Source organism: Metopolophium dirhodum, chromosome 3 (genome assembly GCF_019925205.1).
Source record: "Metopolophium dirhodum isolate CAU chromosome 3, ASM1992520v1, whole genome shotgun sequence".
Classification (NCBI taxonomy): domain Eukaryota; kingdom Metazoa; phylum Arthropoda; class Insecta; order Hemiptera; family Aphididae; genus Metopolophium; species Metopolophium dirhodum.
The window spans coordinates 17826186-17889692 of NC_083562.1; the positions used below are offsets into that span (position 1 = coordinate 17826186).

The window sequence follows — 63507 nt, forward strand, 5'->3', positions numbered from 1 at the left end:
ATATAACCATATAGGTAATGAATAACATCGATGAATTGTATACGAAAAACGATTCTGACCGGAGACGGTGAGCCTAGGATATTTTATATTATATTTAAATTGTCATCACTTCATCAGTAATGCCTTTTACTATTAGGATTATGGTAGTTAATTGATTTAATTTTTCCCAAAAACATTACAATTATTATATTGTTAATATTTAATTATTTTAATAGTTGATAATATATTTTATATAATTCATTATTGTTATTAACTCTTGAGCCAATACCACCTTGCTCTAGAATAGTGTGAATAGGTTCATGGTATAAATAGGCAATAGCAATAAACGAAAATCAATTTAGGTTAAAATTGGTTTTTAATAACTTTTTTTCGTTTATAATTCTTTTTGAATCCCCAAAGTAACTAGATCTAATTTTCTACAAAAAATCATCCTCAAACCCAAGCACTTTTACTTAACTGCTCCAGTGAGTGATGACATAAAAAAAAAATCACATATTGTAAAATCAATAGGTACATTCATCGCTCCACTCAGAATTTAAAATGTAATTGTAATAATGAAATATTTGAAAACTAAATATTGACGGTCTAAAATAATGTTTGATTAATATTAAAATAATTTATCTTAAACTAACCTTAATTTTTAATATACCTAATATGATTTTATAGTTTCTAATTGATTTCGATTTCTACGTAGGTACCAATAGTGATTCTTCGTCCAATATATCTTATATCTTACATTTTATACTCCAAGGTTCATGCATAAAGAGGCCATAGTACACGGTGAAATGGTTTTGAAGACGTGCATTCGTAATTCAAGCAAATCGTAAAATAAAATGATTTCCAGTTGATAAATAAACTACCTATACCTGCCAGAAAAGTTGTAAGGAATACTTCTCAAATATATTTTTTTTCAAAGTATTTAAAGTACTATCGAATATTATTTAATAGTAAATAATAAATTAAATAATATATTGAAGTAATGCTTTTTATGTGTATTTGAATTACTTTTCAAAAAACAAAAAAGTGGATAACCGCTCAGTTATGGTATGATTACAGTAGGTACCTAGGCACTATAAGTACCGGTTAAATAGAGAACAAATGAAATGGAAGAAATCGTTTAGAAATTAAAAAGGTGGATAAGTGGATGTCGCTCTGCTGTACAGTAGGTTACAAGCGGGTCACTGTAATGGATGGTGTTAAATTTGAATTCAATGATATAATATCATTGTATAAGAAAAACGATTCTGAGCGAAAACAGTCAGTCAGCCTATGATTTTACCAAGTATATTTGATGATATTATTGTGAATAAAGTAATTTATATATAACCTATTTACTCGGAGCCTTGTTTTAAATTTTCAATCTTTAGCCATAAAAGTTAAACATTTTATACATTTTTAACCACAAAATAATTAATAAATTCTAAATTTGATAAATGTTGTCAAAATTTGAACTTTAAATTCTTATAAAAAAAAATTGTGCCTATGTATTTTTAATATTTTTCAACTGCTATTAGAACGATATATCAGGAGCCTTATATTAAATTTTCACGCTTTTTTACCCAACAAATAAAAATTTATTGATATTTATAGAAAAAAAAACTAAAAAAATTGAAAACTGACAATGTCCGTAAACAGCTCAAAAAGAGTCAAAATATTTTCAACATTTTATGGTGTATAGAAAATGCTAATATAAACATTCAGTGAAATTTTCAAGGATCTACAGACATTCGTTTTTGAATTACAATAAAATAAGGAAATCGGTACATGAGAAATCGAGTGAATATCTAATGTTGTAAAAATATGAATTTAAAACGCTCATAAAAATTTAATTTGACTTTCTTGTAGAAATTTTTTTTTTGATAAAGTTAGACAAACTTATGAGTAATCTTGTATTAGATTTTAAAATCTTAGATTTAAAAAGAAAAATTTTTATGAATTCTCAACTCAAAATAATTTGCTATTTTTCGTGATTTTTCCGTATTTTGTCAAAATTTGAACTTTAAACGTGTATAAAAAAAAACTGTGACTAAGGATTTTTAATTTTTTTCATCTGCCTTTGAAACAATAACCTAGGAGCCTTCTATTAAATTTTCAAGCTTTTTTACCCAACAAATAAAATTTTATTGATATTTATAGAAAAAAAATTTAAAAAAACTGAAAACTGACAATGTCCGTAAACAGTTCAAAAAAAGTCAAATTATTTTCAAAATTGTATTGTGTATAGAAAATGCAAATATAAACAACCAGTGAAAATTTCATGCATCTACGGTCATTTGTTTTAGAGTTACACCAATAACCAAAATCGATTTTGTTAAAAATCGATTTTGCGTAAAAATTCCCGTTTTTCCTTAATTTTTCTTTTGTTTTTCACATCGCTTTTGAAAACTACTGGGAAATTAAAATTTTGACCTCCCCAATGCACCAACGATATTCACTTTCCCATCGAACAAGATACTGAAGTCGAAAATCGAAGCATTATTTCGACTACTTATCGTGTACACAGACACAAAAATAAAAAAATAAAAAAAAAAATAAAAAAAAAAACACACATCATTGTAAAATCAATACATTCATCGTTTCACTCAGAATCTAAAAAAAAATCAATAAAAATATCAGTAAGACAATTTAAAATGTAATATCAAAATAATTGAACTTTTAAATTATTGTTATTTTAGCTCTACAATTGTCAATTATGAATAAATACCATTAAATATTATATTCAATTTGATGAGAGAATATTATAATAATATAGTCAACTTAACCTATCACTCATTAGTACATCATCGGCTCCTCAAAATAGGAAAAACAAATAGTGTTCAACTATTTCAACTGAGCACCGGACGACGAGTTACACAACATTGTAATAATTGTATTAAGTTACATATTATTATTATGTATGCATTTACAGTAATTTTGAACTACATATTGCTATACTGGACGGAACTTTAGATTATTTTAATGTAATATACTTTAATATGGTTTTTTAATTAAGAACTAAGAAATAAAATAAAATTAACTAACCGAAAATAAAAATAAAATATTTGATAAAAACTAGTCTTCAATATCAATAATAATTAATAAGTATGTATTTAAAATTAAATTAAATTATTTGATAGTAAACGTATTTAAAAAAGTATTTGATAGTACATTAGTACCAATTAAATATTTAAATACTTTTATTCAAATACATATTCTAACACTGCCTATGTTCAAATATACGTATATATGCCGTAGAATATGTTTAACACGGAATCGTAGAAACTGATAATATTTTATTTTGATGAAATTGTTATAAAACAAAATATTTAAGATTTTTTTTAATTATAGTCAAATATATACTGAAATAGATACCTACGCAAAATAGATACATTTCCAAGCTTTCCGACTAAGTCCGAGATACATAACATTATTACATTACATATACCTAGCGTTATAAAATATGCTTCAAAGATTGTCAAGCAGCATTTTATTACACGTTTCTACGGGGAAAGGAATTTATAAGTGTGGCATAAAATCAAAAAAAAGGTTTTGTTTATAGGATTTATAGGGTTTTTGTAACATCATTATAAATTGTTATTGTATTAAATTTTAAAAAAAATGTTGAACATGAATTACTCTTACTCATACTATCTAGTTTGGTATTTTTATGTTTTTATAGGTTATGAAATTATAGATTACAGCATACATTTAATTTGGAGTGCTACAAACTTTAAAAAAATTAATGCCACACAATTTTTCTAATAATAACTATAATATTTATATTACTTTTGTTATTTTTACATATTATGTAACTACATAGGTACACACGCGCATGCAAACATAAAAATAAAATATGTATTTATATAAACTGTTCTAAAAACTATAATAATTTATGTATATAGCAATATAAAAATTAGAAAATAGCTCAAAAGTATGATTAGGCCTATACCGAGTAGGTATATTAATTTATTCAGGAACAGACGTATCAAGTTACTACATTTTTATAATGCACAACAATATGGTCAGTATAATAATATAATATTATATTATTATGGTTATCGAATAGGGTTTTTGAAGGCTTCATGTACAACGATTGTGTTACTTGAATATTTTGTATCACGAAAATGTTCAGTATGGTGTAGATAGTTCACAATAGAGGTAGGCAACATATTTTTCTTTTCGAAATTGTGGTTTGAAAGCCAATTAAAAACGAACCATTTTAAAATGATTGCGGACTCTAGTGGTTTGACGGTGCCTTTTGCAATTTTGTGTATTGTTGATTTGTTTGGTATATTTCCTATAGTAGTGTTACCAGGACCTATAATAAAATGTGGTAAGTATAATATGTAACATATAATTATTATTTTTTATTTTATACGAATGGGTAATGAGTAATAATCAGAGGCACACAGGATGGTTAGGAATACCATTGGCTATTGGTGTGTTTGCCATTCAAGTGTACACTGCCATTTTGTTGGGGAAATGTTGGATCATAGCTGAAGAAATTGATCCAAGTATTGTAAAAAAAAACCGGTGGGTAATGATATCATAATGGCATAAAATAGTACTTATCGAATAATCGTTTTTCATTTAAAGTACTAAAATGTTATAACTTACTGTATTTTAGGTATCCATATGCTGCTTTAGCTGAGCTTATTTTCGGTAATAAAGTAAAACGCATTGTCACAGTTATGTTGGACGTCGCCGTATTTGGTGCGTGCATTCCGAACCTCCTAATTGGTAAGACTTGTGACGTTTATTTTTACCGATTATATCCTGTAATCAGTAAACATGTTTTCAAACCAAAGCTTCTTACAATCTTCACATTCTTGGAATTAAACTCTCGAGTGAAAGATTTGACGTATCACCGTGCATTTGGTTGATTGTTATTGGAATAGTATTGTGTCCACCTCTCTGGCTTGGGAGTCCAAAAGACATGAAGTACGTAAAATGTAATATTCATTCTGAACAATTTTGTTTTTGACTGATCAATTAATGGACTAATGCCGGGTTTCACAAAACATTTAATGAATCAATAGCTCAGCTAATATGGTCCCTTAAACAAGATTTAGTGGCCCACGATTGGTACATTCAATTTAATAAATTGTTTATGCAACCCAGCATTAATGTTTTATTAATTAAGTAGTTATTAATAAATTATGTTAATTTATTTTATATAAGTATATAACATAGAATTAATTATTTATAATCTGAAATTTAAATAATCACAAATCACAATATTCTATTAGTACATAAACAAATAAGAATACATTTTTTGTGATTGTTTGTGTTTACTGACCTCCAAAGACCAACAATAAAACTTATCAGTTAACTTATCAGATAGGTATATGAAAATAATTTAACATACATTTACATACATGCATACCATATATATATATATTTATACATACATATAAACATACAATAATATACACACATAGGTACATATTACATACATAAATCTATATAATTTATGACGATCGTAGAAAACATCCAAAACGTATAGAAGACAATAAGCCACAGGCTGTGAGTTTAACATGTCTGGTCTAAATATTGTTTGGTATTAGGTATATATATTTTATTTATAAAATTATTTTTGTTTAAAATCTATCTATATTAAATAATAATATAGGTAGGTATATTAAGTCAATTTTATTAGAGTAAATAATAACAAGAGGTTTACAGGTTAGATAATTTTGATATGGAAATATTTAAATGGTGATATATAATTTTGAATGGAATCATTTGGAGAAAATAAAGTTTAGTTGCTTGATCAGTGTGGGTCATTATGTTGAGATCATTATGGAGAGTTCGATTTTTAACATAATATTATCATGGAGCAATGTTCTGAGAATATTGACTGGGAAAATTGTATAATTTTTATATTTGAGTTTTTGGATGATCCCTAAAATTGGATTCCATAAGAAGCTAAAAGAAGGATGAGTAGTTTGTTGTTTTGTTTATTAATACCAACTTATTTTTTTTTTAGTGATAATTTGGATTTTAATAGGAACGCAATAGATGAATTCGATGATATATTTATAATTTTAATCCAACATTGTTAAATTGTATATTTGATTTTTGACTAATATTTAGTATGTTTACCAAAAGTAGTAGTAAACGTTAGTAAGTTGATTATTAGTAGTTGTAGTATTTATACACCGTATAGTCGTATAGATGTTAGTTGTTGTTAAGTACATTTTATATATATTTATAGGTGATGCATGATGTATAATATATATAGAGCATACATAATATAGCGTGCTTGTAAAAATTAATTTATACTTTTTACTAAGGTTTTACAAAACTGTATAGTAAAAATTAGAATAATTGAGTTTAATCTTTAATGTTTAACTCAGATTTTTAGAAAAACTGTGAACTTGTTATTAAATTATTGTACAGTAAATATTAGTTTTGTTTCATTACTTAATATTGTATTATTTTTTATTTTATTCATACTTGTGGGTAATTGTGAGTAACTGCTGACTGGTTGGTATATTTAAAAACTGTTAGCTTATTTTTGTTTTTTATATAAATTGTGTTTAGATTTAGATCTTTATTATTCGTCTTACATTAGCTATAATACATAAAGCACTGACTTGATTGATACTTCTTGATGATATATTGGTATATATTATTTATTTATGTTAGGTACAAGATTCCTGTGTTGAACCAGTATGGTTCTTAATACCTACTGTGCCGCTTATATTATAATGTTTTTTTAAGACATACTGCATTTTTCTAACGATTTTGAACGATGATAGATAATTACGATCTTAGATCAATATAATTAGTTTTTGAGAGGATTTTTGTAAATAATAAGAATATTTACCTATATTACATATTGAACTATAGGTAGTCTATAAATGTAAAATGTATATTAAAATTTATTTATAATATTATATAATATATATATATATTACATACCCATTAAAATATTATATGCTTTATAATTTCTAGTTTTATACATAATGCGCATACGCTTACAAGTTACAATGTTTTAAACGGATTTATATTGAAAACAAAAACTTAATAGTATGAACTAATTATGTGACACATTATACACAATAAATACATTATAATAATATTGTAGCGTGTACACCTATATACTATATAATAATAATATTATGTATTTTCATAATGATTGTAAATTTTTATTTAGATGGATCGCATCAAGCTCTGTATTTTTTGTGGGCTCAGTGAGTGTTTTAACATGGATAGCAATGTATGATACACAACGTGAAATTTATGCACCAATTCCTGAACCTTCGTGGAATAGTGTCGCTCTGGCTTACGGATTATTAGCATTTCAGGTTTGGGTTTTATTCAATTATTCTATGCTATAGTCTAAATTAATAAAGGCATATAGATGCACCTATAATATAATAATATATTGATAGTACTGAACATGTAATTCGCTCATATTGTAGTTTGACGTACATCCTCTCGTCCTCACCGTACAGATGGATATGGTTGACAAACGAAAATTGCCTGTGGCGATCATTTGTGCATTTTTAAGTAAGGTGTTAGGTGTAATCAACAATTGAGATTAACTAAACATTTTCTAAAACTGTAAAATAATAATTTATATTTATGTATTTTAGTAACGTGTAGCTTATTTTTAATTACTACTGTCATCGGATATGTTCGATTTGGATCGCTCTTGAGCTCTAATCTACTAGACCAATTGTCTAATAGTTATATATTGGACGTCAATATAACTTTAGTTACAATTCAAATATGTTTATCGACTGCAGTCAGCACCACGGCACTGTTTCAGCACATCGAACATTTTCTTAAAATACCTAAAGGTATACTAGACCTAAATTCACCTGGACCGTATAACATTTCTTAACACTGTGCATTAAAAATTGTTATGTTTAAGAATTCAATCGAAGAAGGTGTGTATTAAGATCATGTATAGTGATGTTGGCGGTTACAATAGGAGAGGCTGTACCAAGATTTGACCTATTGATGGGCTTAGTCGGTGCACTGTTGACTGGTCCGTTGATGTTTCTTTTGCCGCCATTGTTTTACATTAAAATACGATCGCTTCGTCGACTAAAAATAAAAAAGTCCGAAGGGGTGTGCTATCGCACGTTTCCAAATGCGAAACTGACTCCGATAGTTGGTTTGAAGCGTTTAGTACTGTTGATGTTTATAATATTGGCTGGAACGTTGGCAACCATCTTGTCGACGGTATCCGGGATTCGAGACACAATTATATATGCTAAGTTCACGCCTTCGTGCATAATGCAATTATTTGAATGACATAATTTTATAATATCATGTTTGTTTTCCGAATTTGTTAATCAGAGTAAATACTGAAAAACGGTATGTGACTGTGACTGTTGAATAAAAATATTTAGTAACGGCCACTTATTACTTTATTTACACAACATAAACTTTATCTACAAAAATATATTAAATAAGGCATGTTCTACTAGTTTAAGAGATTTGAATATATTTCTTGGTTAATGGGGTACTTAAACACACACTCACACACTCACACATTGCTCGGTTTATATTCCGATGAGAAATGAAAATATGTTGCCGGAACAAATAACAATGTGTATGTATGCCGTTCGCCATTGTCAACTTAATAATTTTTAATTTGATTTAATATGCTCATAAAGTTATGAATGTGCACGTTCAAAATAAGGTAGGTATACCTATAGATACATTTGTATATTTTGTTATGGGAAAATGTAAACATTGGTTTTAACGAGGTGATGAATATGAGTCAAGGGCAACAATAATACTGTCGTTCCCAGAGCGTTGGCCTCTATTCACATGCTATTAGATATTAGCATAACAGATGCGTGGTCGCATGCATACAATAGCCCACTTTTAATCGATTCATTGTTGTCCGATTTTACGATTTCGCGAACGTTACAGGGGTTCCTTTTTTACGTATCGCGCGTAGGACTATATCCGACAAAAAAAAAATAAATATATATATATATATAGGTACCTACAGATAACAGGTATTGTATAAAAGGTACTGTGATTGATTGAAATGACAATTTTTTTATAAATTGTATGTAATAAATAGGTATAGGTACTATATTTATTTTAAACGTTGATACAATATATGTGTTCGTTTATTAAATTGTAATATTTAATTATGCATCGTGATAGTCACACATATAGAAAATTTAAATCAAATTGAGAGATTTTAAGAAGATACAAACCAATCACATACAATTTACATATTGTTAAGATCTGAAACGGCGCCTTGCAGACATAACTGACCTTAAACTTGAATGACCAACTTATTCGGCCTCCGTGAACGCGCGCATGTGCCCCACCAAAGACCGGTTCGACATTCCATCTCACTGTATCTCCGAACAGAAGAGACAGTGACTTATCTGTACTAGTAGCTCCCTATCGTCTCGTATGTTATAGTTAGGTCGCATTTAAATTGGTATTGTTTTATTGTTTGTATTATGACAGTTACGTGTTTTTAACACGGAAATGACTACCACGCCAATACCATTTTAAGATGCATAACGTTTGGATATTGTGGTTGTTTGCGGCAGCGGTAAGTAGATAATACATCTGCAGTATTAGTATTAAATTAGTGTTAAATTAGTATTTTAAGTATTTAAGTAAACGCTATAGGGCTAAAGTACAGCTTGACAATTTTAATTTTTTATAAAATGTATTGTTAATAACAAATATACTAAAATGTATACCTATTTATAATAGATAAGATAGTTATCTGTTAATAAGCTATAGTCACTATTTCATACTAAACCAGGTAAAACAATAATTATAACATGTAGGTATTTAAATACTAAATACAAATATTTTATTCTGTATATTAACATTAAGATACTCAACGGTGTGTCGTGTCAGATAAATCATGTAATTTAAAATAAATATGAGCAATATGAATTATTTACTAATATAATTAGATATACAACAATAGGTATAAAGTATAATATATTAATATTTGTATAGAATCAATAGGTAGGTATCTAATTCTCCGGAAATGTTAAAAAATGTGTCTGAGTATAAAATTTACCCAGGTAGGCTAATATTATTATAAACTATATTATGTTGTCATAATAATTTAATCCTTAAAGCTTAAATTGTATATTATGAATCATAAAGATTACGAGTGACAAACCTAATGAAAAAAAGTTTAAGGAATAAAATTATTTTTACTAAAAATATGTTAAAATGTAGAATAGTCTTGTTTATAGAATAAATCATTGATGTACGCATGGAAAATTTTTAATTTTAAACTGATTAAACAAGATTAATATTTTTTTTATTCACAAATGTATTTTATTTTTCGGTCTATTGGTCATGCATCCTGTGAAAGTGATCTACTGTACATTTTTTCCGATAGTCTCAGCCTCAGATATACACAATAGATGAATAAAAGGAAAATATTGACTGTTTTAAAAGATAGAGAAAACTATTGATGGCATTCAGTTGAGACATGACACATGTTCCAACATCTGACTTTACTAGTTTTCATATTTTATTGAAAATATTAACAGTCATAATAACAAACATTATGCGATAACGTTGATATGCTATTCAAATAAAATTCTGTCAAATAATAAATTAAAATTCATAATTATTCAAAATATTTCCGTTTTGACATTATTCGGCTATATAAGTGGCCTATTATATAGTCTATAAGAACTTTTAGAAAGAACTATATACCAGCCATCAGGTGTTTTAATTTTTAATTTGTGTTTTCAGATTCAGATTCAGTTAATAATTATTAATTATATTTTATAAGTTTACTCATATGTATGTTTATTTTAAATACTATACAAATTAAAATTCTGTGCACATAAATAATATCGAGATTGGTACAAATTAATTAAAACCGAAACAATGATAAAATATAAAACATTAAGGATAAAAAAAAAATGCTATATAACAATAATTGTTTACCTTGTACATCCTGCGGTAGAAAACATAAATTAACAGCTATATCTGGGAAGCTGAGTTTTCTCGAAATAAATGCATAAATTATACAGGGTCACATCAAAAAAGTTAACCCAAATAATGAAATAAGCCTAAACCTTATGCCTGTCATTTATATGGTTTTTTTTAATGTATCAAATAATGTAAGTGCGTACTAAAAAAAAAACGTTGACCCTTTTAAAAATTATAATAATGTTTAATTTAAAAAAGTTATACATTTATGGATATAAAATATACGTATTCAGAATAGTTTACTTAAAATAATTTAATTACATTTAGTTTGTATTTGTTTGTTTATGTTGCAATATCGACAAAAAATATTCTTAAAATTGAGATTTTCGTCAAAATATCTTGAGTTGTAAATTTATGATATATATACATTTTTAATTTTAGTTACCGATTATTGTGTTCTATAAATAATATTTCTGCGTTAGGTACAAAAAATTAACAAAATGTAATTTATTATCCTGGGGGCTTAGAGACTTAAGGAATGTTCGGTTATTTATTCTTATATTTTTTCAGCAATTTCTTTACTTTTTTTAAAATTATGTGATTATTTTTGGATTTTTAGTTTATTATCATAAATTATATTTTTATATTGTCGTATATATTCAGAGTGCACTGTGCCACTGTGTATGATTATTATCATAAGTATAGAACTGTAGATAGTATAAGTTGACACTAATTGCGAAAAATAAATAATAATACCTATATATAAATATTAAACTTCATGATGTAGGTATAAGGGACTATCATAAACAATTGCTATAATAGTATATTGGTATGAAACTCTGCAGTTTGAAAATATATCAGTTCAGGTATGTAAATTATAAAAAATGGAGTGCTTACGCGGCTATTAAGTGCTATCACTTGAAATTATATTCGAATATTTTAAATGAAGAAAAATAAAAAATTAGAGAAACACTTATTTCAAGTTATTTGTAATTTGTTAACTATTGTTATAACTTATTTTGACCCAAAATATAAAACATCTATATCCATTAAGTACTTAGGTACCACTCGTTTGCTTTGGTCTATTGATCAAACTTGTATACATATACGACAAAAGACATTTTTTATCCAATATTATCTTATAAGTAAATGTCGGAAAACGTGTATATAGTTACGTGGGACGTTAAATTAAATTACTAGTGTAGCGACCAGCAACATTGTTGGCACTTGCGAATATTATGGTCGTTAAAATGAATAACTGCGTGTTCTAAAATGCGACGGCCGTTTCTAAAATATAACTTTAAACATTATGTCTGTGTATATCGACGTGTTACAGGCATTTGTGGCTGTCTCCAGTGACGAACTCGACGACTTTCCTTTGGACGTCGTCGGTAACGACGATGTGACAGACAATGACGAGTCTCCTAGTACAACAGTAGAAGGTGAAATGCCCATGTCCAATCTCGATATGGACGAAGTACCGTCAGATGAGTCCGTGTGAGTATCTATATAATACGTCCAAAGTCACAGTGACAGTGTTACCAGGAAAATGTATTTAAAAACGCTTCTTGTCATATAATAAGCCAGGTGGGTCGTTAAAAATCATCCTCTGCTGCAAATGATCAGTAATCTATCTTATGGCCACCAGCTTTCTCTGTAGTAGTTAATTACTCTACAGTCTACAGTTCTACACCCACATTCGTATATACAAGCGAACAAACATGCTACTTTATCCATAAAATAGTTGACTTTGCGTCGCGAGTATAATAAATTGTTGTTTCTTGTCAAACTTGTAGTTTCATAAAAATATACCTACCATAACAAAAGTAGTGATCATTCTGTAAAATTAAATGGTTATCACGCTCATTGATCCATCAAATAAAACTTGTGCAAAGTTTTTTTTTTTAAATAGTACATTATGTGCCCGCCAGCTGTTGTATTATCTTGTAAGTTTTTTACTAGAGGTTTCAAATATAAAATGTTTTGTGTGATGATAAGCAGACACTATTATAAAATTTGGATTTATAATTTATAATTATATAATATAGTCGCATGACTTTTGTTACTAAATTAAAAAAATAATTTATGGACAACATTCGTATACAATCAATATAGATAGTATAATCTAGCTGTAGATCATGCGGTGTACATTATATATTTTCTCTAATAAAAAAATGTTATTGATATTATTGATTGTATTTTAACCTTCTATTATTGTTAAAATGTATGACATGTTAAACATGGTGTGTTAACTGTTTTATTTATGCCGGTTCTAATAATGTTATTATTTTTTTAATTATCTTATAACTGCTATAGATCACGCAGCTAGTTATAGTAACCAAGAATTTCTGGTTAGTCTCAATTGCGTAGGTAATTAAATATAATTTCATTATAATAGGTTAGGTACATATTATATTTTTCATTACATGTAGTTTCTTTTTAAAAAAATGATGTACCTATTAACCCGAGGAAAAGATATAATCATGTTAACGTGCGAATACACATGTACAGAAATATGGCGGATCGAAAATCCGACAGTATGCAAAAACTAGTGCAGTCAGCGATGCGGAAACCGGGTATGAAGGAACGACTGGCTCAAGTCGTGCCCATCATCAAGGCTATGACCCCAGCGCAGCGGCTCGCACTCGCTGGCATGGTGATGGGTAAGGGCCAATCGCAGAACCTCAACAACAAGGCGCTGAACGCACAACTCCTATTGCCCATCAGCCAAGATATAGCGGCTATGCTGAGGAACGGCCAATCGACCTCGGGCGGCAGCGGCTCGTCGGCTAGGGCGTCATCCGGTTACGGGGTCAGATAATTTTATACATAATACATATACTATAATACTACACTATACTATATAATATACTATACTACTATAATATTATAAGTTATGACCTATTATAATATTATTATTATGGCTATCGCACGGTCGATTTTAAAAGTCCTAATACCATATTATTATTATTATTATTTGTACATATTGTATACCGTACGCGTTTCTCGCAGGTATAATATAATACTATTATACCTCTGAATTGTATGTTTTGTTTAATTTTGTTCGTTTTAAACAGTCTTACCATTTGTCCGTTCCTCCTAATCGCCTCCGAATGCCGAATACATTGATCCGCCGGTTTCCGCAGCGGATACTTGAACGACCGGGTAACTGGTTTTATTTATAACTTATTCAAATATAGCTGGTCTCAAGGCCGTTGACCCAAATAACACGTTTGCATTAATGCCGAAACAGGTATGAAGAGACCCTACTCGCCGCCTGCAACTGTACTTAGACAACCCAGCAAGGTACCGGAATCGCCGCCCACCTCTGAAAGCCCACTGGATGACTGCGACTTGTTTGGTGATAACATTTGTCTGAACGTTCAAGCATACCCCGAGTTAGTACCTACAGGCTCAATTAGCTCAGTATTTTAAAAATAGATTAATTTGAATGTGATGTGGGGAGGGGGATTAATAATAAAATGTATAAGACATATTATCAAAAACGGTCCCAAGGTCAGTTATAACTAGTTATAGGATACTGGATAACTCATCAATGATCCAGTTATTCAATTAATTCCAGAAATAATTGGACTTAAAAATATATATTATTTGTAACTTATATTATGTTGAACTCACTGATGGTGTTTTTAAATTATTGATTATAACCAGTTAGGATTTTGTTGTGCTATAAAACTAAACAATCATTAAACAACCAAAAAAAAAAAAGCTAGAAATTATTTGAAAAAACCATTTTAAGACTTATTAATTTGTTTTACTCTTTAAATTTATATACATGGTTTATGACTTTCACAGATAACACATAGTTGAAGATTCCTATTTATTTATACGATATTTCTAAGTGGTATGGAATCAAATTTATAGCTGACATACTTGTTATAAGAGTTATAGAAAGAAAGCAAATGTCTTCAATGATTTAAACGCCCTGTGTCGGTATTTTTAATTGGACTACATAATATTTGGATTTTGGACAATATATAAGAGTTAATAAATTATATAAGTAATTAAAAATAAACGGAAATATAAATGGGAAGACAAGTACGGTGAAACTCTATTACCTTAGGTATAGGTACTAAGGTCTATTATAGTTTAAATTGGCGATTTTTCACTTGATATTCGGTTTACAATTTTAATATTATAAGTACATATACTATTTATATAGGATTTTAGGTATATTATCGTTATCCAATGAAGTTCACTCATGATATGTGGGTAGGAACTAATATACGAGTATAACATTTTATGAGGGAAATATTCGTATTTACTATATATTATATACTATGTTTATCTAACATATATCTGATGTAATTATATTTGTATTATACCACTATCAATATTTTATATACGTAAAAATAACAATTATACGTTATAATAACACGTATATTTTATATATTTATTAAAACCTACCTACCTTCTAACAGGAAAGTGGGATAAGGATTTGTTAGTTTTGAATTTGTATATTACATTACTGCATTAGTATCATAATCATTAATGTATGAACTAGAAACCCTAAATATAAATATTTTTAGGATATTAATATTAAATTAATACTATATCAAACTGGGTAGTTTTTATGAATAGTCTGGCCATTACCCACTAGAGCCAGTGTATGCTACCAGGAAACTAAAATTGAATAATTGAATAAATTATTGTTTTGGTTTAAATCATTACAGTCTGGAAATTATTGAGAGCATTGAAGATACTGCCAATAGTAGAGCCGCATTTCAAGCATTAATTAAGGATCCTAAGTATAATATTTCTGATTCCTTCGATGCAAATATATCTGAAAGGTATTTAATTAGTTCGATCAATATTAAGCGAATCTAAAAAATATTATTTATGTTATAGAAGAATTGATGGTAATACTGAAGTTGCAATTTGTCAGAGTAAAGTAGCGATGGCTAGACCAAAAAAAGCTCGATCAACAAACGGTCAATGGAAATACGTGGTGAACACCGATGAGTATGTTCAAACTCTGCGACTTGAAAAATGCTCGTAAGTCCCTATTTTTTTTTTTACATAATTTGGTTTATACACCTATTATTAACCTTGTAATTTATTCTTTATTTAGGAAACCAGAAACCAGATGTTCTCATGTCTCCACAAAATTCAAATCTACGTGTCATCAGGTGTATAATTATCATAGGTTACTTACTTGGGACCAATTCTCTGGATTAACGATGGATATATTTAAGGTATTTTAATGGTATTGCACTATTACGACTACAGTCTACAGCTTATAATGTATTGCAGATAATTATATATATACATAGATCTAAATTAAATAAAAAACCAATAAACTACGTTTAATTTTAATATATTTCAGGTGCCCACGTGTTGTGCTTGTCATATTCAAGAACTGAATCCACTATCTCCAGATAACTTCGAGTCACACAATTCTGTTGCAGACGATCAACATACACTCTCTTCAAACACTAATCAAAAAAAGTTAGCACCTAATAAACGCGTACAACAAACTACTAGCCCTTCCCAATATACGGTGCATGAAACACTCCCTGCTAAATACCCACCAGTAACTAGGAGACCATACAAGAAAAACCAGAATAAGTAATTATTATTTTATACAATAAAATATTTTACTTAAACGAATTAAAAATAACTCTTAAATGTAATGAGCACATGATATATTGAACAACTTTTGCCTAACTATCTTTATCTCAATTTGACTTTTTACATCGTAATAATAATTACTAATTAGTAATGAATTACACTTGTTGACACAAAATCTGATGTTATCGTAATCCTATTAAATGTGTTTAATATATTTTCGTAATAAAATGGCTTTCGTTTTTATAATATTTTAGATGTCAGAAATATTTTGATAAATTTAAAATATTTTATCTTTATAACTAATCTACCGTAGAAATGTTTATGTAGTTGAATATTTTATACCACTTGTACAGTAAAATATCAAAATAACAATAACTAACTACGCATATAATTCTACTGCGGTCAACAGACTAAGCTGGTAAAGATAATATTTTTAATAGTCAAAATTGGAATAAAGATAGGTAGCTTGCACTACATAGTAGGTACATACGCAAACAATACATAATATACATTCAACAATACGTCAATAAATACATCAGTACAACATATTTACATATAATAATATATACTATACCTAGTAATTTTGAAATTAATTTTAATTTTCTATATTAGAATGCAAATAACTAATTCAAAATCAAATTCAAAAACTATTTTATTATTAATTGTAATATTATTGTCCCCAGGCCCCAGCTATTCTGTAACTAAACTCGACGTTTTTATAATAAAATTCTTAACGATACCTATTTCATTAATTAACGTGTCGAGTACCTTGTGTTATAGTGAACATTTTTTTCATTTATTCACTGCCGAATGTTGTATTTATAATTTATTGTTTTACTAAGTACCTAAAATGTATATTTCATTTTTATATTATTTGGTTTTTAGGATAAATAAATTCAAATAATAAATATTAAAACGAACGATAGAAAGTTACGAATGAGAATATGTTTTATACTAACAGACAACAGTACATAGTCAAAAACGTCTTGTAGATATGAATATTTGTATGCACAATATATACTATTGTTTGTTAATAAACGCTTCCATTGACTATTGTAAAAAATATCTGTACATACTTACTATACTATACTGTACTATAATATACGTTTTTATATGAAATATTATAATTATTGTTTATCTTAGACAAATGTATGCAGTATATTAACAACTATAAAATAAAGAACATAAGAACATATAGAAATAAAAAAAATTAATAACAATTATGAATTATTAATGAAATCTTAACTAATAGGTTTGATTAATAATAAGAACTGTTTAACATACAGTATATATTTTATTAATGTTCATAAATTTAATTATTAAAAGTTATATTCTAAAAACCAACACCTAATAATAATAAAAAAAATTCAGTACAGACTACAGGTTCATAGCATAGACGATTGCCTCTACTAAAACGTTCAATGGACTTACTACTCAATCAAACGGTGATAGGTTTTTACAAAAGTTTTGTTTCTATTATTCGCATTAAATCATAAAGCATGCTAGAACAATTTCGGATGATAATTCTTTACTAAGAACTCAGTATAATTTTAGTATTATAAACAATTTTTTGATTTCTTTGATTGTATAAGTACTTATATAACATACTTCCTATATTTAATAGGAATTTTCAACAAAAATATCTAATTAAATGGACGGGCTCTCAGGTTATAATAATCATACCAATACTATATTATTAATTAACATTTTTATTTAATGTAATATGTTCAGTATTAACTCCATACCAAACGCATAACTTATATATTATTGGACGTTGGTGTACATTCTTAATATTAGTTTTTATTCTTTTTCACATCCTTATATATTTTAAGGGAATAAAAATAAGTTAAATACTTAAATACTATAGACTGTAGATAAATAAATAACCTAAAGTTAGGCGAGTTTATTAATTATTAGAATACAAATTAATTTATAGGTAAGTCAATTTATAGCCAAAACAAATAATACTTTAACATAATTTCGTTGAAATAACACGTGGCCAAAATGTTTTGTTCTCAAAACTAATACATATTATATTATTTTAATACCTTAAAATAAGCATTATTTTTTACTATAGCATTTCCCAAAATTTTCCTCCGATGGACCGATACAGATAGGAAACATACTTGGATATAATAGAAATTTTACAGTGTGATACAAATATTATTATATTGATATTTTATTTTCATTTTTAAATCACATTAAATTAAAATTGAAATACCATATCCAGTTAGTTATTTAAAAAGGGATAGTCAAATTGCACTCATTACCTAAAAAGAAATGGTCGAATTGCACTTGGGTTCAAAAAAGCTAATGGTCGAACTGCACTCGGGTAAAAAACAGGTAGTGGTCGAACTGCTATCGATCAAAATTAAGAGTTAAAATTTAAGGTCGCTATGGACGTTTATTATTATAATAATATTTGAAAAAAAGAATTACTAAAAAAAGTTATAATAATGACAATAATATTAATTGATGATTTAATATATGTATACCTATATAATATTATATTAACATAATGGACAATGGTATGTATAAAACAATAATTTTTAACTACGCCAATGATTAAAATCATTGTCAGTCCTAAGCCTGTAAGTGGGAAGGGAAATGAGTGTTTTATAAATGGTTAATCCCTTCAAATGCATGATACTTTGTTGGAATACCTACTTACCTTTTTTAAGCCCAAGTGCAGTTTGACCACTACTTGCTTTGTATCCGAGTGCAGTTCGACTAAAATAAGTGCAATTCGACTATACCCATTTAAAATTATTATTTCAATATAATACAAAGATGGGCTCGTGGACCTTCTCAGCTATACTTGTGGACCCCAGTTTGAGATAGAGTAGCTAATTATGTGTATAGCTTAACATTTTATACCTAATCATACTAAATATATATATATATATTTTACAGATTGACGACTCAAAACACTCCAACCGAACCGCCGGATCCGTATCAAACTACTAGGACCAATTACAACTATCACCCGATTATGGAATATTTTGTATCTCCACAACCGTCATCACCACCCGAAGTTCGGAAGCAGGATCTTATGCAGCGCAAAGCCGATTTGATGGCTCCCAATACCGAATTCCAAACGCCTAGCAACGGTTGGACTCCCATGGCAGAAGAGTTTGGCCCAAGACACTTGAAATGATTTCTATACTGTATTAATTTATTTGTTTATTTATTTATATTTTTATATTAAAATTTGATATTCAAAATACCTTTCACTTGTGTTGTTCCGGAAATACCAACACGGCAACACTTGACCGATATCATTTCATACATTATAGCTAGGTAGTATAGATTAACAAACACTCGACTAATTGTTCCGGTTCGGTCACGTTCCAAGAACGCTTTCTTCCTTCACTGCGGCCGTCATTGCTGTGGTTTTAGTAGGTATTGTTTTTTTTTCAAGAGGACCTAATACTGTTGTTTGTTTTGTTTCTGTTTGTATAAATCATAGAAAAATAGTTTCCTATTAAATATTTATCGCCAAGTAATATAACAGAGTAGGTACCTAAAATACACCACACATGGCTCACGACACCAATATATAGTTTAGACACACGATTTGTGGAGTAGGTACTGGCGTACCATAGTCCATAATATTGAATCGTTTATATTACGCTGGGTTCAACATGATTCGACACGTACACTGTAGTATAGTAGTATAGGTAAGCTTGGTGCTGATCCGTTTAAACGGTAATATTGTTCCGGTATCCTTCTAACCGCAGTTTCGCGGTGCTCGTCGATTATTATTTATTATTACTGTTTGGATAGTAGTCCATATATTTTCGAATTCAGACCAAGGTATTCGCCGGTCACGGCCGTAAATTACGACCGGAAAACAAATGGCGTTTCGAAACGGTTTTGCGCAAACCATTGGCTAGACGGTGACACGGTGTCACTGCTTTGTTCGATAACCGTGTGACATTTTGAGATAAACATTTTAATTTTGAAACGCACGTGCGACGATTATTATCTTTCTGGTTCTCAAAAAAATTAATTACCAAATACATATTATATAGTATATATTTTATTGTTAGGTTTACCACAAACAAAAAAAAAATGATATGGGTACACAATTTGGTATGTACACAAACGCAATAAAGAACGTACAAATAACTCGACCGACCGATTAAAGTGATAATAATATAAATCATACAATACGTTCGAACTGAAATTGATTATATATTATTATGTCACTATGTTGCCCCATATGTAGTTGAATATACTGTAATACTGAATACATATTGAAATTATATCAATAAATTAATAAATTCAGTTGTTATAAATATTATGTAAACACTGCTTATTTTAAAATGGCCACATTATAAGATTTTCTTTAACATAATACACAGTAGTTACCTACTAGTTGCACATATTATTTGTTTTGTGTGAACTGTGAAGCGTCAAGCGTGTATCTAAGTAGATTTTAAATAGTGAGTTTGATTTCTCAGGTCACTTTATTAATTTTGTCATATATAATATTCGCACTTTCACGCCTCTAAATTAATTCTGATTTAAAATTAATGAAAACACATTGCAGTTAAAACATTTTAATAATTGATATATAGTGTTAATATCTGGTGCGTAAAATTTGGTACATAGGTACAATCATGTACCCAATGATATTATGCAACTCGAAGCTGAATTTTTAAATTTTCTATTTTAAGTAGGGCCTCACACATTAATGTATGCACCACGAAAAACAAACATTTATTTGTGTGTTATATGGTTGCCATTGATTACAGAAAATAAATATGTTATTTTAATTGGATATCATTTTAGAACTGTATTTTATACTTGGTCAAGTTTAAAAATTTTCAAACGTGTTGTAAAGTGTTAAACATCTGTACAGCTACTGCACAACCCGGGGTGGATTTCTACGGCCATTTAATTTATCACGGGCAACGCCGTGTAGGATCAACTAGTAGGTACCTAATACCTATATAATCTATATATGAATTTAGTTTTTCAAACTTGATGATTTATATAATTTAATGTAACATGTTTTAACTATAATTAACAGTTACACCAATTTTTTAATTATTTTTCACCAAACGTCCAAACTGAGCTGAGTCAAAACAAGTCGATTACCCAAGTCTGTTACCTATCAAGCTTGCAGTACGCGTTATATTCTTCACACGTCCGATTTTTTCTAATAATATTAAATTGTATGTTAATGTAGGTATATTAAAAATAAACAAGCTGCAAAAGATACTCTATAACGACTAACGGTTAGAGTCTCTAGCCTATAAGAAACCCCGGCCGAGCAATCTCAGATCAGCCAGACGATTGTAGAACGTCATGCACTTTACTCATCGTCATCATAACAAAATTACTGATAATATAGTGATATGCAAGTGAAGTCACGGGAAATAGCTATAGAGTTAAGATGATAGTAGGGATGATTTTTATTAATTTGTGTGATTGTTTTCTAGTGACCATAATACATATACCATGTTATATTGTTTGTGTATAATATGGTCGATGTATAAATTGTTTAAATCTAAATAAAATATTAAAATAGATCTTATATTATCTATTAAATGTTTAATGTCATGTACACATTTTCAGAAAGTTTTTTCGTATTAGTCGTAGGTATTACTATTTTCGCTTCAATATAGTAAAATAGGAAAATACAGTGGCTCAACCTATATTAATTAATAATTAATAATTATATTTATATGCATGGAAATATGGAATAAAATTTAATCATGTTATAACTTATAACTTGATAGATAATTACTAATAACTATTAACAAATAACTAATACAATTTATTAAAATATATAATATAGTCCCATTTCCAACACTCCTAAATAAAATCCTTTAGCTATGGGTAAAATGTATTATACCTATATAAACAGTAATATTAAAACGATAAAATCATTGCATTGGGTAAAAAATCACTCAATAAAGCCCGTTGCAGACGATTGAGCATTTACCTTTTTTTATAACACTATTAAGCATACAATATTTAAAACAAGGTTGCCACATCCCATGTCTGTTGACAGCTACATGATGGTTGAGCATTAAGTCACGGCGGTGGCTTAGCGGCTGCCGATGTACGTTTCACAGGTTCAGTGGCGTACGCAGAATTTTTCAATGGAGGGGGGGGAGGGCTTGAAAATTAGTTACAATTTTATTTTTGTTTTGTCCAGTCTAATAATTTCAGACGTTTATTCGAGGTATTTTAAAACGTTTGTAACTTTTCAACTTTTCTGGTAGAAAAATGCTCTAAACATAAGCTTCGATGCCCAATGTATGTTTTTGGAAGCAAATTGGATCTAGGTACTTTTAGCAGGTCGAAATTGAAAATGCTCATTGATTTTTAAAATAATTGGAGAAAAAAAAATGAAAATGTATTCAAATTGTTTGGTAACCAGCTTGGTTATACCATCCCCACTTGGATTGTATTTGATTAGTTTAAATTTTTTTTCTATAAATGTCAATAAAAAATTATTTATCCGGTCAAAAAGCTTAAAAAATAAATGTAATACGTAAGTTTTTACTATAGGTAAAATATTAACGATACATAGGCATCATGGTTATTTTTTATAAGCATTTAAAGTTCAAATTTCGTCAAAACCACAGTTAATTTGTATGATGGCTAGACAATTTAATACAAGGTCTTTCATGCTAAATAGTTCATATTTTTACCGGAAAATTACAGATAATTTTAGAAAAATTGGTATGCAAATACAATGTTTTTTCAAAAATGAATTCATTCTGGTCAGATGTATATGAAATTTACCTTTTGCTTGCTATAGTTGACAGTTGAAACTTGATGAATATTTTTTTTTAAGTAATATTATACGGGCAATGGGGGAGGCTTCGGCCCGTTAGCCCCCCCCTGCGGGCGCCACTGCACAGGTTAATCTCCACGTCAACAAATTGTGTCTTGAAAACCATAGGTATAGTCTATACATAGGTATACATCATCGTCGCTTCTTATCCGCGGTTATATGATACCGATAAAATAATAATATGTGTATAAAACAAAAAAAAATGTTTATAAATGAGAAATTTATATAATTATAACAAAATCGACGTCTACTACAAAATATAAATGTAAACATATTACATTTTAATAAACTATATAACATACTGTATCAATGAATTCCAGTTAAACCTGCATGGACTGGCTTGCTGTTCCTTTATACAAGGTCGGAATTTGACTAACTTGCTAACTTTGTGCCTGCAGCAGGGCTGATTGGACCGTATTACCTTATGGAAGTATATTTTTTTATTTTTTATTGCTCAATCTTCTGGGCTTTGATATTTCAACAAATTTGCTCAATCGTGTCTAAAAATAGTTGTTATAACATTATGCTCAATCATATTGTAGCTCAATAGTCAATATTCAAAATATATATTTCTAGTGTACAATGAATCTGGTTTTTTGTCACTATATTATATCCACCTAGGTCGGTGAAACTCACCAACTGTCACGTATTACTAATTTTATTATAATAATTTTTTTTGTATGATTGGAATTTACTCGGTTCTGTAATATTTAAAAAACATTTTTAATGGACTATTGTCTACTTAAATATATTTTAACACTTATTCATCTATAATAATGGTTTAACGTTTCTTTTCTACTTAAATCTATATAATATGTTGTCGTGGTTTCAATGTTCAGGTTTGTAGTATAAAACCACAGATTGAATTTTTATTAGAAAGGTTTATTACTAGCCGATATCTAAACATGTTCAGTTTAACAATGATGGGAAAGTACAAAAGGATTTGAGACAATATATAGGCCATGTTATTATTATCTACAAGTAAATATAAGCCATAAAAGGTTAAATAATATATTAGGATAATATTCAATTTTAATTTTTATACTGTTCAAAACACGTGATTCATGTGATAAGAATAAAAAATTAAGGACAGTAAGTTACAAACTATCATCTTATACAATTTATTTTCTAAACACATTATTGAACATTTCCTAATATTATTATTGCACATTAAGTGCAGTAGTTCAGACATGGGTGGTGATATATGTAGTACCTATATACTCATTGTTGAATTGTATTTATCACATAAAAATATATAAATATGGTGTGTCGATAAGTGATAACCGTGAGTGATTAAAATATTATAACTTAATGTAATTACTAATTAATAATAATAATTTATTAATGTGAAAGTACCGGAATGAGACACTATACACGAGTATAATCAATATATAAAAAATATCCGAACTGTTACTGTCTTAGTGCGCAGTAAGCCAGTAACCACGGTCCACGAATAATATATCTAATACCTATAATAGTTATACGGTATATTCAATCGATATTGCATACAATTTATAAAAAAGTATGCTTAATACTTACCTAATAAGTAATAGTTATATCTTATAATTATCAAAACTAATGGTGTTTTATACAGTGCTGCTAAATTTATCTTATTAGTTAGGTAATATTAAAGTATGATACGTTTTGTTTATTTAAAATTAGCAATGTAAAAGCAATAATATCTACACAATATTGAACATAATGAAACTATTGAATTATTAGTGCACAACTGATCATTATTATGACATTTGGAACTACATGTAGTATTATTGAACAACATTTAACGTTCACATCTGTTAATTATTATTTTTTTTAGAATTTGGATTTGAAAAGTACTCGACTATTAATTATTATAGTTGAGATACTGTTCACCGGACGCGCAATTTCGTCAAAAGTAGCGTTAACCCAAATTGTGTGGTTTTCTTGTTTTAATAATTTTAATAGTACATTAAGAATAGTTGCCGGTTAGTAAACATCGGATTTTTATACCAATGTGGTTTAATCATACGAATAGTGATAGTTAAGAATATTTTATAACTAATTAATTTTTCTTGATTGATTTCACTTGTTAATTTGTTATTTATTGTAGTATACCTTAAGGCTACAACTGCTGTAGTATATTCCATTTTGGGATTAACACAGTAGTGTCGAAAGTTAAGTAATAATTCCGATTAGATAAACATATCGACGACAAGTGCATAAGTAGGTGCCTATAATAATACAAGTATAATACAGTATACGTATATTACGGGTACAGTATGCTGTACAGTCAACACGAATACATAGATATATTATATAATTCACCAAATTGTCAACTCGTGATAATAATATAAGGTGAAGTCAATATTAATCTTTTTTGTAATTTTATGTTTTATAACAGAACATTCTGGCCAATCTGCGCTATTATCAATCATAAACAACAAATATATTAATATCTTTGGGCATTATTAAACATAAAAATATAAAATATTATAATATATTATAATATTATACATACATATTTATTTATAATTTATATAAGTGCCTAATTAATATATCTATAATTCCCATAAATATGGCGATCGGCTGAAAGTTACGATTTCATTAATTATTTCAATAGTAAGCAATAAGCATATACGTAAACAGCTGCAATTAGCTATGTAATGTATTATAAATTATAATAATAAGATAATATTCATTATCTGTGACGCTATACGAACAAGCCAACGAATGATAATTAGGTATAATAATAATAATAATAACAAAAATGGTAGTAATAACAACAACAGTATTATAATACGTTAACCCGCCGCCGCAGTCGCTGCAATTGCTGCGATCCTGGTATCCGGCGCTACGTTGCACGGTGGACAGACACACGTCATGTGCTATAGTTATGTGTTATAGCACAAAAAGCAAACCATGTCGGGCGTGTGTGTACGCGTGTGATGTGTCGCCGCCGAAGCGATTGCCGACGCCGAGCGTGTTCCGTGCCGACCGTCGTCGTCGTCGTCGTCTGATGGTATCCTAGTCGGACGCGCATGGTGAAACGGATCCGAAACGGCGTCGTGGAAAAACGCGGCTCAATCTACCGTGGTCGGCCCTGCAGGCGTTTAACCCGGCGGAATCTGTGGGTTAAACCGACCGTACCGGTACCAGGGGCCCATATAGAGTCTGCGTCGTGCGTCAATCCGTTGCAGCTATACCGCACAACGATAACGTACTGCAGCCGTGATCGCGGCGGCCCATAAAGCAAAATATCGTAAAAATAAATTCATATTATTATTATTATTTACATACTACCTACCAGCTACTATATTGTACGGTTCGAAACTTAATGCTATTAAAAAATATCAAAAATGTGTGTGCTTAAAAAATATGAACATGGTTTAAAAATTTACGGTAATATTTTCATACACAGTTATTTTCATAAATACATATATTATTTTTTCTAACTAATAAAGCCCAACGGGCAAAGATAATATTAGTAGGTTATTTGATGTACCTACTTGAAAGATCTACTTACATATTATAGTACCCTGGAGTTGTATTCAAAAAAAGAACTATAAAAATAAATCAATAACTTTATAAATTTCTTCTTCTTTTATAAACTTTTCATTAAATTACATCATATCTGCAAAGCAAATAATTGATAAGAAATAAAAAAGTAAAAAAAAAATAGTCGTTTTATAATATAAAGTGGGGATTGTGTATTCGTGTTACATAAACGTGGATATTGAAAGCTATTTCAATACATATTTTACTTTTTTTAGAATTTTGAGGTGGAAGGATATCTGAGCGAATTTTAAAACTAAGCTAGATAATTTATGGCATCGTTGAAGAACAATTTTGCAATAAAAATTTTTTTAAAAAAGGTTAGTTTTAACTAGGAAAGGGATTGAAAATAGTTTATGAAACGCCTATGCCCTTATGGCTCACAATTATAGAATCAAAAAATAAATAATTGTAATTAAATATATACATAATATACTAAATTGCAGCAATTTATGCATACAAAATAATATAATAAGCCTGGGCGATTAGCGCACAAACAAAAAAACATAATAAAAAAGCGAAATAAAAGTAGGTATATAATCATAAATGGGCTATTTGAGTCTAATCGATGCGATGATGAGACTGATAACGACAAAAAAATATACTTTTTATCATTAGAGTGAAGAAAACGATAAACATAATATTTTTGTATACTCCAATGTACATTGGTCACGGCGGCCGTATTTTAAAATAATACTACTCGAGGTCCGTGAAGTTGGCCGCACAATGTCAAAATTTTGGCTCCAAACTTTGTCAATAATTTGAAAGTCATTTGTAAGCACAATTTGGTAATTTGTAAGTACAGCCGTTTTCAACTATCCTTAAAAGTTTAAATCACGGCTAACTTCCGCGAAACTTGGCCGTTTTGGCATGTCAAAGCTTTTGACTGCTCCAAATCGTCAAGGGCAATTTGTAAGTATTTGTAAGCACGAATTTAGAATTTGTAAGTCATCCCTTCCTTCATTATCCATTGTGCGGCCAACTTCACGGACCTTATTATTCGCGAGGCGGCCGCTGGGCGATAACGTGTCGTGTACTCGTGTATTGTGTATAATATGGTATATTATCTTCATATTATAAAACCATAGTTTACATACGAATAGATGTATAGAAGTATACAACTCACAGATCATACACAATAACTACAAAGATAAAACAATATAAATACGCATGATAGTCATGTACTCATGTGTGACCGACCAGCTATTCTTATCGTGATCGCGAAATTATTGTGTTTTTTTGTATTTATTTCGTTGCGGCGACAATGGTGAGAGCTATCAAAATGAATTTATTATTTCGTTTATTTTTTTTAGTAATTTACCCTCCACGATGAAATCATACTCGCAGGCCTGGCCGTTATGGCTTTTAATAATAAAAATCAGAGATGAATATGAATATAATTAAGAAAACATAATTATGCGCGTAATTTATTTAAGGCTATAATATTATGGAAAACAAGTTAATTGATGTTAAAGCGAAAACAACTCTTGATTAAATACATTTTTTCTTGCTCTTTTTTTTCCAACGCTCGTTTAATAATGTGTTTTATTTTTCCAAATTTAAACGTTTGTTATAAAGGACGATTTAAAAATAATAAGTTCAATGGAATCGATATGGTTATTAATTATAATAAAATCAAAATAACCGGCATCGATATTTTCAGGAGTGCAAGACTCGAATTATTAATAATTAACAATAGGTATTATTGTAAAGTATTGAATATTGAATATAATATTATGGACGATTCGACTAGGTACTTACTTAAGTATTTTACTTTTATAATGTCGGGTTCATATATGGTTCGGTGCTTTACAAATATTATGTACTAACTACTAGTGAATACTTGATGTGTCGTAGACCGTAGGAACAGTATAATATTATATACCAACTATTGTACCTATTCAAGATAATTGGTAATATAGTGGATATAGTGTGAGTATACATTGGTGTAAGTTATTTTAATACTATCAACAAATAACAGCGTTGATAACATAAAACATATTTTTTAAATTGTCCTTTATGGCTTTATTATCATACTAGTAAATTTAATAAAAATAAAACATATTGGCTAATGTGCATTATTAAAAAACTAATATAGCAAGGAAGAAATGTGTTTGTTCAAGAGTTCAATAGGTACTTACGTATCATGATATAATATTATGGAACGTAGAATATTTTTAAATATAATGTAAAAAAACCGTGAAGAAAAACGCCTTGATAGCCTTATTCATTAACTACTGTACGGTTCAACGATTTTTCAGTATATAGCACAGTCGGTGTCCTCGTAGTACAGAGTCTCTCAGGTGGTACTGTGGCATGTCTTGGATTTTAGAATTGTGGGTTTGAGACATTGAAGAGAGGCCATCATAATATCATACTATAGTATAATGTAATTAATTATTTTGAGATGCCCCCTATAGTAATTATATAGTATTTTCATTAGGAATTGATATTTCTTATACTTTTCTGCTTCAACTATACAATTTATACAAGTCATTAAATAATAATATGCACTGTATATATTATAATTTATAGTTAAGAAGTTATATAACATATTAACATTCAATAGTACAATATTATATATAAGTAAAAAAAAATCCGGAGAAGTCACTGTATACCCAGGTGTTGAACGATACTGAGCGGAAACGGTCAGTTAGTCTATATTATACTTCTATAAAAGATAATCTGCACTAGTAGAATCTTTTACAATAAATTTCTATTTCTATTAGTAATATAGTAGGTTGACTGTTGAGCTAATTTTTACCAAAGACAAATAACTTTTAATATTATATAATAATAATTTTTTACTTTAGTAGTCCGGACAACCTCAACAGATATTAAAAAAGCAGAAACAATGTAAAAAATATATTTTAAATAATTATTATTCATTACTAGGGCTCGGAAGTTGATGCATTTTGCATTTTTTTTAATTGATGTAGTCATTAATCTATCAAGCTAAAAATCCGATTTAGATGGTCTAATAAAATAATTTGAAATTTTTATTTTGCATTTTTTGACTTTTTTTTCTCATTGATATAATTTTATTACGTTCTTACATTTTAAATCATTATTTTTCGATAATACCTACGTCATTTTTCTAAAATATAGCGAAGTTTTCTTATACATACATAATGCTAAATTTGATTTTCATTAAATGAGATAAAATCATAAAAATAAAATATAATATCTTATTTTAACTTTTATATATAGCTTATTGTTGTCAGTGTTACAAAAATAACTAGGTACATTAAAATTACTGGTCGTAGTCGAGCTGTTTAACTCGCAATGTTTGAAATAAGGTATATTTATAGTTTATAGACTAAAGTATATTTATATTTATAGTATATTATTGTAAACAATAAAAATGATTATTTTTCAATAACAGCTAAAACGTATTGTAATTTGTAGCCACTATATTTTGTATAATATAATTTAGTATTCGACCGTCTCGTGTAGCGTGTTATTGTCCTGTCTTAAGATCTTTTCTATTAAATAATGCCTAAAAATAAAACTTCGACTAGTGCTCGTTTACGTGCGTTTGTGTCAGAATTTGGAAGTGATATTTTTTCAACTGATGGTATATACTTTTTTGCAAGATATGCGACGTTAAGGTTGCCGCAGATAAAAAGTTCACTGTGGAACAACACGTGTCACGTCAAAAGCATATACATGGTATTGAGCGCAAAAATGTACAAACTGAAAAATCAAAAAGTCAAAGTTTACTGACACAACCATCCAGAAAATGTACATTTAATTATGATTTGTGTCAAGCGCTTTTATCGGCTAATATTCCGTTGAATATATATTATATCCAACGACTGTTTTCGTAACTTTTTGGAAAAATATACAAGCAAGAGTATTCCCGTAGAATCGACATTGAGAAAATCGTATGTTGCCCAATGTTACGAAAAACAATGAACAATATAAAAAATTATTTTGAAAATCAAAAACTGTGGATTTCTATCGACGAAACCACAGATGCGGAAGGCCGGTACATCGCGAATGTTATTATCGGTACGTTAGAAATTGAATGCCCAGGACAAATATTTTTACTTCACACAGAAGCACTAGAAAAAGCTAATCATACCAGCATTGCTAAATTATTGGATAAAGCACTTCATCTTTTGTGGCCTCAAGGGATTAAATACGACAATATTTTGCTGTTTTTGAGCTATGCAGCGCCATACATGGTAAAGGCTGGTAAAGACATAAAAACAATGTACTCAAAAATGGAACATGTCACCTGTTTAGCTCACGGATTACACAGGGTTGCAGAAGAAGTTCGTAAATGTTTTCCTAAAGTTGATCAATTAATATCTAACGTAAAAAAAATGTTTTTAAAGTGTCCTGCCCGTATTCAATTTTTTCGAGAAAAGGCACCGAATATTTCATTACCGCCACAGCCTGTATTTACTAGATGGGGGACGTGGCTAAGTGCCGCAAATTATTATTGTGAACACTTCGAGACTTTAAAAGAAATAATACTTAGTTTAAATAGAGAAGACGGTACATCGATTGAGATGGCTCAAGATCTCATGGACGATTGTGATTTGAAAAGTGACTTGATATACATTTACTCTAATTTTGGAACTTTGAGTGATTCTATAACTCAGTTAGAAACATTTGGGCTTAGTCTTCACCACTCAATAAACATTGTACAAGATGCAGAAAATAAAATTCAACAAGCAGAAAATAGAGTAGGACAAGATATATAAAAAAAATTAAAATCCGTTTTGGATAAAAATACGGGCTTTGAAACAGTGACAAAAATTTCAAATATTTTGAATGGTGAAAAAGTGTTGAACCAAAACTTTCCAGACGACCTCAATACTTCCGATATTGCTCATTTTCAATTTGCACCTATTACATCTGTAGATGTAGAAAGAAGTTTCTCAAAGTATAAGAATTTACTTTCGGACAATCGCTGGTCATTTACTATGGAAAATATCAAACATCCACTTATTGTTCAATGTAATAAATTTGATTAGATTTTTTAATTAGGATCATTTTTATATTTTGTTTTAAATATTTTTTTAGGATATTTATGGTTTATATTTAGATAACAATTTTTAACAAGATGTTAAATAAAAGGTGTTTTTCTTAAAAATATAAAATAAATCATTTTTTTGCATTTTTTAGGTAATAAAGTTATTTTATTATATAATTTGACAATTGTTGGGTCATTTTTTGCAGTCATTTTCCATCATTTTTAGATCATTTATTCATATTTTTTTAGGTCATTTTTTAAGGTTCTTTAGGTCATCAACTTCCGAGCCCTATTCATTACCTATACATTCGTATTTTTTTATCAAAATAAATATTGACATTTTTGAAACAAAATAGAAATGTTCTATTATACTACCTATATATTATGACAGTTTAGTTATTATCTTAAGGCTATAATACTATTAACTATTAAGGCTATATTGGCATATTGCCTATATAAATATGTTTGCTCTGATATCTGACTATCTGTACAAATTCCATATAATTGTAATTTGTAACTGATTGATAAGACTTATAAGTTAATTATATAATTTCACTTTATTGTACGAAGTACAAATACAAAATACAAAATATAAATGAAAAATTAATGATGTAGAAAATTATGTAAAAATGGAAATAATGTAAAAAAAATATTAAATTATTATAGTTTATTAGAAATCTTTTGCTTCATATTGGTTGAAAGGTTTTTTATATCTGGTTTATATGATGTTGATTGCAAGGCAATACATGCTGCCGAATCTTCCTCCGTTAATCTGTTCCTAGCCTTTGAATGTGTATGGTTTAATACCGAAAAGAGACTTTCGCAAGCATATGTTGAAGAAAAAATTGTTAACAATGAAATTGCCAATTTTTTGACAGAAGCAAAATTTTCTGGAATATTATTCCATACTTCTAATATTATGTTGTCAACACCGCAATCTGTTTCTTCGTTATGTACTCGATGACGTTCCAATTCTTCGATACGCTCTCGCATATTCACAAATTTGTTTGTCCAAATTGGATTAGTTTGCAAATCGTTTAACTGCATTTCTAAATTTTACTAAATACTATTAAATAAAAACAAAAATGTAAGATAACAATACGTCGTTGTGAAATATGTATTATTAATATAAATATATATGGACAAATGAAAGTTTTTCGAGTGCCATCGAAAATCTCACACGTGCCAAGCCACTTATTTGCTATCCCTGACCTATTCACATACAAAAAAATTCTGAATATTTTTGACGTATAATATACGTTGTCCAATACCTTCTCTACTATCGACGACTTATCTATAAAATATAGTATTAACTATTAATAATTATATATTTATATGTCGTATAGATATTTTCCAATATTTTTACCCCTATCCTTGTGATAAATAATTAGTCTAAGATATTATATTATATATTATTGCACTGCACGAGACAGGCACGGATCGAGAGCAGATATCTAAGGGTGCTCCAACTTTTTTTTATCGTAAAAATACAATTTGGTACAATATACACTTTATTCTTGATTTATATAATGTACCACACTACCACATAACGAAAAATTTTATATTTTAGTAAAATCGCACGTGTGCTTGCAAACCTGTGTGGCTCTATGCCTCTATTATAAAAGCGGCGCGAGTAAAATCATTTTTTTGGAGGACTCGAAAACTCATAAATCATAAGTCATCAGTTGGTAGTTACTACCATAGGCGTGCGTACAGGAGGTGCCTGGGCACCCCCGGACCCTTCACCTAATTATTAATTAAGTGTAAATTAAATTAATGAAATTATTGACGAATTCAAAAATGTTGTTCCTTTTAAACGTCGATTATCATTATAAGATTGTACATCTATATATTGTTATGTTATATTTATTAGAATGAATAATAAAATAAAATAAATATTTTTAGTGCATTTGATATCTTTAAAACATTTGTCTGTATCTATAATTGTTTTCAAAATTATTGTGGGTCCTAATTTTTGGTGTGCACCCTCGGAATCAAAAGTCTGCGCACGCCTATGGTTACTACTAGTATTCATGACGAACAAACGAACCTAATATTGACCTGATTGCAGTGTTTCATAAATTTCAATACTGAATAAAAAATAATTTGAATCAAAAACGAAAAAAATCGCAGAAGTTGATGAAAATAATTAGTACAGGCTTTGTATCATGACTCGTAGTTGGTTAGGTTTGCCTTTATGCCTTTCTGCCGTTTGCCAGTATACTCAGTTGCAGTTGTCGTGTCGAACTTCATATTTTTTCCACCACCACGATAAAAATTCAAAAGGCGAGTGTCGGTAATCACAAGCCGGTATTATAAACTATTGTAATATTATGACTTGTATTTGGAACAAAATTAAAAACAATTTATAATGGATAATATTATAATTATTATTACCGTGGTATCACGAGGACGGTTTTCGATTTCAAGAGCACAATGGGAAACATGGCAATGGCTGGGCGAGTCATCGACGGGTCCGGTGCGGTGTAGATGAACGGCTGCGTGCCTTGCCGCCGATGGGCACGACGTGTGGCCGTCCGGTCGGCCGCCACAACGACCGTCGTCACCGGAAACGGGATGCCATCGTGTTCGGCACACGCCGCGGTTGTACCAGGAACGCATAAGGCGGCGGCGGCGTCGACGGCGTACCGTCAAAGTAACATCATTGCCGCCGCCGACGTTACAAAGCGCGGGCCGTTAACATCAACAATATTGTCTTCGGCCTGTAAAACGTGCCTGTACTGCCACAACAGTTTAATTTGGTTGGGCCGGAAATGTCACCGCGCAACGAATTCATGCGATATTTCGCGTCCGCGTACCAGGGTGATATGCGGCAGGACCACCGGCGGACGACGGACCGGTCACACGCGGGCGGCCGTCTGTCAGAATTTCCACAAAACGAGTCCACCGCGTACCAGGAGCCCACGACGCGCACCAAGACGTCCGACACGTCACGGCCGACCATGGACAATAAAATAATGAATAAGCTACATTATGAATAATAATAAAAAAACACCTATCACTCTAGATAATAATAAGTTATAATAATAAAATATTGTTCTGTTCCACAAAAAATACCGTGGCCCTATATTATGGTATTGAATGTTGGTATAAACCACGAACTAAGAAAATGCTAGGAGCCTAGCCAGCCTAGGCTATCTACATCCATGATATATACAGATTATTTAGTTTTGACTATTGAACATGATAAATAAAATAATTCTACGATGTTTATACTATAAGAAGATAATAATAATCGTAATTAAATATATAAGTATAAGTAATGGTAAATAATAATTAATAATAAGTGGTTGTAAACATAATAGAAGTTGGACGTTTTATCTGAGCAGACGAATAGTTAACTAAAAAGGTCGTGAGACCGTCTCCGTTTTAATCGGGTTGAGGTAGTTGTGCGTGTAAGCTTTAGTATATTGAACCTGTTGAACCGAGCATTGAGGTGTGAACATTTTTGGCTAGAATTTTGATATAATTTTTTTGAATTTTGGATTTTTCCCGATATTTCGGAGTATTAAAGTTATTCATAATAGTTAAATTATTTTCATTTTAGAAAGAAAATAAAATATTATTTTTACTATAGGTATCTGCAGCTACTCATATAATATACATACCTATAGATAATTACTAATTACTCTGCTCCCGTTTTTTTGGTTTGTTTTGTTTTTCGTGTTTCTTTTATTTAAAATAACTTTAATAAAGAATAATTACTTTGCAATAATATTATAAAGTATCTATAATATAATAAATTAATGTTGATCCAACTCAATTCCTACTAAGGTATGTGCTGACTGCTGAGTAATAAAAATAATTATGAATTCCCATAGCTCTACACCCATAAGTTAAAATTTTTGGGGGTGGGGGCTAACATTTTTTATTATCAATGTAAGTGGGGGTGGGGGGCTTCGATCCCACACAACTCAAAAACAAAATATTTTTTGGGGGCGGGCTAATGGGATATTTGGGTGGTTAAGCCTCCTTAGCGCCTCTGCGATTTGCGCCTATAATATAATACAATTTTTTATTTTAATTGCTTTGCTTTACACTCGTGTAATATGAAGTCTAGTACCGATATTATCTAAACATTAACAACCCTGTTGTGCTAATGTCTAGATAAGTCTAATACTCTAATGTACTATTAATTATTATGTTATATTATATGAGCCTCAAGTTGTTTACACGGGCCCGGGCATTACCACAAAACAGTCGGTATATTATGTTTTTTTGCGTAGAAAATTCGATTAGACATTCGTTTACAAAAGAGTTAATTTTTTTTACTGAAAACTAGTTTTGAATTTAAATAAACAGTATAGATCCCATAATACGAATTAAAATTGAATAACATTGACTGTTTATTATTATCACGTATTCACGTGATTAGATTTTGTAATTGAATTGCGTTTCATTAGTTACAAACAATGACTACTGTTTGATTGAACCATAAAACGAAATATCAAGGGATTATAAGTGATTATTTAAGTGTATGCATGATTTGTGTATTAATGATTATCTATGTCAGAAGAGGTTACAAGTTATATGTTGTATAATAATACACTATTAGCCATTAGGTACACTCAATACTCATACACGCATATAATATATGCCAAGAATACGATTTCGACCACTATCAATGTATATTGTAAGGTACTTAGTATTTTAATTCTAATTACCCAATGTTGGAATAAAATTCTAACCAGTTATTGAAATAGAAAATTTATTTTGACCCCCCCCCCCCCCCCCAACCAAAATAAAAAATATTTTTCCGCGACCTTATATTATTGTTCAGTATTTAAAAGGTAATTTTTTTAAAAATTTTTTTTTAGTCTTATGTACCTATATATTTGCCTTTGTGATAATAAATATAGGACATTCTTTTAAAACTTATATTACCTACCTATCTTATCTGTTTCATTAATAATTTAAAAAAATTATCTACGGTATTGTTATTAAACTCCTTGAATTTATAACACAGCGATAACACATTGATACACAGTTAGTTCATAAACGACGACATGACGTCTAGTCGTATCTATACGACGACACCATGAAAGCGGTGCTCGGACAATAATATTATATCTATACAAAACACAAATAATAATAAAATACAATATGAATAGAGTTAAATAAAAAGAGAAACTTTTTTTCCTGAATATCTGTTGTTCATTCTCAAAATAATTTATGTTATAAAAATAATATAAGTTAAACAAAAATATAGAATTTCAATTAGACTATTTCAAACTATCGAAAAAGTGAAAAAATAAAGCTGTTTAAGACGTCGATGAATCCATCATGATGATAACAGTATTTGATGTTTATGAATCATAGTATAAATATATAATATAATAGAAGAAAATATTACCTAAAATGATTATATTACCTAAAATAGGGCTGGTGGTATTTCAAATTTTGATACTGGTATCCGGTATTTGTTTACTACCTATCTGTATCTACGGTATATTACTGGTTGTACGGTATTTTCGGTAATTATCGAAAATACCGTACCTTGGCAATTACCAAAAATACCTTAACCCTTGGCAAATTTATTAGTTTCCAAGTTTTCAAGGGTAGGACAGGGCTATTATATTATGTCATTAGGATTATATAAAAATAATAAAAATTAATATTAATAAATGTAGGTTAGCGGTATTTTCGGTAACAACAGTAATTACCGATTCATGGTATACCGGTATTCTGGAATACAAAAAATACCGGATATCGGTATTTTTTAAAAACTGGTAATTACTGGTACCGAAAATACCGAAAAATATCACCAGCCCTAATCTGAACTGAGAAAAAAAAGCAATACTAAAATTTTTTTTCTATTATGTATGGACGAGAATAAATTTGATAAAGGATTACCTAGGTGTCTAACCGATTAAAATAAGCGTTCGGTGACCATATAATTTATAATAGTCGGACGCGGTACTAAATAATATTAACTAATAAGTATATTATAGTTGTGCCGTGGAGGACATAGACGGACCAAGCAAGGACGCAGTTCACCGTTTTTAAATTCAATTTTGTTTGTATATTTTATGTTTTCAATAGACCATATAATGCGTACGAAGCAACATATTATATAGGAACGGTTGATTATGATCGTTTCGGGACTCGGGAGTATAATAATACAATATGAGTTATTATATTCATATTTCATAATAAGATATAATATATTTTTCAGATATTTTATTTTTGGTTATCTGTTATTATGTATAGATGTAGAGTCATATATTTTATTAATGTTAATAATAATAATTTAAAAAAGGTTGGATAGTGGGTGTCGCTCTGCTGTACACTAGGTTACAAGTGGGTCACTGTAATGGATGGTTATACATTTGAATTCAATGATATAATATCATTGTATATGAAAACGATTCTGAGCGACATAGCGAATTCCAGCATTAAATAATATTGAGAAAATCGACATCTCTAAAGTACCATCTTGATCCAATTTGCTAAAATATAACGTACTAAATTTTGAAATCAAAGCACTCCTTCTGGAATAAATTTTGTATGCAGGATAAAAAAGATGGGTAAGTGGATGTCACTCTGCTGTACAGTAGGTTACAAGTGGGTCACTGTAATGGATGGTGTTAAATTTGAATTCAATGATATAATATCATTGTATAAGAAAAACGATTCTGAGCGAAAATTGTCAGTCAGCCTATGATATTACCAAGTATATTTGATGATATTATTGTGAATAAAGTAATTTATATATTATAACCTATTTACGTGGAGCCTTGTTTTCAATATTCAATCCTTAGCTATAAAAGTTGAACATTAATTTATAAATTTTTAACTATAAAATAATTATTAAATTATAAATTTGATAAATTTTGTCAACATTTGAACTTTAAATGCTTATAAAAAAAAATTGTGCCTATGTATTTTTCAAGTGCTATTAGAACGATATATCAGGAGCCTTATATTAAATTTTCACGCTTTTTTACCCAACAAATAAAATTTTTATTGATATTTAAAGAAAAAAAACTAAAAAAATTAAAAAGTGACAATGTCTGTAAACAGCTCAAAAAGAGTCAAATTATTTTCAAAATTTTATCGTGTATAGAAAATACTAATACAAACATTCAGTGAAATTTTCAAGTACCTACAGTCATACGTTTTTTAATTACAACAAAATAAGAAAATCGTTACATAAGATATCGAGTGAATATCAAATGTTGTAAAAATATGAATTTCAAACGCTCATAAAAATTTAATTTGACTTTCTTGTAGACATTTTTTTTTTGATAAAGGTAGAAAATCTTATGGATAATCTTGTATTACATTTTAAAATCTTAGATTTAAAAAGGAAAATTTTTATGAATTCTCAACTCAAAATAATTTGCTAATTTTTGTGAACTTTCCGTATTTTGCCAAAATTTGAACTTTAAATGCTTATAAATAAAAACTGTGACTAAGGATTTAAAATTTTATTCATCTGCCTTTGAAACAATAACCTAGGAGCCTTCTATTAAATTTTTAAGCGTTTTTAACCAACAAATAAAATTTTATTGATATTTATAGAAAAAAAAACTTATAAAAATGGAAACTGAAAATGTCCGTTAACAGCTCAAAATTAGTCAAAATATTTGGAAAATGTTATGGTTTATATAAAATGCTATTATAAACATTCAGTCAAAATTGCATGTACCTACGGTCATTTGTTTTAGAGTTACACCAAAAACCAAAATCGATTTTCTCAAAAACAGATTTTGCGTAAAAATTCCCGTTTTTCCTTAATTTTTCTTTTGTTTTTCACGTCGCTTTTGAAAACTACTGGGATATTTTTACCTTTGACCCCCCAAAGTACCAACTAGATTCACTTTCCTATCAGAAAAGTTACTATTGAGGAAAGTCCAAGCATTTTTACTGTCTGAAAAGGTGATAACAGACACAAATAAAAAATTAAAAAAATTAAAAAAACAAAAAAAAACACATATCATTGTAAAATCAATACATTCATCGCTTCGCTCAGAATCTAAAATTGAAAACTGAAAATGTTCGTAAACAGTTCACAACACATGAATATTTTTTTTAAATTTTATCATGTGTAGAAAATGCTAAGAATAAACAATAGTTTATGTATGTACGGTAATTTGTTTTAGAGTTACACCAAAAACCAAAATCGATTTTGTATAATATTATTATGCAAACTTATCAGAAAAGTTACTATTGAAGAAAGTCCAAGCATTTTTACTGTCCTAAAAGGTGATGACACAAAAAAAATATATAAATCTAAAATTAATATTTCCTATCATTATTTGAATATGATTTTTTGAATACCTGATATTCAAACAGATGTACCACATCACCTTCACATAAAGTAGGCACTCTTAGAGTTGTCAATTAATTTTGACGATAACAATTTTATTTATTCATGGTTTTTTGCCGATAGCTGAGTCTGCATTCGGTCAAAAAGCCATTATTGTTTTTTAAATTACTATTATCTGTTAAGCCTATTGCCTTACTCATTAAATTAAAGCAAAACTACCTTTTAAGAAAGTACGAAATTATTGATTTGATTTTAATAAAAAGTTTGGTTGATTGTTTTTATTGGTAAAACTATTATTTATTTATTTTTTGTAAAAAATGTACAATATAATTTAGCTTTTATAGTTTTATCTTTTATTTTAAAATTATTTGCCAGAGTATATTTTTAAAAATCATAAAGTTAACAAACCTGTTTGTGAATAAAACTTTTTTTGAACCTACTATAGTTATTTAAATGTTTAGTTTATTATTGAAATAATATATTTTTATCTTACCTAAACAGTTATGAAAAAGTATTAGAAAATCAATAGTTCTACTATGTATATAGCTAATTATTTTGAATTAGTTTTTATGTCATTATAACTTTTTTTAATAGTTATTATTATTTATTAGATCATAACTCATAAACTTTCTAATGATTATTTAGTTCCACCAGTCATACTATTAGATATGAATATTTAAGTATAAATGTTTTAAAATATACCTCGTTTCTGAGAATTCAAGGTTTGTTTATAATAGTATAATCTTACATTTTAGTCATCAGTTTATGCCCAGAAATAAGCCCTAATAGCTAATTAACTACATTATTGGCTCATCTGAATATTGTATTTCACTATGGCCCAAGGAGTCTATGAGCTATGTACCTAAGTGGCTAAAATGTTAAACCTCCAAACGTCACGATTTATACTTTATTATTACATACGCATATTTATAAAAATATTATATTGTTTTGATTTATTATAAAAAACAGTATAATAAACATATTATAACTAAGAAAATCTTAATGTAATAATTTAAAGTATGTAACAGTACATAATATAGATGGCTATATAAAAAAGTATTGAAAATACAATATTTAAGATTGATCCTCAAGATAATAAAGACATACAAATACACAACAATATAGAATAATTAAAAACCTATTAAAATTAAAAATATTATATAATAGTAAGTTTTTTTTTCAAAATTAGTACATTTCATCAATCATACGGTTGTTCATAAGTTGTTCATACTATATGAACTAAAAAATAGGTATCGAAAACATATTGACACAACATTTTTAATAAGCATTTAAAGTTAGAATTTTGGTGAAATTCGTCAAAATCAAGAAAATCACGAAAATTTTCTAACTATTTTTCAGTTAAAAGTTCATAAAATTTAAATTTTGCTCATAAGTTGTTATGACTGGAATTTAAAAATAATGTTGAGCTTAATTCCTCAAATATTTCTTATGAGCGTCTGAAGTTTTTATTTTGACGAAATTTGATATATTCAAGCGTAAAATAAGAATTTTTAATTTAACGAATAGTATTTGTGGGTACTTGAAACTTTTAACGTATATTATATTATATACACAATGATATTTTCAAATGCAATGGTTATATGGCAAAATGTAATTCAATCTATCATATTCTTATTTAATAGCAATATTATAAATATATCATAAAATATACGTCTTAGTTATATGGGCTGACTTCTATCAAAATGGTTTTTTGTATGCAATGGTTTATTATTGAATTCAAATTCAACACATACATCAGAGTGACTTATTCAATGACGAGGCATACTCAATACCTACTGTACAGCAGAGTGGATTTAGTTTATATTATTATAATCTATTATTACCAACTTTTCCACTATTTAGTTTATGATATTCACAATATAATAAATTATGTAAATATATTAGTTATTTTAATATATTAGTTTATTGTTTACAATTTTAATAACATGTAAATTTCTAGACTTAAATGTTTTAATATTTATCTCAACGTTTTTAATAGAAAACCAACCCAAAAACTTTTAATTATTTAACTCACACAATATTTTATAGGTACAAATTGGTTTATATATTTTCAAGTAAATATCACCAAACATTGGATGAACATAAAAACAATTTCCGGATTTCTACTGAATGACGAACACATTAAAAATGATTTGTTTTTCTCCGTAGTATGAAATATATGATTTTCACAATCACCGTTATACTGCATTTTACTGCACAACAATATATATATATAAGTACTGAAACCTATAGGTTTATGTATAGGATTGTGATTATGATTAAAAAATTATTATTTTATTTTATTCTCAGTTTCATAGTATACGGTTATTATATAGAACCGTGGAATGTATACAAGTGTAAGGGTTAATATTTAATATTTTCCACTGTAAAAATATTGACACCAAACAAATTGAAGATCATTTATAATGATTATTTATTTCAAACAATAAATCGAAAAATTGAAGGTATATTAAAATTAATATAATATGTTATGGTAGATAATTTAAAGTCTATGATTTTTTTTCATCAATCTAATAACTAGTTTACGGTCAAATTAATTAATTTTAAATGAACCCATGTTACAGAAAATTTTGCGTCATATTTTAAGACACAATGCAAACCAATTTTTTCCAAAAAAATGTTTTAATATACATACGATTCACTATTCATACAAAATAAACAATGTACCTATATAAGTCAAAAGTAATAAGTAACATATAATATAAATTTTGTAAATCATAACCACGTGTAGATTATAAAATTAACCTATTTTAAAAGATTCTATTGGGTAGGTAAAATGTATTACAATTTTTTCTTTTAATCTAGCTAATATATTTTTAAATATTAATTAATATTATAATATTAAGAATAATATAGTTTCTTTTTTTTACGATATTAAACTCTAAACTAAATACTAAAGTATGTAATTTTTGAATCCGATAACTAGGAAATCTTAATTATTTTGAATATCTAGGTTTGGATCATCAATGGATATAAATATAGATTGAGACAATTAATGAGGCAGGGAATAAAAAAGTATCCGTCGGTAACCACAGACATTTACCAAGTAAATTATGACTGCTGGCTGCAGCAGACGAGGTACAGCAGATAACAATACGAATGTTTGTAAAATGTATATTATAGTACTGATTAGGTATCGTTTATCTAAGATTTTACTATGGGTAGAAATTTAAACGTAGAAAAAAATTATAGTTGGTAGTGTTGGTACTGGCAGAATGATTTTACTCGTAATAATTAATAGTTATGTATTATAGCTAACTATAGTAAGTTATTCCTATTAAGACATTAATAATATATCTTAATGTTCATGAAACTAAATTGAATTCCATGCATCGTATACTATAAAATATATACGTATTTTTAATGTATTGAGTAAAAAATATGATACCTATATTAATATATTATATAAATTATTTTAAATGTACCTATTCTAAATATATGAATGTAGTATCAAACCAGGAGATCTGAAAAATATGTTAATTATAGTCAATAGTTTAAGTAGAACTATAGTATTTTATTTGGTTTGTTTATTAATATAGGTGGGTACACGTATAAGCATACCTATAATATTTTATAATTCATCATATTTTTTCGATAGTTATACTCTTTTTATCGGTTGAACCAACATCATTCAACGAAGGTAGACAATAGATATTTTTCTTTCTTTTTTTACTTGTCATGGTTTTAATTGTTTTCACTTGCAACTAACGAACCGGACGATAATCTTATAACCACATGCCAACCAGTAGTTCCGGAGGCTCGAATTTTCCACATTGGTCAATGTTTACTTATTTTTTTTTTATCTCACAGTTTTTTATTTCCCTTCGTTCGACTCCGGAGAAAGGTTTTCCCGGACGACCAGTCCGAGTAAAAGTGATTTAGTATCGTGACGACGCTCCTGACATGCCGACATAACATGCTTCTGATACGTCTTGTGTTGTGCGTAATAATATGTCCCGCCGCTTTATCGTCAAACGTGCACTCGATACTTCCCGAAAGTGATGATACCAAAATTAACGATGGAGACGAGTACCGTGTCCGAAACTATGTTTCCGATCACGAGATTCCAAGGAATGTGCCTACGAGGGTTAAGATCGTCGGTGACTTGGGGACACCACCTCCTAGTGTCAAATTGGATTTTGTACCCAAACAGACGTACGTGCAGGTTCGAAGATATGATGCTATCAAGCGGCTTCCGCAGGAGGCCGCAATGGAAGAAGCTGCAACTTCTGAAGAAGTAGCAAATGCACCTAGACTTAGAGAAGTTGTAACTCACAAGAAGACGCAAGAGGTCAGTTAAACATAGAATACATTGTTTTGTCATTTATAATATGTTTCTCATTGAGATTTAGGTTGATAAAGTAGGAAGGTTAAAATATAAATGTGTAGGATATGAGTATAATAAAAATCTATTTTATTTATTGTTTCTCTCAACTGTATCTATAATGTAGGAAACTACCTAAAGCTTCAGAATTATCTAAACATTCTGAACCGTTAATCACTAATATATATAAATTAAATTACTTACAATGTTTTTCCTAAAATTAAGAAAAGTGCAACCATTATGTAATACCTAAACACAAATTGATTTTTACTGTAAATTGAGTATATATAGCTTGGATTACTACCCATTTCATAAATGTAATATTTATCATGGTTAAATGTATGTGCCCATACAGCATAAAAATATTTCCCAACTATGGTAAAAATATTTTCAGGAAAATAATATAGTTGTCAAAATATTTTAAAAAGTTGTGTAAATAATTAGGAAATATTATAGTTATATTCTTTGGCCCAAATGTTCATATATTTGAAAATATTTTATAAAAAACATTTACAAAATATTTTAATCATATATTTTCAAAAAACATTTATAAACTTTATAAAAATATTAAGTCAACATTTTCATGCATATACTACAATATTTTTTTATCATAAGAAGAAAATATTTATAAAATATTGTTAGTCAAATATTCATTATTCAACCACTTTGAGACATTCACAAAATATTATCATTTCCCAAATGCTGTGTGGGTGGTTTTGTATACAATAATATAAGTATATGAGATAGACAAGAATAATAATTAATATCAGTGCATCGGTGCACATTTTAAATATCTATAAATTATAATATAAATAATATGGGTAATTTTCTTGAACCATGAAATTCGTTCTGAATTTTACAAAACGTCTTAAAACAAAATATTCATAAAAAAAATGGTTTAGCAGGTACAATTTTCTATTCAGTTATGTATTAAATATAAATGTAGTTAAATGTTGTATCTTGAAAAAATAAATATTCGAATAAAGAAAATTTAAAGTTTACACAATTTGGTAAAAAGCGTTATAAATGATATTATTTTCTAAATAGTTTCTAAATAAAAATATTTTCTGATCTGTAATAACTCATAAAATAATTATTTATAGTTATTGTATCAATGTATAATAATTGATAACTATATAGGTACAGGGTTAGCACATACCTAGTATATCAACAGTTAGGTGGAGTCTAATTAAAATGTATAGTGTTATGAATTTAAAAAAATGCAAAATAAAATGTTCACAGAATTTTAACTTATGAGGGAAATATAAATATTTTAATTGATCATTATTTCGTGTCAACGAGTCAAGGCCTATTAGCATTTCATAAATGTACATTATTGTAATTGTTATAATATAGTTAATCAGTATATTATAACATTATACCCAGATATCGGTGAAAAAGTGAAATCAAAACCGCAAAATTATAAAAAGTGAAATAAAAATATCAAAAATCCTATAATATTTTAAAAAGGTTTACAAAAAAAAAAAATTAGGAGTCGGCCTGTTAATGACAGGTATAAAAAGGTCAGTAAATAAAGCTTAGGTCCGATTTTTAAAGTGGTATACATTTATACGTAAACTGGACACCGATTTTTATAATTAGGCATACAATTTTTAATTTGTTGAGAATCATTTAGCCTTAAGTTCCAAACGTCTTTCATTATCCTCCAAAAACGGAAAACAGAAATCATATTTATTGTATTAATATTATAAATGTATAAATATAAATAGCGCAACATAAATTACTACTGGTCTTAATATCTTTTATTTTTAAGGAACATAAATTTTTAAAATGAAAATAATTATATACTTATGTAATACATTAATAGGTACTATTCCTCGTCCTCCAGTATTAATGGTTTTTAAATGATTGATTATTACTTTTTCAATGATAATGTTCATTATATTTTCCGGTCCAACGTACAATAATTGAAGAGATTTTAGTTTTTCTTTTAACATTGTATTTTTAAGGATTGTCTCTACAATAGTTAACTTAGATTGACTGTCTCACAGCTACAACTATAGTGACATGTATAGTAACAAATATAAATTACTTTAAGAGGATGTTACATAGATATTTGTTGTCTCCGTTTTACAAGTGCGTAACATATCAAATTTACGTTCAGCAGATCTCGTTTGATTCTTTAGTTTAAAAATTAGAGTGAATCGACCTATTAAGAAAACTGATGGTAAGAACAGTACCTGTAATAGTACGTAGATTTTTTACGATAATTTAATTTTTAAGTGAGTTATAAGCATTTTAAATATATTATGTACGCAAAAGTTATTAAAACACTGAATTATCGTTAAAAACCCACATACGAACACAGATAATGTTGTTACCATCAAATTTCATAAGGGGTTAATTCACTCTAGTTTTTAAACTAACGAAGCTAAACGTGATCTTCTGAGCGTAGATTGGCTATGTTACGCACTTGTAAGACGAGGACAACTAATACCTGTGTAGAGTCCTGTTAAGGCTTAAAGATATAGATCACAATTTTAACTTACTAAAATTATACAATATGTTTATTTTTAGTTTTTTAGGAATTATCAATAAAAGTAAAAACAAAAATAATTTTTGGTACCATAATGTTATAATAAAATTGGGATCATACAATATAATGTTGATTAGTAAAGTATTATAAAATGCAGAATCATGTTTAAAATTTGAATACAATTATTCTCTAGTACAAACTAATTTAAGCATTATGTTATATTTATAGTGTTGATGTTTTCTAATCATAAACTACAACATTTTTGAAATGAAAAATATTTAGTTATACTTCTTAAAATGCCTAATATTTCCAAGAGTTTTTTAGTATAATACAATATATTGCAATTATATTTATAAAAACAAAGTAGTTTGCAGATTGACACAGATGATTTATTAAGTAAACTAGTAAATAATTATTGTTTTAAACAGAGTATAATAATAAATGCAATTGAAATTTTCATTAAAATTATATATAGGTCATTTTTTTATTTATTATTTAAATTAAAATTAACTATATCGTATTATTGTTATAGCAATAAACAAAATAATGCTAATGCTGTAAATTTGATCAATAATATCAATTATTGTTAAATTTAAAACTATTTAAAAAAAAAATTAATTTTATAGTAGAGAGTTATTTATTATAAAAATTATATTATAACGTTACACATGTCATAATACATGTACTTACTTTTTGTAGTCGTATATGACAACGGTTTCGAAAACCACGTAATTATGAGTTAAAACCACATCACACTCGATTTCACGACTGTTTCATATTGTTTCCTGATAATTGAAGTCAAGGCCTCCCGTATTGTGTATCGAAATATAGACTATTTTTCATCGAATTCTATGTAATATCATCCATAGATCTCTCTTGTAGTTTCTAAAATTCTAAACGATTTATTCATATTATATTGGTAAGACCTTTTTATTTTTTAAAACAATAGGTAGGTATATAAAATGCACACATGGTATTTTATAGCAGTTTAGTCTATATATAAGAGTTTGGTATTTTATTTGTTTATAGTGCTGTACAAGTACAAAGTATGTATGTTTTAAAAATACAATCCTGTGTGAAAAATCAGTGGACAATGGCGTATCCTATTGACATAAATGAAAACAGCGTTAATATCAGTCACTTATTATTATTCACGTAAACAATAGGGGGGAAATCAATAGATTTTGTAAATTCCACACGCATTGAACGCTATTTATAAAATTTAAATATAATAGAAAGCCATTGTTATAATTATTAATGTTTTTAATTCTTAGGTGTACGAGGAACAAGGTTATGAAGATGCCGGATATGACCATGGTGGTTCAAAAAAATTAAAAATTGAAGAAGAAGTAAAGGATAATCAAAGCATAGAGGTCTTCAGACCTAAAAATAGTTCTTCACAAAATGTAGAAGAAACTAAAGACCATGTAGCAACAGTTGCACCATCAGGTCGGGGAACTTGGAGTCGGCACAAAACAACTACAGGTAAAAAAACTAGATACGAAGATGATGGTGATAAAAGAAAAGTCATTATTAATGATAGCAGCCCTATTAGTGAAAAATCGTCTGGAAATTATTCAAAGTTTGATGGTGGAAAAATAATTGTTGTGCAAAATCTAACAGAATCTGAAAAAAAAGATTTTAAAAATGAAGGTGCGGAGTCTAGACGAGTTCCCAGTTTTAGTAAAACTAGAGATAACGTAGAACCAACAACTTATAGGCCAATTATGAGACACGATAGTACTCGAAATACGGTAAAACAAAATAAAAATGATCATATGAACAGGACCAGAAGTAGGCCCAGAAAACGTCAAGAAGCTGACGTACAAAAGTCTCAAACAGATGTGATAGGAAGTTATGATAATTCTCCTTGGATACCAATTTCACCACCAACGGATTATAAAAGAAATAATAATGTAAATAAAAGACCAGTGAAATCGAAAATGAATTCAGAATTACACGAATTAAATGGCCATGCTACGAAGTATGGGTATTCAATAAATCACGATACCCCATACCAGTATATATTTCCAACTGATGTATTGTCACCAGGGTCATCAAACAAACCAGATAGAAAGTTAAGGCCTAAGTTGGAAAACTTAGATGTTACTGTGGGAAAACCACAAGTGTTATCATATTCAAATTATGAATTTATTCCTCAAACAAATTATGATGGTAGTGCCATAAATCCAAAACATAAAAAAATAAAGAAGTCTTCAGGAGAAAATTTATCTTTTGATTCTATTAATTTACCTACGAGTAATTTTAAAACTGGTGTTCCTCATATTAACAAACAAAACGGAAGATCTACAAATCAAAGACAAAAAAATAAAACAGTTCAAAGTGGATCTTTGGAACATTTCAATACAAACATTAAGTCTGAACCTCACCAAGAGAAAAAAAAGATAAATCATAGAGACATTGAAACAGAATTAGGGAATCGTGGACATTCGGGCTCACGGTACACAAGTACTTTTGTGAAAGATTTAAACCCTCCTAAAACGTACGATGCACCATTTATAACAAGACTTAAAAAAAATAATTTTGATTCCAGAGGAGATCCAACTATACGCGTTTATCCAAAATATGAGTTTTATCCAAATTATCAAAATGAGCAACATCCTGTAAACGATGAAACTCATCATGGACAAAGACCATTAAATAATGTTAACAAAGTACACGCAAATATTGAATCAAATGTAAATCCACCGCATAACATAAGACACGACAGTTCACGTCTTTCTGAATACTCAAAGTTTAATAATATACCAAAGAACGTTTATAAACAATCAGATGATACTTCTGAAACCTGGGAAAATTATCCAAAAATTAGAGGCCAAACTCCTCAATTATCAGAAGACGATTATTCAAAATTCAATAAAGGAGATGGTTATCCAAAATTTGATTCGAATAACAGATTTGAAGGATCTGGTACTAAATCATCATCTATATACAGATTAATTCCATATGAAAAGTCAGTAAAAATGAACAATCCTTATTCGTATGTATATCACGATGATCATTATCCATCCGGAAGCCGATACAGCGGAGTTAAAGTTGAATTAACGACACAAAGCCCTAAATCGAGTGACAGAAATGTATATTGGAATAGCAGACATCCTCATTTACCTAAAGACTCAATAAAAAATACCGAAGAACTTAAAGGTCGAGATAAATCTGAGTATGAAAACACTCGTCATGTTGAAAATTTAACTTTGGCGCATTTTTCCGGGCTTCATAAATCTGGTTCTTATCGACCACTTCCAATACAATATAATGAACGTGTGAATAATTTGGCAAAACTTCTTAACGATAATTATCCAAGGAGAACACGTAGAGATTTAGAGGTAATAAATATCGCTTCAAGTGGTACTACAACTGAAATTCCAGTCGATACCGTCGTATATCCTCATTACAAAAATGCTCCAAAGCAATCGGCATTGAGGTATGCTACTAATCCGATTTTGACACCACGCAAAACAGCTGGTGGTATGGAGTTTTACGCTTCTACAGACAATGTTCGGTGTACTGATATGTCAGCACCCACTGATATTGTACCTGAAAGAACTGAAGATGGTAAATGGAATGGCGAGCCTTCTAATGATAATCCTAGAGTAGACGCTCTTGGTGATAAAATCGGATGCTTTAAAACAAAATATTTTGGTAGTGATCCTTTAGATAATCCTATCTTTAAAGAAAAAGATGTTGGATTCCCGGATGTATTATTCTCTGTGAAGAAACCTCCAGAAAAGGAAGAAGGTGGTATTCAACCAGGCAAGCCACACGTAGACTGGAATTTTGCAGATGAATTAATTTCTGATCATTGGTTTCCTGATAAGGATGTACGAAATCGAAGGTAACTTTCAAATCATAAAAGCGATAATTTTTAACTTAAAATTGTTAATTCAAAATTTTAATTAATTTTTTCACAGATCAGATAATAAAAGTTTACCAATTAATCATAAAATTCAAGGTATGGAATCAATTATACCGGAACCAGTTATTTTAACATTTCCAACAAAAGAATCAAAAGTTGTCTATAACAATGATACGAAAATAGTATCAGAAGATAGTGATTCTGACGTTTCTTCAAATGATGAACATGTCTTACAATACTCGGTTCAACACCCTATTCCAAAACCAGAATCTTATATGAGAAATAACCATTTAATTGATAATAAAATTGAAGGCCTTCTTCCACCACCACAAATAACAAAAAAGTTTAAAAAACTACAAAAAATTAAAAAACCCATGGTAAAAAAAGTGTTGAAAAAAGTAAAAGTGGCTGACGAATCAAATGATGCTGATTTGCTTGATGTCCTTAGTCCTATTACTTCTTTTTTTACTGACGAAGATGACGTCCTGGTTTCACCGATTGTTCACAATTTTTTTAATATTAAAATGACACCCTCTGCGAAACTTAAAACCACAACAATGGTGGACAAAAACAATGGTGAAACAGTAAAAAAATTTCAAATGCAAAATTATAGAAGAACTAAAAGAAATATGAAAGGTGTAGATTTACAAAAACCAAAACAGAGAAAATTAAATATTTATAACAATACCAATGTAAGTGTATCCTCACCTACTGCTAGTGTAAGAATGTATTCTCCACAAAACAGTTCTTGGTTTCGAGAAAAAAGAGACCATGTTTCAGTCAATGTAGATGTAAGAAGAAAAGAGCCACGGTATTATTATCATACTGAACGGCCACGAGTTAGAGTAAAAAGGGTAGTGCACAATCCTCCATTTTATAGTAGAAGTGGTCAGGTATTTAGCAGCAAATATTTGGTGTCAGATCAGGAAAATTCTGAAACTCTACCAGAGGAAATAAACGTGGCATTTTCTACTACACCTAGATATGAATCAACGCCAAAGTTCATACCTGCAATAGCATTTGGAGACAGCAAAACTAAAATTATTAATTACAACGACAGTGTAGCTAATAGTACAAACGACATAGAACGCCCACAATTCGATAAAAAAGGTTCATTGATATATGTTATTAATCCAGATACTGGAGTTGGGAAATGGATGCAAGTGATAAAAGTGAAAAATGAAGAAGACACCAAATCTGCATTAACAAATGGTCCTGTTTATTTAGAAAAAAAAATTAAGGATGGTATTGCCGAAGAATCTATTGGAAAATTTGGATTTAAAGGGTCTACTAAAGATTTGTTCAGAAACGTATTAGGCCCAACTATAGATCATAGATTTAAAATAAGACTTCCAAATAAAGAATCAATAAAGGAAGATGTTAAGGAACCACCAAAAAGAGCCGTTTGTCCAAAAATAATACGACAAAAAAAAAAAGAGGTTTGTATAGTACAAAATGTTTTTTTTTTTAATGTGTAATGTTAATATTTATATTTAAATTCTTTAGATAAGACGAAGAACTACAACGACAACTACGACAACTACAGAAATACCTGTGGAGGAAGAAGTTGATGAGAGGCCTGAAGAACAAAGTGGAGAAGACGAAAACACTGTACCTCCTCAAGAAGAAGATGAAGAAGAAGGCGGAGGAGAAGGTGGAAGAGGAGGAGGAGAAAATGAAGAAGAACCACCTGTTGAGCGTCCTCAGTATCAACAAGAAAGTGAAGAAAACTCTGATAATGCAGAAGGTCAAGATGAAGATCAAGATGTTCACGAGTCCAAACAAAAAAAACCACATGCCATGGTTAAAAAACCAGAATTTAATGGGTATTTTTTTGGCTCAAGAGATAAAAATAAGAAAACAATGTAGTTTTAAGTAATTTTCATAACTTTTTAGTATTTACATTAATTTTATAATTTATTTTGTGAATATGTTAGTTATGTTATATTTAGATTATTTTTATTGTAATATTTATGTTTTCATAACAATTGTAAATAAAATTAATTTTAAATCCAACCAAATATTTAACAAAATGTTGGTTATTTTAGATTAACCTTTTTTTCTAATAGGTGGGTACCTATAAAACCATGAATAAAGAATCTGTTATAATATTTAATAAAAATCATTTTAAAAATGTTTTGTAGACCTATCTATTTGACATGATATAATTTGTCAACTCTTTCTCTATATTTTTCATGGGTTATTGAAATATATAATATTATATAATATATTTGATTGAAAAATTGTGTTCTGATTTAGAAAATCATATCAAAGTTTAGTTATTAATGTTTTACTTCCATCATCATAACTCATAAGGCATATTGTGTATAATAATTATTAAGTAAGTCTTAAATTCAACCACTCAGAGCTTTCATACTTTGGACTCACTACGAGGAAGGAATATAGTTACTTACTTCTAGTACGCGCACAAGTAAGTGATCATTAAAATATATATCAAAGGTATAAAGATTTGACTTAAAAACACAAAACCATAATATTTTAAAAATATAAAGGTTTCAATTAATATTAAATAGGTATACATATATCAAATTACATAAATAATTTTTACCAAATCTCAGATATTATATAATAGTACTATAGTATGTTACATAGTATGCTGTAAGTACTATATTATACATTATAATATAGGCTTTAATAAAATGTAATACAAATGAGGTACATCATAACCAAGTACCTACATCAAGTATTCATTTCTGCGTTGATGTATATATCGACGTCAGTTGGGACGTTACAAAAACATGCATCTTCCATTCATTCTCTATAAATGTGTTTTATTAAAAGTGCTTAACTATATCATCCTAGTGACCTAGTTAATAGCGGTGGATTGGCCAAACATTTTGGCCCGGGAAATTACCGTGTGACAGGCCCACCCAAGCACCTAATATTATATTATAATAATTAATAATAATTTTCCATAAAAACATATTTTTTTTAGGAATTCTCTTATTTATAATTTAATATAATATACGTTTAACATGTGAGTATGTAACTTTTGTTGATGATAACCCACATTATCAACTATATTCACTTTCCTAGCAGAAAAGAGTTTAAAATAGAAAATCAAAACATTGTTAATGTCTCAAAAAGTGTCGGTGATCACAAATTTTTTTTAAAAGAAACACATCATTATAAAATCAATACATTCATTGTTCCGCTCAGAATATAAAATATTAAAAACAATTTTCTAAAATTATTTTCTAATATTTTATTCTACGTTTGTATAATGAAGACAACATAAAATGCGGCTGTAACGTGCTGCTCTGAATAATTGTTTATTAATAACACAGAGCCACAGTGTAGTATTATATTTTATTAACCTATAACAATAGGTCTGATAGGTGCACATAATATCAATTAATAGTTATATAATTATGTTATTGAGCCCGTAATATACCAGTACTCAGCCTACGCTTGGGACAACTTTAAGATACACTGGTTGGCTCTTGGTTACTATTCATTAGGCACCAGTGGTAATGTAGTACTAGTTAGTATTAGTACTAATGCCAGAAATAGTTGTCCTGTATTAGTGTAGTATTAGTCACTAGATACAATTTTTGCCAATACTGTATACGTAAGGGCTAGACAACAACTGTTGGGTAGCCAATACAGGCGAATTTCTACGCCCTTTGTTGGTGTCGACGTAAGACATACATTTCCGATTAAAATAAAATATAAATTAACTCATCTACACTACTTAGTGCAGCCAAAATGGTGACACGAGTATACGACAACAAACAGCGCAGGCACGCAGTTAAATATTATCAAATAGTCCGCAGCTAAGTATTAGTTAATATATTATTATAATGTAATATTTCATTAATACCACTATACTAGCTGATAATTTTGCTTTATTGCAGTATTATCGTAAAATTATTTATTTATACCTACCTTAATAGTTAGGTATACTTAAGGTACTTATAAATACTTAAATTATTATTACAATATTGAAAGAATTGTAGTGTATAAAATATGTTTTAGTAGGTACCTAATGTTTTTCATTCAAAATGGTTATTAAAAAGTTTTTCATAACTAATAAGTAGGTAATAAGTAATAAGATAACTATGGATAAATATTAGGTGCCTGTATTATTTTGATTCAATACGTTGAATTTCTAGTGTTATTTTCAACTAAGTAACCTTTAAGTCATTGATAATATATTGTAGAATATATTACATTAATTATTGAATTAATTAATTTAAATGTTATAGATATAATTAATTTATAATGTTTTCAAACCGAATTATGAACATTTTAACTAAATAAATAGTGATTTTTTTGTAGTTATGACGTTTTGTATTTGAAAAAAACATTATATAACACTATTATAGGGTAAATAATAATCAAAACAATTGTTGGGTTGTACGAATTCTACCTATACTATAAGCAAAAATAAATATAATTGTATCGTAAACTCGTAAAATATGAACAAATCGTTCACCAGGTTCCATAGGTATAAATGTATTAAAAAGTCATCAACAATTCATTATTTTAGTTTATTTTATTTTTGAAGCAAAATATCTACTAATTGACCGAATAGCCTTGTCAGATTAATTAGGTATTTAACAGATTATACTATTATATAACATAAACACCAATTCGTGGTCAATCTGTCTACCTAGATTGTGTTTGTATAATATAGTTCGTAGTAGTTGTGGACGTTTTATCATCAACAAAAAATAATATTTTGATTATTGAGGTCTCTAAAGCTACATAGTATCATCATTAATTAAATATATTTAAATAATTTTTTTGATATAATTGATTATACAAATCGGTATATAATCATTGATATTAGGTACTTAGGTAGGTACTGAGATTTATTGTGAGTATAAAAATGTAGAATGTAGGTAATAAAATAGTATTATAGATCTCATTAAACTTACATAGCTGTTTTCCATCAGCCTTTTATATAATTAGTCTCAATGTTCAATCCAATTATTATTAATTAGGTACATATTGTAATTGTATACTACTGTACTGAATAGTGAATTATAATTTGCATGTGTGCATTGCGAGTCCGTTTCTAACACATGTTATTATAGTGTTATTACCTATACTTATTGTACGAAGAAATCACTGCATGAGGTCGAGGTAAACATTATTGTTGACAAAAAATGTATCTGAAGTTCTGAACCGACTGAACCTGAAGGTTTGGTACTTAGCTGTTAAATAACAATTTGTATGATAGAATAAGTAAATAAAACATTTTAGTTTACAAACAAAATATTACTAATTTATGTGAATCATTTAAGGTAATTCTCCTTTAACAATTTAATCTACATAGGTACAAATAACTAAATTAATCGATTTATTTATTGTTATTATTTGTTTATTATTTTATTCTTGATTATTATACCTAATATTATAGTAATATTCACAATCTTTTGTATAGATAGTAATAATAACAACATAAATGATAATATTATAATATAATAATTATAAGAATAGCTTATATAGGATGTTACCACTGTGTATCCTCACTAATCTCGCGATTCACGTTAACCTTATTTGTCATTTATCTCACATTTACTTATTGTACTTATTGTATAGATCGTAAATTTTCATAAAAAAAAGAAAAAAGGAATAGCTTATATCCTTTACGGCGTTGTCCGTGCTACAAATTAAATGTCTGCGAATTACCCCTTCTTAAACTTCGTTATACGTAAACTGCACATATTTTTAACTTGAGTTGTTTTGATCTAATATAAAATATAGGTCTAAAATTATATCTAATCATAATAACTTTTTATTTTTTTTAACCAATGCCAACGATATCAAATAAACAAAAACGCGATAGTCTTTCACGGGTTAACTAAATTCAACATTTATGTGTTGAAAAGTAAAAAGTAAGTAATACAAATTAGCCAATGACACTACAGATCTTGCTGATCCATCGACTAACATCTTACAAAAATCGATCAAAAGTCAATTTTAAGAATGATTTTATGTAGAAGATATATTTATTAGCTATATCTGTATTACCCGACTCATCAGGTTTCAAATCAATATATCTTCCTATAATTTTCAGTTGAAATATATTATACAAACAAAATTATAATGACTAATTTTATGATTTTCCATTTCTTAAATCTTGACTTATTTTTTATGTTTGCACAAAAAACTTGAGACAGATTCAACATTTTGAAGTTGAAATTTATTCGGCTTAAATGCCAACTTAAACCCAATATTGTTAAGATTGTTATTCGCCTTTATGTGTTTACATAAAAAATATGTCCAGACTTTAGAAAACAAACAATAAAAGTAAGTATTTGGTTTTAAAATTTATTTTTATTTTTAAATACCTATTTATTATTTATTTATATTATTTTGTAAACAAATTTTGTATGACATTTTTCTTCTATTTCTAATTCTAATTTAATCTGTGGCCAATGGCAACCATTTAAATAAACTAAATATATTTGATTTTTGTGAGCTAAAACTAAATGCATGTGAGCTCCTCAAAATAAAAAAAATTGGCTTCGAGGTGCAAATCCTTGTGTATAGAATCTATGTCTCAAATTTCAGAACCACGAGGAGATAGACTAGGCTGTAGATCACTTATAAACAACAAGAACACATGCAAAAAATTGCATTTTAATTTTTATTAATATTGATATGTAAATGATATGCGTCCTACCTAACTTATTAATTCTTTTATAAATGAACATATTATTGTTTAGTTAATTAATTTTAATCTCATTTGAACGATGTATCCGATACTTCCTTTTATTCGAAATGTGATGTCCTTTTAATACAAACAAATTTTTACGGTTTTGCTTTGTTTTATTTTTGATATTGATGTTTATCTATTTTTTTTTATATAACTATGGATGTCCCATCTGGCTTGCCAAAGATTTGTTCTTGTTTTTTTTTTAAATAATACTATAGGTAATATTATATTTGTAAAAAAAAATGTAATGCCGTATTTCTAATAGGTAATTATAATAGTAATATAATATGTAACCAATGGTAACCATAATAATAAGCAAAAAAAATTTCGAAATCTAAAAAAAATTCATGCACTACCTTTTGCTACCAAACTTTTTCAATTTTTCTTTCCCGAAATTCTCATTGGGGCTATTATGAACATTTAAAAATGTATAATATTATTTTTAAGGCTTTATTTCATATATAGATAGGTACTTTATATTATAAATATACCATACTAACACTTAATAATATATAGTCAAATGCAATTTTAGTTATACTGGTTTAAAACGATTATTGTGCAATTAATATAAAAAAAAAATGTCATGTAATGGTTTTTCCATTCATTGTAATTCAAACTATGTAAATGCCTACCTACCTTCAAGTATTACTACCTATACAGTAAACTGAGTAAACAAAATACAATAATAATTAATATTACCTATTATATTGATGTAATAGGAGTTTTTAGAACACAAAATAATAGAAAAATTCGACATTACAGCATAGACAGTTCTTCCTGATAATTAGTAACATTTTGATGATAGTAATATGAACACGTAGGAGACATTTCGAAGTTAGTAGTACCTATTATAAATGCTTATAAACTTTCAGCAGAAAATAATGCATTTTTTATGCAAAGCATATCTCACAATAATTAATACCTATTATATAATAAATTAATACAACATTATTAACCATTCAACAATAACCATGGGTGTTTTTAAGGCCCGTGCACCTCCCCCTTATTCATGATATTATACTTTTTTGTTAATGAGAGTAGAAGTATGTATTGAAACCCCAGACGTATTCATCTATTATAACTTTTATAAAATGTGTTTTATTGAATATAATAAATTACTTTTTATGTTTCTAGCATATGTATTATAGTATTGTAATAATAACTAATAAATGATAACATTATTTTGCATGTAAAATTTTTTTTGTGTCCCCCCTCCTGAATTAGACATTTTAATTACACCCCTGACATAATAATTGTATTATATGGTTTCTATGCATTATATATTTCTAAAAAATACCATGATTTCATAATTTTTTTTTAGATTGTAATTTATTGACAAGAGGATTGTGTTGGTAAAAGTTATGTGCACTTCTTTACTTATCTTTCAGAAGAGTAAAAAAATCTAAGAAAGTCGGATTTTTTCTTTTTTTTTAATTCCTTATTAGGTACCTAATTTTAACGAAATCTTCAATATAATAGTTTTGAGATCAATGTTAATTATTTATGGACAAACACTAAAAAAACTTTGTTAAGAATCGTATATTGGATAATATAATTCATTATTGTCACTAAATTTATTTAACAATATCCACTTCATTTCCCACCAAAAACAGACGTTTTAAAAAACTGTACAATTTAATTTTTTAATTTTAACACATAAATTACAATAAGTTTTAAATTTATGACTTTATAAGATTGTATTTTTAATAAATTATATGATTGTTGTCAATTGACAATATTAGCTTCATCGCTATTTGGTACAATTTACAATAAATACAATATAAGTATTGTTAATAATCGTTAAGAGACTATTAAATGTGAAAATAAAAAGGTAGTACATTTTGGCTTTTTATATTTATAATAAATAGGTAATTGAAGTAGGTATTATAAAATATGAGAAACAGTTTAGTCATATAGAAAGTTAAAAATACTTAGTACCTATATTACAAGTTATTATGTTCAAAGGATGTATACCTACTTCCTTAATAAATAAATAAAAATAAATGTACTCACAACAATTTCTATATTTCATAATTATATTTTAATCAAATTACTATGAATTATAATATATTATATAAATTAGAAGCTTGTAAAATTTACAAATAATAAAAATAATAATACTATAAGCAAACTGTCGTTCTAACGACGAATGTTCCATTAAATGACCTTTAGTTCAGCCACAGGGAAGAATATATTTGTGGTTATCCTTGTTCGAGTTTCAATTGCGTATTTATGGCGCATCGATCATTAGTGACTACTAGTCTATTGTTTGAAAAAAAACTATTATTGGTGGAAAATTAGAATAAAAGGACGAGTAGAGTCAAATGAAAATTAGTTGAGTTGTGTTGAGTTAACAGACAAGTTCAATATTCTTTATAATTCTTAACAAAAATCAAGAAAAATGGCTGCTACATTCACTATGGTTAGTTAAATTTTCTTGTACTTATTCAAATTTATATTTTATTAGGTACCTATTTTAATCGTATTTTATATTATTACATATCTGTATGAATTGGATTTCTTAATTTTTAAATTTCAAATAATTAAAAATATAATGCATTTCATGTGTTCTTGTGGTGGTATAAGTATATCATCTTTATTTTCAATAAATATGAATAATAGTATTTCACAATTCAAAATAATTTTATATCTAAATGAAGAACTAAGTAGTAAAGCCTAACCATATTATAAATTATATTTATCTCTAAATCATTATCAAAAACAGAACATATTTATTTTTTTTGTGAATACATTTTGAGATTCATGTGTTTTTTAATAGTTGAAAATTTAAAATAACTACTAAATTACTTGATTTTACTTTGTTGTGTTCTTGATAGTTAATATCTTAGAATTTTTAGTTTTTATGTAATATGTTCCAATAGAACGTATCATTTTAATATGACGTATATCTACTATTGGGGGGAAAAAAACAAATCCTTAAAACAATAATAAAATAAAATACATTTCTTTGAAATTTAATTTTCGATTCATAGGTAGCATTCAAACAATAAATAGTTATATAAAACAAATCATTTTGATTTGAATAATACAATACTTTTAATAGGACGTCATATACTCATACTATAATAGATTTATTCACTCTAATTCAAAATGTTTTGTTGGATTAAACAAAATATGTTTTAAATTCAATTCAACTGTCAAATATATTGGTATATTAAAAAGTTAAGAAATAATAGCTTAAAGGTGATGTCAGCGCACTGTTTACCCACGCGCAACATATAGATAAAACGCATTTACGCAAAATAATTTTTTTTTATATTTTTAAGTAATCTTATAGTAAACTCACCAATTATAATAACGATAGAGAACAATATTTTTGAGGGTATGGCATATAAATTGGTCTAAATATTGTCTCCAAACAATTTAAACATAGTTTAAATTTACAAAATGTTTTATTTATATTGAAAGTCGAATGCCAAGTCAAATAATAATATAATAAAAGCCTGATGTGTCATTATAGGTACCTTCAAACATATTACTCTCTATAATTTTTGTAATTAATGGTTATATTACTCTAAGATTACTCAAAACTCATAAACTACGATTTTAGGTGAAAGCATTTTACTATAATGAGCGTGGGTTTAAGAAAGAAAACAAATATTGCGCTGACATCCTCTTCATAATAATATGTTCGATGAGTAATAACACGTGGTTTCGCTCATATATCTTTTTAAAAATCGATTTATTTAAATGAACAATAACCACTAAAAGGGTATTAAATAATATATTGTTTTTATACTATATTCCAGATCCTGATGTGCTTGGCAGTGTTGAATGTCGCGTTCGCAATGCCCGCTGCACAACCAGCCGGAGTGGCGACAAATGAGGACATGAAAACTGCAGAAACTTCGCATGGCCATTTGCCGTTTTCGTTTGGTTTCGGTGGTTATCCACGGTACTCGCCTTACGGATACGGATACAGAAGTGGTTTAGGTAATGAATTACTTTAAATAGTCAAAATACTAAAAACTCGAGAAGAACATGCACACCTAATACATATAAATTGATATTATATTTTTAATAATAAATACTATTTGATTCGCAGGTATTTCAATCGGTTACCCAACTCCGTATTCCCACTCAATTGGTTATTCAGAAGACTACCCACAATATCTGCCTCAATTCAAATGAGAAACAGCGATAACTTACAATTATTATTACGTACACGATATTCAAACATAATCTCAAATTTAAACTTATTTCTTATATATTTTATGTAATGGTAAAAAATAAATACAAATATCTGGTTTAAATTGTTTTGTATTATGTGTTTGTAGTTAAAAAAAATACAAATTGGGCATTACAAGCGTTGATAAAAATACAATACAGGTTTAGTTAGGTACAGATTTTAAGTTTATGTTTTTATAGTTTGGATTTAATTTGATTTTAAATATAGTAATAAATAATAATGCTTTATTATTTCGCACAGAATGATTTAAAAACAATTCGTTGTTTTTACCAGTTGATTGTAAATCATTGACGACTGACAGTACAATACAATTGTTAACTTGAAAGTTGTAACAGTTAAAACAAATAAAAACAATTATATTTAGTACGACATTAATTTATCTTTAGTCAGAATAAGGTACAATATTATTAAATTATTACTAAATAATGTAGGTTAGATAGTATATATATATACCATACTTATCTGCTGCTTATTCCATATTTATTAAACAGTAAATTCACCGCAAGTTCTGAAAATAAGGAATAGCCAATAGACTAGTACTACAGGTAGGTACTGAGGTACAACAACACAAATTCTATAAACAATTATTGTAGGTACATTTATATGATGAACTTTTCAAAGAAAATAATTTAGTGGATGCAACATAGATGCATGACCGTATATTATAACACTTTTATAGACATTTAGAGGTTCTCGTGTTTTCTTTAGGTTTGCTGACACAATAAAACTGATGGAGACATAGTCACGCACATTAACTACAAAAACACATGAAAATACATAATAATTTACATGTACTACGGTAAAGTGTATTTTTAAATAGCGTGTGGCTGACACATTTTCAAAAAATATTTGTACCGTTTTGTATTTCTGGGTATTTTATTTCATTTTACATAATTAATTACAGCAGTTGCTAAATGCGAATACAATATGAATGCACACAATTTAAACTTTATTGTATCATATGGCCATGACATAACATTGCTGCAATAACAAAAGAGTTAGTTTTCATCGTTTTATCAAATATCATAACAAATTTCATAAATTTAATTAATGCAAATTCCATTACGCTACCTTATAAAGTTATCGGAATTCGAAAAATACTCAAATATATAGACTATGGATAAAAGTTGATGATTTTTGTTACCTATAATATATAAAAAAAGGTACTCTTCATTTAAGTTAGTAAACAATCTCAAATTATTAATGCTATTAAAGTTAAAACAATCAAAATGCATGAAATGAACATACTTTTACTACAGTGCGTGGTTAGAGCTAAAATATGGATGGAAATAATTTATCATATTAAATATTTTTATTTCCTTTTCTAAACTAAATATCATTATTTAATTTGTTTCATAAAAGATTGTATGTAATAAATAATTGAGCCTCTAAAAATAAACTGCTTATCTTCTCGTGCAAAAATTGAGTGTCTTATAAGGTCTTTATAACATGCTTTTTGGTTATTGTGAACTTAAAACAATGTTAAAATGTTGCTAGTTTTATTTGAAACAATTTTTTTGTTTAATTACGTAATAATTAATAACTAATACTGATGATCTGGCATCCCACAATATGTAAATTATTTAGAAAATGTAATAAATACTTGATGTTATATTTTTAATTTTGAAAATTTTGAATATTTCTTGTATTGTCCATAGAACGCCATACTACAATATCATAATATTATTTTAAAGTAAGTATTTTTATTTTTTAAATACCTAATCACATCTAGTGTTAATTTTCATTATGTGACAACTATAACGACATATTAAGCAGAGAAAAT

At 28.2% G+C, this 63507-nt stretch overlaps 3 protein-coding genes across 5 annotated transcripts; all 3 read left to right on the top strand.

Annotated features, from left to right (window-relative positions):
* Window positions 1-4123: 4123 nt before the first annotated feature.
* LOC132941234 (uncharacterized) lies at window positions 4124-8418 on the top strand. 2 transcript variants are annotated; one of them, XM_061009184.1, is made up of 8 exons: window positions 4124-4312; window positions 4392-4512; window positions 4607-4719; window positions 4788-4920; window positions 7142-7292; window positions 7410-7497; window positions 7584-7790; window positions 7865-8418. In XM_061009184.1, the coding sequence occupies exons 1-8, from the start codon at window positions 4204-4206 to the stop codon at window positions 8248-8250; spliced, it is 1308 nt and encodes a 435-aa protein (XP_060865167.1). In that variant the 5' UTR covers window positions 4124-4203; the 3' UTR covers window positions 8251-8418. The 2 variants fall into 2 exon arrangements, with proteins under 2 accessions (XP_060865167.1, XP_060865168.1); XM_061009185.1 differs by lacking the exon at window positions 4392-4512 and having other exon boundaries at window positions 4215-4312.
* A 904-nt stretch (window positions 8419-9322) lies between these two features.
* LOC132941232 (neurotrophin 1-like) lies at window positions 9323-19704 on the top strand. Of its 2 annotated transcripts, none has more exons than XM_061009183.1 (10): window positions 9323-9523; window positions 12221-12381; window positions 13396-13696; window positions 13962-14049; window positions 14138-14282; window positions 15579-15695; window positions 15754-15900; window positions 15977-16100; window positions 16232-16353; window positions 19390-19704. In XM_061009183.1, the coding sequence occupies exons 1-10, from the start codon at window positions 9485-9487 to the stop codon at window positions 19631-19633; spliced, it is 1488 nt and encodes a 495-aa protein (XP_060865166.1). In that variant the 5' UTR covers window positions 9323-9484; the 3' UTR covers window positions 19634-19704. The 2 variants fall into 2 exon arrangements, with proteins under 2 accessions (XP_060865166.1, XP_060865165.1); XM_061009182.1 differs by having other exon boundaries at window positions 9324-9523; window positions 16232-16473.
* Window positions 19705-43975: 24271 nt separating this feature from the next.
* Window positions 43976-52936, top strand: LOC132941773 (uncharacterized). Its single transcript, XM_061009931.1, has 4 exons — window positions 43976-44416; window positions 48221-50802; window positions 50879-52262; window positions 52330-52936. The coding sequence occupies exons 1-4, from the start codon at window positions 44042-44044 to the stop codon at window positions 52690-52692; spliced, it is 4704 nt and encodes a 1567-aa protein (XP_060865914.1). The 5' UTR covers window positions 43976-44041; the 3' UTR covers window positions 52693-52936.
* The last annotated feature ends 10571 nt before the right edge of the window (window positions 52937-63507 follow it).

Excerpts from the sequence above, each read along its gene's own strand:
- LOC132941234 (XM_061009184.1), top strand. The coding sequence starts at position 4,204 with ATGATTGCGGACTCTAGTGGTTTGACGGTGCCTTTTGCAATTTTGTGT. Across the intron at positions 4,513-4,606 it reads AGTATTGTAAAAAAAAACCG|GTATCCATATGCTGCTTTAG; the intron begins GTGGGTAATGAT and ends ACTGTATTTTAG. Across the intron at positions 7,498-7,583 it reads GATCATTTGTGCATTTTTAA|TAACGTGTAGCTTATTTTTA; the intron begins GTAAGGTGTTAG and ends TATGTATTTTAG.
- LOC132941232 (XM_061009182.1), top strand. The coding sequence starts at position 9,485 with ATGCATAACGTTTGGATATTGTGGTTGTTTGCGGCAGCG. Across the intron at positions 15,696-15,753 it reads GATGCAAATATATCTGAAAG|AAGAATTGATGGTAATACTG; the intron begins GTATTTAATTAG and ends TTTATGTTATAG. Across the intron at positions 16,101-16,231 it reads TAACGATGGATATATTTAAG|GTGCCCACGTGTTGTGCTTG; the intron begins GTATTTTAATGG and ends AATATATTTCAG.
- LOC132941773 (XM_061009931.1), top strand. The coding sequence starts at position 44,042 with ATGCTTCTGATACGTCTTGTGTTGTGCGTAATAATATGTCCCGCCGCT. Across the intron at positions 44,417-48,220 it reads CTCACAAGAAGACGCAAGAG|GTGTACGAGGAACAAGGTTA; the intron begins GTCAGTTAAACA and ends TTTAATTCTTAG. Across the intron at positions 50,803-50,878 it reads AAGGATGTACGAAATCGAAG|ATCAGATAATAAAAGTTTAC; the intron begins GTAACTTTCAAA and ends ATTTTTTCACAG.